The sequence below is a fragment of the Pistacia vera genome, unplaced genomic scaffold (assembly GCF_008641045.1).
Source record: "Pistacia vera cultivar Batoury unplaced genomic scaffold, PisVer_v2 Contig87, whole genome shotgun sequence".
Lineage (NCBI taxonomy): Eukaryota > Viridiplantae > Streptophyta > Magnoliopsida > Sapindales > Anacardiaceae > Pistacia > Pistacia vera.
The window spans coordinates 552876-621695 of NW_022196745.1; the positions used below are offsets into that span (position 1 = coordinate 552876).

General features: G+C 35.2%; 9 protein-coding genes across 13 annotated transcripts in view; 5 read left to right on the forward strand and 4 right to left on the reverse strand.

Annotated features, from left to right (window-relative positions):
- LOC116119032 (probable RNA-binding protein 23) overlaps positions 1-2816 on the reverse strand; it is a 7844-nt gene extending 5028 nt beyond the window's left edge. The window contains exons 1-2 of the mRNA XM_031404987.1: positions 2668-2816; positions 1675-2373 (exon numbers count right to left, since the gene is read on the reverse strand). Coding sequence (XP_031260847.1) covers positions 1675-2303 — 629 coding nt within the window. The 5' untranslated portion in view covers positions 2304-2373; positions 2668-2816. The remainder of the gene's footprint in view (positions 1-1674; positions 2374-2667) is intronic.
- A 1332-nt stretch (positions 2817-4148) lies between these two features.
- Positions 4149-9078, reverse strand: LOC116119056 (translation initiation factor IF3-1, mitochondrial). Of its 3 annotated transcripts, none has more exons than XM_031405014.1 (9): positions 8704-9078; positions 8243-8327; positions 7910-7977; positions 7178-7276; positions 6664-6720; positions 6188-6256; positions 5630-5704; positions 5025-5526; positions 4149-4949 (listed from the first exon to the last, which is right to left on the reverse strand). In XM_031405014.1, the coding sequence occupies exons 1-9, from the start codon at positions 8905-8907 to the stop codon at positions 4510-4512; spliced, it is 1599 nt and encodes a 532-aa protein (XP_031260874.1). In that variant the 5' UTR covers positions 8908-9078; the 3' UTR covers positions 4149-4509. The 3 variants fall into 3 exon arrangements, with proteins under 3 accessions (XP_031260874.1, XP_031260875.1, XP_031260873.1); XM_031405015.1 differs by having other exon boundaries at positions 4149-4855; positions 4931-5526; XM_031405013.1 differs by having other exon boundaries at positions 4149-5526.
- A 9194-nt stretch (positions 9079-18272) lies between these two features.
- Positions 18273-22368, forward strand: LOC116119039 (probable protein phosphatase 2C 60). Of its 2 annotated transcripts, none has more exons than XM_031404995.1 (5): positions 18273-18692; positions 19318-19738; positions 20005-20372; positions 20764-21000; positions 21769-22368. In XM_031404995.1, the coding sequence occupies exons 2-5, from the start codon at positions 19420-19422 to the stop codon at positions 22036-22038; spliced, it is 1194 nt and encodes a 397-aa protein (XP_031260855.1). In that variant the 5' UTR covers positions 18273-18692; positions 19318-19419; the 3' UTR covers positions 22039-22368. The 2 variants fall into 2 exon arrangements, with proteins under 2 accessions (XP_031260855.1, XP_031260856.1); XM_031404996.1 differs by having other exon boundaries at positions 19323-19738.
- A 5649-nt stretch (positions 22369-28017) lies between these two features.
- Positions 28018-32201, forward strand: LOC116119033 (nitrate regulatory gene2 protein-like). The gene is made up of 4 exons (XM_031404989.1): positions 28018-28981; positions 30020-30243; positions 30773-30993; positions 31086-32201. Exons 1-4 carry the CDS (start codon positions 28084-28086, stop codon positions 31945-31947), a joined length of 2205 nt encoding a protein of 734 aa, XP_031260849.1. The 5' UTR covers positions 28018-28083; the 3' UTR covers positions 31948-32201.
- Positions 32202-33451: 1250 nt separating this feature from the next.
- On the reverse strand, positions 33452-36451 carry LOC116119019 (protein CHAPERONE-LIKE PROTEIN OF POR1, chloroplastic-like). Its single transcript, XM_031404977.1, has 3 exons — positions 36047-36451; positions 34981-35341; positions 33452-33807 (listed from the first exon to the last, which is right to left on the reverse strand). Exons 1-3 carry the CDS (start codon positions 36383-36385, stop codon positions 33632-33634), a joined length of 876 nt encoding a protein of 291 aa, XP_031260837.1. The 5' UTR covers positions 36386-36451; the 3' UTR covers positions 33452-33631.
- Positions 36452-37292: 841 nt separating this feature from the next.
- On the forward strand, positions 37293-39129 carry LOC116119034 (nitrate regulatory gene2 protein-like). The gene is made up of 3 exons (XM_031404990.1): positions 37293-37379; positions 37955-38175; positions 38268-39129. The coding sequence occupies exons 1-3, from the start codon at positions 37293-37295 to the stop codon at positions 39127-39129; spliced, it is 1170 nt and encodes a 389-aa protein (XP_031260850.1).
- A 1504-nt stretch (positions 39130-40633) lies between these two features.
- LOC116119058 (protein CHAPERONE-LIKE PROTEIN OF POR1, chloroplastic-like) lies at positions 40634-43621 on the reverse strand. The gene is made up of 3 exons (XM_031405017.1): positions 43229-43621; positions 42163-42523; positions 40634-40989 (listed from the first exon to the last, which is right to left on the reverse strand). Exons 1-3 carry the CDS (start codon positions 43565-43567, stop codon positions 40814-40816), a joined length of 876 nt encoding a protein of 291 aa, XP_031260877.1. The 5' UTR covers positions 43568-43621; the 3' UTR covers positions 40634-40813.
- A 2828-nt stretch (positions 43622-46449) lies between these two features.
- Positions 46450-50258, forward strand: LOC116119044 (phytoene dehydrogenase-like). The gene is made up of 13 exons (XM_031405001.1): positions 46450-46760; positions 46861-46927; positions 47043-47149; positions 47373-47441; positions 47539-47593; positions 48166-48213; positions 48314-48471; positions 48562-48797; positions 49044-49134; positions 49348-49476; positions 49573-49726; positions 49823-49917; positions 49995-50258. The coding sequence occupies exons 1-13, from the start codon at positions 46563-46565 to the stop codon at positions 50178-50180; spliced, it is 1593 nt and encodes a 530-aa protein (XP_031260861.1). The 5' UTR covers positions 46450-46562; the 3' UTR covers positions 50181-50258.
- Positions 50259-52424: 2166 nt separating this feature from the next.
- On the forward strand, positions 52425-58561 carry LOC116119038 (V-type proton ATPase subunit B 1). 2 transcript variants are annotated; one of them, XM_031404993.1, is made up of 15 exons: positions 52425-52519; positions 53124-53188; positions 53443-53498; positions 53603-53701; positions 53954-54013; positions 54260-54371; positions 54514-54722; positions 55242-55370; positions 55512-55649; positions 55905-56055; positions 56158-56240; positions 57432-57479; positions 57593-57646; positions 57745-57828; positions 57923-58561. In XM_031404993.1, the coding sequence occupies exons 2-15, from the start codon at positions 53131-53133 to the stop codon at positions 58106-58108; spliced, it is 1467 nt and encodes a 488-aa protein (XP_031260853.1). In that variant the 5' UTR covers positions 52425-52519; positions 53124-53130; the 3' UTR covers positions 58109-58561. The 2 variants fall into 2 exon arrangements, with proteins under 2 accessions (XP_031260853.1, XP_031260854.1); XM_031404994.1 differs by having other exon boundaries at positions 52441-52516; positions 53122-53188.
- Positions 58562-68820: the final 10259 nt, after the last annotated feature.

Below are 68820 nucleotides of genomic sequence, written 5' to 3' on the forward strand. Positions count from 1 at the left end.
CAGGCATCAGAAGACGAAGTTCTCTAAAGCAAAGCCATCATACCCTCACCAGCATTTCTGCAACAGAATAAAATAATAAGCAAATGATTTCAAACGTGGAGGAGAACAAAAAATCGCTACAGGACATAACCACCCCAGTCAAAACCTCCACTGAAATCCTCAACTTGCAATGCAAGCCTTTAAAGTCTAGGAAGAAACATATAAAACCCATGACTTGAGTTCCTGTGCCTGGCCCAATTGCCAGAGGGACCATCTGAAGATTGCTCTAGCGAATCTGCGATTTCCCAGAATCTAATATTCAATAACCAGAATTTTTAAGATTGTTTAAATAGCACAAGTAACTGCATGAAACTTAGAACTATTTCTGAGAATGCTTATAGCAATATAAAACTCGTCAAGCAAGATTTGTACTTGGAGGAAAATTTGACGAGCAGAAAAGTTGGATTATCTTCATATTGAATGTTATGTCCTATAGAGCTGGGATAGAATCAAAGTCAAACCAAGGGAAAATAAGTTCTAGGCATTTTGGAATAAGCAATGGAATAACAAATCCCAACAACATTGCACCCATGCAAGGAAGATTAACAAGGTGAGCACTAATAATCAGCACTATAGCAGAAAAATAAGAAAAAATAACGAAAACACCATAAACTTCACTAATATATATACGTGTGTGTGCGTGTGTCAACCAACTTCCAAATACAACAATAAACTAAGGCAAAGCAACTAGTAAGCACTAATTTTGAACTGGGTAATGTATGTGAATGCCAGAGGTTGGGTGTGGAAAAGGCCCTTGGGTACAACCAAAAGTTCAACAATTCAAATTTCCTTCGAGCTATCTACTTGGGATATTATATCACACAACTCTCATAGCTACCAACCTTGTATACTCTAGAAGGACCCTCATTCTTTCACTCAGTGAACACATAGAAAAGATCAAGGGATTTCTTGGGTGAATATATGTATTATAGGAGCTAGCACATTGCAAAGGTGTCAAGATGATAGGACCACTACAAAAGAGTTCTAATACAGTTGTGTTAACACCCTAGAGAGCCATTCCCCAAAAAGACATGACCACCTCTCCTCAAAATACATAAAATGCTGTGCTTAGTTAAGCCCCGTTAAACTGTGCGGTACTATTTTTAATGGGGAAAAAAAACCCTCAAAACTTTGCATTAAGAAACTATTATAGTCACACAGTTTCTCGTTGAAAAGCCAAGTAACATAAATGATGTTTTGCCAAACCAAACACATAACACCTTTAATTAGCTACTTTAGATATTAGACTGAAAACATCCACAAACCATGTAATATAAAACGAAGTTTTGCCAAATCTAACACATAACACCTTTCCTACGCTGCTTTAAAGATTAGACTAAAAACATCTACACAACAAAATGATCAATCCATTTTTAAACAGAACAAACATATAACACACCAATTTCTCCAATAGAAGTCAAGTTAATTATCAGTTCTTTTATAACTACTCAGGTAGTAACATATGCTACTTCATGCAGCAAATGCAATCAATAATTTTCTTTTTGCAATCTAACATGAAATGTATTCATTATAAATAAGTTTGATGTAACATCAATCTGCAGACTCCATAACATAGAAAAGTATAATTCAATACATACATAACAAGACCAAATTAGACAGCAAAAATAATGATACCTGTTTTCTCTATCTCGATCCCTCAACTCCCTCTCCTTTTCTCTTTCCCTAAGCTCCTGCTCCCGAATCCTCTCTCTTTCATCCTGTTCACTTCGGTGCCGTTCTGGCCGACTCCCACTTCGACGTGACTGCTCTCTCTCCTTCTCCTTATCCCTTTCCCTCTCTCTTTCACCGTCACGTTCCCGCTCTCTTCTGTCTTTGTCATGATCACGTTCCCGCTCTCTTCTGTCTTTGTCATGATCACGTTCCCGATCCCTATCTCTTTCCTTATCCCTCCCATTCCTCTCTTCTCTATCCCTATCCTTATCTCTCTCTCTATCCTTATGTTCCCGGCTACTCTTGTGTCTATCACTCACTCCATCTCTAGACCTTGAGCGATTACGGGATGAGCCCCTTTCTTTCCTTCTATCACGATCACATATATCATCTCTAGATTTGAAGGCCTTCAAGCGACACGCATCATCATCATGATCTTCATCCTTCTCATCACTCCTATGCTTTGAACTCCTACTCCGTTCTCTCTCTTCAAACTTCCTAGCTCCACCACCACCATTTTCCTTTGCCTTCCCTTTCGAAGGCTCAGGATTCTCAACCGTTTTCTCCAAGTATTCGTACTCATCAAAATCCATTTTGCTCCTTTTTAACCAAACAACCCACCGAACACCTTGGCTGATAAACTACACCTACCACCGCAGAAACCTTAAAAAAAAATTAAAAAATAAATAAATTAACATTTCTCAAGCAAATATTAAAACAGCTCCTCTGTTTCCTAAAAATCAAACACATATAAAGAGCGAATTCCATTACTTCAACAAGTCTCTAGCCGCGTACATATAAAAATTAACTACTCACAGTGAAAGTGGACAAATTGTTAAGTTAAAACAAATGCATGTTCTGATTACAAATTTATAATATTCGATTCAAACAAAGAAATAAAAACAAGTAAAAACATCACCAGGCTTTGAGTTTCGTTTATAGTTTAATTACACTGACCTAGAGATTGTGATTGGCAGCAGAGAAGAAGAAGCTTAAAAACGAGTCAAAACGACGGAGAATATGAGCTCAAATGTGTTTAAAACGCGAGGATTTAGAGGAAGTCCGGGACTCCTCTCTCTCTCTCTCTCTCACTGGATCTTTCGCTAGGGTAGCAAGAGTGAAAAGACTTTCGGATTTGGAGCCCCGCGATTTTATAGCCGGGAGACACCGATGGGCTTGTTGGGTATGGGTTTGGAGCCCCGGGTTATTCAATGAAGCAAACGGCGCCGTTTAGTGAAGTTGAGTAACTAAACAGGTCCAGGGCATTTTAATATCAAGTTAGTTATGTATGAAATGATTTAATTGAATATGATTTGGAGTGGTTCTACATTTATAAAACCAGGTATACAAATTTCTTATATAAATTGAGGTGGCGTAACTCTTTTATCACCACAGTTTGTATACAAATTCATTTATTCGTTTTATATCACATTAGTTTATATAAAAAAAAAACTATATAAAAAAATTATATATTTAATATTATTCTATGATTTATATTTTATTATTTATATATAATATTTACGTGCCTTAAATAGTACTTCAAGATTTCCCTACTTAAAAGATGTTAATACTACATTAAATATGAAAATTTTGGGATACTAATATTAACTTCACTCTTGTATATTATTAAAAATATTTCACTTTCTTTCACATAAAATATATAGAATGTTAAAACTTACTTCTGTTTAATCTAGTAGAGTGTAAACCGTTTGTATAAAACTTAAAAATAGATCCGTGTAGCCCCAAGCAAACAATTTCTACTTAGATAGGGACTTGACAAACCCACTTAGCATAATGTTGTTCTAGCAAGTAGTGTTTTAAAGCCTGACCCGCCCACTTCAACCAGGACCCAAGGACCAATTTTACTATTCATTAAAAATCCTGGAAATTAGGATGACCATAGACAAACAATTAAAGGCTGAGATGTTGGAAGTTTTGAAGAGGAAGTGCTAGTTAGTGGAAGGTGGCAACAAAAATGATTTCCAGTTAATGAAACGATCAAAAATCGCAAAAATAAATTAACAGCAACAACAAATTGTTGACATCGATTAACGAGGCGAATGAGTGTAGAGTGAGATAGATTTTGACCAAGACGCTGAGGGAAAAGTTCTCGTGGTGATGGGATGTATCGTTGACGTCAAAGGCCCCTATTTGTCCTGGGTTGTTGATGCCAACGATGTAATTTACAGTGTTTTTGCAAGATTTTAAACCTGTAAAGACTTATAATAATTTTCAAAGGTGTTTTTATTGGATTTTAAATATTTTTACCTACGACTGATATCATCAGTTTGACCCATCGGTCAAACCAATTCAACCTATCAACCCAAGATTTGACCACTTTGCCAGGTTTCACACAGGCTGGGTTTTAAAACCTTGCTACCAAGTAAAAGGACTTCAACCATGAGACCATAGAATTAAGAAAAAAAAAAAAAGGATGTATTATTATTGACCTGTGATCTCCCATCTGAAAGAATAATCTTCTCTTCCCCAAAATTGTTCATAACATGATAGCATTATAAATATGCCACTACTCAGTCTTGAAAAGGAATAATTTACTGATAAGTGATACATTAAAAAAGTTTCCGCCGCCCTTTTAATCAAAGGCACTTTAAAAAACAATATATATGAGAGAAGATAATGATGGTTAACAAACCGATGATCCATGGATGATAGATGGAAATTGTTACCAAAAATGTCGCAACTCGCGGATATTAGAGGCCAGTATCATAGTCTTCTTGATTATCCAGATCACTGTAGTTTGTTCTGAATGTTCTGTGGAATGCTGCATTGATTCAACTTCTATCTACTGAATATTCCCCATTTCGCTTCCCCACCGTTACCCGTGCCTGGTCTTTGGCTACCATCTGGTTTTGAACCTGGAATGTTTTTATTTGCCCCAGGCCCTGCCGAGCCAGGATTTCCAGGAACATTGGCTTTTTGGTTGCTGAAAATTCCATAACTAGAAGATGGGTTACCAGGGATATTGGGACCAGAACCAGAAGGTTCTCGCTTGGGTATATTACTAGGAGGCCTTGTGTTCCTAAAAACAGAAGAATCAACCCCAACTTGCTTTCTCTCTCCTGAGGGCAAGACGTTCGTATCTAATGGTGGTTGCCTTCTTTGATTTGGAATCTGGGTTTCTGACCTGACAGAGTCTCTCACACCTGGGTTCGTATCTAATGGTGGTTGCCTTCTTTGATTTGGAAGCTGGGCTTCTGACCTGACAGAGTCTCTCATACCTGGGTTCGTATCTAATGGTGGTTGCCTTCTTTGATTTGGAAGCTGGGCTTCTGACCTGACAGAGTCTCTCATACCTGGGCGCCGATTATCCACTGGTCTAGTAGGTGGGAACTGATTCCTTGCTTCACTTCTATTGTACCTGTTGTCAGCTCCTAGAGAAGGCTCTGGTGAGGAAGATGAAGGTGTGTCTGCTCTTGCAAAACCATGCACTGGCTGGGAACGTGAAGATTTTGAAGAACTGAAATTTGCAGGTGTATGAACTGTTTCTGGCGCAGAATTCATTACTTTTTTCGTAAAATTCTGCATTACTGGTGGAGGGATTGACAGGTCAGCTTCATCCGTAAATGACTCATCTTCTAAGCCAATTCCTGCAGGACCTTCCTCACACAGTGCAGAGGTGGGAATATCACCTGAAGTAGTCTCTGCACCCTTAGAAACTACATCACTAGAATATCCAACAAACTTGGGTTTTTTAACGCCTTTCTTTGCCGGGCCAAATTTGACATGCCTGATTATAATATATGCCTGTTTTCTCTCCACATGCGGTCCACTTTCAATAATAGATACATCTTCAACCTGCAGATTGTTACTAATAAAGGTTGGAGCTAGGAAGTAGAAAAAATAAGCAGTAACTCAGGTGAAAAAGGACTACAAGAAAAATGAAAAAATACACCAGTACCAAAGGAAGCAGGCGAGATAAATATCCTCCCAAGTCCTCTCCTTCTTCTTTTTTATTCACAGGCACGGCCATACACTATTTAAAATAGAGAGAAGATAATTAATTCATCTCAGAACAGACGGTCAAATTTAATAGCTTGGCACGAGGACTTTGAAGCAGATACATGCAACGCATACATTTGGCAAAATAAGACAATTTCCATGCATGTACAAATTTGAGGACCTTTTGCATGCCATGTTTGCATACAAATATATAGCGTACAGCATTCAATATGAATGCATGTATCATATAGCACACTCAATATAAATGTATGAATCATATTGCCCACTCAATAAAAGACAAGTACACAAATCTAAAATATAGTTTTCATAATATGTCGAAAAAAAAGGGCAAATGCAAGGATCAGACAATTCAGCTCTTTTTTTCCTAATACCAGAAAAAATTTAGCAGAATAGGTTACCACCGAAATGGAAGACCTACAGCCACTGCATGCAATAACAGCAAAAATACATTCTAAAAAATTATTTATCTGAAAAATTACAGAAGAAGAGTAAGTACCTTCACCCTATAACCACTCTCCATCAATCTTTTGATTGTATCTGCCTTCATCTTCAAGTCCTTTTGCTCCTGAAGCAATAACAGAGGGTATGATGTAAACTTACAATCTCTATTCTACTTAACAAAACATTACAAGAATATGCACCATAGAAAAATAAAAGGACTGCGTTGATTTATGATGTGACATAAAGGGAAAGATCTCTTCACGGAATTCATTTAAAAAATTGTTCATATTTCTTCAATCAATTAAGTTTTTTCAGAAAAAGTGTTCTTCTTGTCCTTATCATTATTCAAGTCTTAACAAATTCCATCTGTACTATAGCATATTTTTGTAACTTTTACATGATTTATGATCAACAGTTAGTCTGTTATTCATACCTGCGAATTTTTTACTCCTTCAACATGATATTAGAATTATCTAAATGTATGGATTAAATTTAAAGAGAGAAGTAGAGACAAGAATTTAATTGACTTACAATTTTCCCAGCGAATTTAACCTCTTTGAAATTTCCTTTTCTCAAAGTCACATCAGACTGCATAAAAGAATAAGCTGCTTAAAACAGTCGCCGCTCAAGAGCACATCATAACAATTAATCTAAAAACAGTCCATGGCTGAAGAGCTGAGAATAAGTGAAATCATCATTTCAGATAGTGTGCATACAAATGATTCTATCCAAAAATACATGTTACAATGAGGTGGAACCAAGAACCAAAGATTTATTTATATACCCTTTAGAGCTCTGGAAAGCAGAAGCAATTAAAATCTAAAGATCAATGTCAAAGCCCAAGGCCCAACTTTCATTGAGAAGAAGCATTCAAATCACACTTAAAATCAAGTTAATCACCCATGCTAAGGAAACTCGCTAGAAGAAAGCTAAACAAAAACATGAAAAAGGAAAGGCAGGGGTGTTAAGAAAATCAATTATGATTATCATTGTTCTTGTTCAGAGAATTTGCACGGAATTCAAAGCAACCAAGCAAATTCCCTACCTTGGCTTTAGCACGTTCCTTTCCCTGTACTTCTTTTTTGTATTTCTCTCTGTGGAAGTCCATGATTTTACAGACAGGTGGATCGGCTTTTCTTTGAACCTGTAAATATAATGGAACCATTCTTTAGGCTACAAGGGAAACTATAAGAAAAAAAAGGTAAAGGTATCAGTAAAGTACATCAAATTCAAAGATTGAGCATATTAGACAATGTCATGAGAACTCATAACACAATTAAAAAAAAGTAACAGAAGCAAAAGCCTATTGTCGAAGAAGACTAAAAGTTCTGAGTTCTAATGACTAAGCATTCCCTTATAACTCTGGAAACATGCTTTATACACGAAATGAGAAAACAATACTAGGAACTAAAGAATATAGAGAAGGACAGTACTTTGCCACATCCATTCCACGTTCAAAAGCATGACATTAGTAACATATTAATAAGTTGACGACATCAAGATAGTCATGGAGTGGATAAAAGTGATAACATAAGTCATCTTAGCAAATGCATCATTAAATCCTTATAATAATCGGATCTTAGAATCGTGAGAATAATAACGGAGGATGGAGGCAGTCTTCATAAAATGCCACAATAAAATAGGAAGATTACTTGCTCCAAGCATGTAGAACTTCCACTAGCAGTATTCTCCTATAATATTCTTTCATAAACATGATGCATGAAAACCCACTAATAATAAATAAAAAATAAAAAACCATAACATTGAAAAACATTACCTCAACTAAATCAAGCTTGAGCCTCCAAGCACGATCAAGCGCTTCTTGCCTTGAGACAATTTTATGTCCTGCATACATACATAATTTAGATCACTTGTAATATATCCCACATGCAAAACAAAATGTGATGCAGCTTTTACAGCTAATGGTAATTTTATAGTACAAATGCTTTAGCTCACTGTTCCATTAAAACCCACCACTCAAAAATGAATAATACGAATCCTCAATCTCTTTCTGTCTCTTTCTATCTATTCATCCTAAATTAGCAATTTTATAACATGAACACCTACAACAAATTTATACTCCTTTTTATTGATTACAAAAAAAATATACCTTCCTCCAACACAAGCCGAACAAACTGAGCAGTAATTTGTTCATTTATGCGTGGCCCAGTCAGGTCCTTCTCTTCCTTCTTTGGCTGAGCAGGAAAATAAACAATAAACATTATGAAGAAACCTCAAGTTACTCCAAACACTATCACCCAAAGAACATACCCAAAACCTAAAACCTAAAACCTAATTATGCTCTAATCACTACTCATAAGCCAATAACAAACCACCCAACCAATAAATAAAACATACCACAATTTCAACAACATGAAAACAACAACAAATTTTGAAATCAATGACAAACCACTAGCCATACCCAATAACAGAAATTAAAAAAAAAAAAAAAAAATCATACAAAATAAACATTACCCAGATTGAAAGAACAAAAGAAAAATATAGCCAGAATATATTTTATGAACTGAATAATATAACAGACGATCCACAGAAAAAAATATATATATATACCTGAACTGGAGCAGCAAAAAACCTCACATTGTTGCAAAAATCAGTGTGTTTTTTAACAATTCCCCAAAAGGGATTCTCTACAGCACAAATTCTTGACTCTGTAACGGAGGAATTTAATTGGGGAACTTGAATGTAACGTCTCTTCAACTGATAAGTTATGAGTTTGAGATGTTTTGATTGGTTGATTCTACACCAAAAAGCCATCTTATTCAGCTGAATGAGTGACGAAATTGTATTCTTTTCAGAAAATTTGGGGATTTTATTTTGAAAGAGAAGAGTGAATTAAACCCTAACTGAACCTTCCTATCCTGGGATTTGGGAACCGGGGGGGTCAGTGTGACACTGAAGTTCACGGCGTCGTGAGCTCAGATGGAGACATGGTGTTTCGGCCGTTGGATCTGCGGTTTAGACGAACGGATATGATGGTAGAGATTCGAATGGGCCCTTAGTGGGCCGGATGAGGTAGGCCCAGCTCTTATCGATGGTTTCATGGTGAACATAAGCTTTGGAATCAAATACAAACGGCTATCTACGTGGGTTGGCCCATGGATAGGCCCAGGATGGTCACCGAAGGTGTGAAAAAGAATTTCCACAAGTAATTTCATGGAATAAATTAAGTCAAATTTATAAATAATAAAATATTATTGAAATTTCAATAAGCTCGAAAAATAGCATACGGGATAAGCTCAATGTAAAATAGTTCATTTTAAAAATTAAAAGCGTTTTCAGAATGTAATCTCTTCATTAATTTTAATTAATTGCCCTGAATTATTATTATAATACATAGACTTTGGAGGCATTATGGTGCCGTAAGTTACATGTGTAGGAGTCTAGGCTAAAGAAATTTGAACACATTATTTTAAGGGGTTTATTAATTAAATTTTAAATCTTAAGGTAGAAGTTAAACAACAAATGAGGCCCAGGAAGAGGCGCTGATGAGATTTATTATTAAATGAATGGGTGTCCATTGAATATGGCTAAGACTTTGGATGAGATTCACAATACTACTTCCCGATTAAAGGTTTGTCCAATTATCTAATAATTCAATTCAATTCAATTATAACTATAAATAAAAGAGTAAACGACTTTTTCCCACCCAAGGTTTTCCTTCATAACAATTTTCCACCCAAAAAGTTTCAAAATGTCACCTTCCCACCCAAAGTTTGTATTCGTTTACTATCCATAATACACTTTCTGATTTGGCGGGCAACGAAGAGAAAATTTGGTCCAAACTATTGGGGTTTTTTAAGAGGGGATGCCGATAAGTCCTTTGGTAGTGGTAGGTTAATTTTGGTGATCGAGATTGGTCGGAATCTGACTTAGGAGGGGCGGCTGCGTGTTACACAAATCGCTCGATTGTCGGTAATTAACAAGGTTGACGGGAGCGAGATTTAAGTGGTTTCGGTGAGTGACGATCAGGAAAGAGAATAGTGGTGACGTGGGGTCGCAAAGATGTCAGAATCAACCAACAATTGATCAGAATATAAACTTTAGGTGGGAAAGTCATTAAGGCAAACCTTGGGTGGGAAAAGTCGTTAACTCTTAAATATAATTATCAAAGCTTCAAAATCAGGGGGTCAACCTTGATGTAATGTTAACCTAATTAAACAAGACTCCAAATTATTAAAAGAGCTTGTTAAACCATGACCATCTCCTCCATCTATTCAATTCATTTCAAAACTATGACATGTTACATGCACATAAATCTTTATAAGAAAATGACTTTAGATTTTGCAGGAATCAACTATACCTAAATTGATAATGAATTAGCATACCCTTTTGGTTAATCCTCCCAAATTTGTTAATTTTTGTATTATATCAATGCTTTTTTTTAGTGAAATCAAACCTTAATTAAACCCTATATTGATTAACTATTTATTAATTAGCATACCCTTTTGGTTAATCCTTCTAAATTTAGTTGGTTTATATTATTATTATGTTAGCATATTCTCTAATGAAATTACAAATCTATGAGAATTAGGAGTGGTGATGTCAAATGGTTTTTTTTTTTTTTTTTTTTAATACTAGGGTGTGCGGGCCAGCTTATGTATGCCTCAACTAATCCACTAAGACTTGAAACTAGACGGGTAAGAGCTCCAGTGGTCACCTATTAGCAATCGAGGAGAGACTCGAACTATGACTCTTTAGTAATACATCCAAGAGTCCCTATCGAACTCATGACCTCTTTAGTAATACATCAAAGAGTCTCTATTGAACCACTCAACCACTAGGGATTGGTTATGTCAAATTGGTGGAACATCTCCCAAAATTGACATCTTTTAACTTTCAAACATTTTGTGGTCACTACAATTGAAAAAATAATAATTAAGTTAGATGATTATGTCAATTTATTTGTTGTCAATGTCAAAATTGGACCCAATTTCTAAGATTCATGGCATCCTATATGGTGAATCAAATATGAGATTCAATATGTCATCAAATATGTCAGGTTATTTGACTATTAATTCAGCTTCAAAAGTGGAGAGATGACTCTGGTTTCCACATGAAACTTGTTTTTTTACATTACATTATATATGAAGTAATTGTATATTGGCTAACCAATCTGTACATTCCAAATCTATGGTTTAGGTATAATGTGACAAAGAGAAGAGAAACCTACCTTATTGACTTAGTAATTCTTCGCCTATCAAATGGTTTTCATGTGAAAAATGTTCAAAACTTACCTTTCGTAGACGGTTTACATCAATTCCACAACTGACAAGTCAATATAATAATGAGAAGAAAATTCTACCCTATTCAATAATAACTTTTTGGTGTATTATTAAAAAAAATTGTGAGTTTGAGTTGTTGTTAATAAGGATAGTTAGTGAAGTTCTCTTCTGGCTAATAGTTTTAAGGTTTTAAAAGATTAGATAAGTTGCACGTAAATTGACTTAATAGGTTTTTGTCTAAGCTTATAAGCTCTAAAATTAAGTTGATATGTTTGTTTATAACTTTTTTGAGCTTAATTGACCTCCCCCCAAATTATTATTTTTTTTTTTATAAGCTAGTTTGACCAAGTATATTACCACATTATCTTTGTTTAATTTTAAAATTTCATAATATACATTTGTTTAATGTAGTACCCTTTTTAGTTATTTTATAATAAAATGTACTTATAAGCCACATTTTACCAAATACGTGAACTACTTATCAGTCACTTATAAGTACTTTAACCAAACACGTAATTGTTTAAAATTTCAAATGCTTATAAGTTAATTTTCATAAGCTCAGACAAATACCCCCTTAGACACTTCTAGTCATTAAAAAAAAAAAAAAACCAAATTTGAAAATAGTATCTCACAAGTCAATATAACAAAGAGGAAGAAAAATCTCACCTTATTAATTAAGAGAGATTCTTAGATGGATAAAAACATTAATAAATTACTCCGTTTAAAACAATTCAATGGTTTTCATTTGAAAATGGCTCAAAATTCGACTTTTATTAAAGTTTTACATTATTATTTTTTTGCTATATCAGCTAACTAATCTATACCTCCCAAGTCATTGTCCAATATGACATGACAAAGAGAAGCAAAACCTATTATATTGACTAGATAACGTTATGGAACAAATAAAGTAATTAGAAAAACGGCAAAAATTTAGGAAAATAACCCAAATCAAAGACACCCCAGATGAAAACTGAGAAATCCAATTTGTTAAAAGGTGTAGTTTTGAAAAAGGCATTTAGCATGCAAAGATCATCTCTCCCGGAAAGCTACTCTGAGGAAGGGCTTAACCAAACTGGTAAAACTTTATTCAATTCAACAAGTTAATAAAATAATATAGGCTGTGTTGTTTATTGTTTTTGTTTTAGTTAAATGGGGCCATTTCATTAATGTTTCAGAACCTAGACTAAGTACATTGTTCTCGTCTGAGACATGACTTTTTGTAGATTTGAGTTCAAGAACATTATCCCAATTGTCTATCTTTCTATCTCGATATCTCTCTGGTGGTTAAGATAAGGCAGCTTGAGTTTGACGAATTAACAGACATGATCCGTAGCTTTTCATTTAATTTTTTTTTTTTTTTTTCCATCATTTTTCAGCCTCCTTCCCTTCTTCAATCATGGAGTTCCCTGTGATCTACTCTTGGTTTTGAATTAGTCCTAATGTGATTTGTGACTCTTTACAGTTTACCCACCAAAGAGTCTAAGACTAAACATGTTTATTAATAATTCATGGGAAATTGGACAAGGGATCACGTGTAAATCTTGAGCAGACTAATCTATCATATATTTGCAAGACGGTCCCAAAGATTTTGATCATTGTACTATTTTTGTCTTGAGGAATTGATATAAGAAGTAGGACCCCAATGAAGCTGGTCAACAGTCCACTTTATTTCATTTTCTTCTGGTGTATATTGGACCTATTTTTTGCAGGCTATAACCCACCATTTCTAGAGTCTAAAGAAGACTGAAAACTCAACAAACAGTAAGATGTCTCCTTCTCCAAATTCACGTGGCTTCGAAGTTCAAAGAATGCCAATAATGTTATAATTAGTACGGCCAGCTTCATCTTCAACTTCAGCCCAGCCCCACCACTAGTGTGTCCTGTTTCTAGTTGCAGATGAATGCAGCCACAAGGCCCTGAAGCCCTTGTTAATTAGCTTTGAACGGATTGAGAAATGTATCCAATCAAGAGTTTGGAGTTGAGTTGGACACATTTAATTCTCATAACGTTAGGTGAAGGGACAAATCTCCTCTCCCCTTTATCCAAATCTATCAATATTTCCGTCTCATACCTATCACTTAACCATACATTCATTAGAGGGGTTTTTGGGTCAAGCGATAACTTAACAAACGTAAATTTTCTGATGAGTTTGAATGTAATCTTGTTGCTATGTATGTAGTTTCTTTCATGGATCTTTTCTTCCTTGGAAAGGGTGAAAATGAAACTAGAACATGATCCACAAATTCAGCTCTTGACAAGTTGGCTGGCAAGAACGAGGATAAAGCAAAAGAAAACGAAAGGACTGTGTGACATATCTGTTCTTTTCCAATAATTTCATCCTCAAAAGGGTAAAATCTGTAAGGTCACAGGCTATAATTTTTCACCAACTTACAGATTTTTAATCCTCTCTTTTGCCATTGTTACATCACCGTCTCTCTCTCTCTCTCTCTAGCCTGTCAAAATCCACAACATAAAATGTGATAAATAAGAAAATCACAGCTCAATTGCCTTAGCTAAAGGACATGACTGTTGAAGAAAGTGAATTTAAAGTGTCCCTACTCCCTACATTGGCAAGTATCCATCAAATATGCAATGAACGAGGTGCTTTAATCTTCACAAATGCAGCCATCATTCCTTTTCTTTCTTTTCAGACCTAAAAGACATTAATTATAAAGGCACATCAAGGCATCACACATGAAACAAAAAGAGTTTCTGTGTGCGCATCACCCAGATTGATTACTTCATTTTTTGTTTGTTGCAGCACAGTTCCATTCTAGGTTAGGTACTTAGGTTTCATTTGTTGACTGTTAACGGCATTGAATTATAAAAATTAGAGTTTGGGAAGGATGGCCAGACATAAACCATATTAATTTTTAGCTTTGGCCTAACTCCCATTACCAATTTAGATAATCTACTTTGCATTTGAAATCCACAAAAGATTCAAATTTGCTGCAACATTGCATATAATAGCAAAAATCATGCTTTTACAACATCATTATCCATATTTAGTCGTGTTATAAAGATTCAGCTCATAAATTATATTGTCTGTTTTGAATTCATTGTCTTTGCAGTTTTGTTTTTGAGTTTCAAGTAAAAACTTATAGGATAATTCAAAACACGTCTTGACAATTTAAGAGTTCACAAGATATATAAATGGTGCTTACCGTCTTCTGTAATCATATGGGATCTCACATGATCAATATATAAGTATACACATACATACGCAGCAACATTTAAACAGTAGAATTGCATACCGGATGTACCTGTTCATTAAGGAGAAAGAGAGGAACCTTTTTGATATGACCTGACGGTTCCACTATTGAACACCAAACATTGCACAGTTGGGTTGATCATGCCATCTCATCTTATCAAATTACCTAAAATTTGATGTAGGGGTGATAGTGCCATCAGCCAAATCCACAGAATTCTTCTCGTTCAAAAGGATTTGGCCACCTGTTTATCTTAATCTCCAATACAATTTTGTTATGTTTAGTTAACGATGATTAGATAATCTCTATTTTGCTTCAGTTTCTGTGTTCTTTTCAAATGGAAACGAGAGCTCAAATTCAAACTCATATCACAAAAAGTAATAAGTAAAACAGATATATCATGTTATTGAATTATTTNGCTGGCAAGAACGAGGATAAAGCAAAAGAAAACGAAAGGACTGTGTGACATATCTGTTCTTTTCCAATAATTTCATCCTCAAAAGGGTAAAATCTGTAAGGTCACAGGCTATAATTTTTCACCAACTTACAGATTTTTAATCCTCTCTTTTGCCATTGTTACATCACCGTCTCTCTCTCTCTCTCTCTAACCTGTCAAAATCCACAACATAAAATGTGATAAATACGAAAATCACAGCTCAATTGCCTTAGCTAAAGGACATAACTGTTGAAGGGAGTGAATTTACAGTGTCCCTACTCCCTACATTGGCAAGTATCCATCAAATATGCAATGAACGAGGTGCTTTAATCTTCACAAATGCAGCCATCATTCCTTTTCTTTCTTTTCAGACCTAAAAGACATTAATTATAAAGGCACATCAAGGCATCACACATGAAACAAAAAGAGTTTCTGTGTGCGCATCACCCAGATTGATTACTTCATTTTTTGTTTGTTGCAGCACAGTTCCATTCTAGGTTAGGTACTTAGGTTTCATTTGTTGACTGTTAACGGCATTGAATTATAAAAATTAGAGTTTGGGAAGGATGGCCAGACATAAACCATATTAATTTTTAGCTTTGGCCTAACTCCCATTACCAATTTAGATAATCTACTTTGCATTTGAAATCCACAAAAGATTCAAATTTGCTGCAACATTGCATATAATAGCAAAAATCATGCTTTTACAACATCATTATCCATATTTAGTCGTGTTATAAAGATTCAGCTCATAAATTATATTGTCTGTTTTGAATTCATTGTCTTTGCAGTTTTGTTTTTGAGTTTCAAGTAAAAACTTATAGGATAATTCAAAACACGTCTTGACAATTTAAGAGTTCACAAGATATATAAATGGTGCTTACCGTCTTCTGTAATCATATGGGATCTCACATGATCAATATATAAGTATACACATACATACGCAGCAACATTTAAACAGTAGAATTGCATACCGGATGTACCTGTTCATTAAGGAGAAAGAGAGGAACCTTTTTGATATGACCTGACGGTTCCACTATTGAACACCAAACATTGCACAGTTGGGTTGATCATGCCATCTCATCTTATCAAATTACCTAAAATTTAATGTAGGGGTGATAGTGCCATCAGCCAAATCCACAGAATTCTTCTCGTTCAAAAGGATTTGGCCACCTGTTTATCTTAATCTCCAATACAATTTTGTTATGTTTAGTTAACGATGATTAGATAATCTCTATTTTGCTTCAGTTTCTGTGTTCTTTTCAAATGGAAACGAGAGCTCAAATTCAAACTCATATCACAAAAAGTAATAAGTAAAACAGATATATCATGTTATTGAATTATTTGTATCTTTTATCAACATGCATATAAGAAAGTGTTGGTCTAACAGTCAAGTAGATTTGTTCTTTTTCTTGAATTTTTAGGTTCAAACCTTTAGTTGTTTAATTGACATTGGTGAAAAGTGTACGTAAATTTGCCCAGGACACTTAATTACTAAAAGAAAAAATTATTTTCCTAGGATTTGGTAATGTACCCTCTTATGCAATTGTTTTGAATATTATTCATAACAATGTTTGAACTTTGAATGACATAATTTTTTTAATTTAATTTTCCAAAAAATTAAAAAGTCCCTAAAACAAGAAAAATGATGGAAAGATTTTGGAACAAAAAACAACTTAGAGGTCATGAAAAGTCGGCGGTTGATAGATACGTCCAAACAAGTAAAAGCTCTTAATGAGCTGTTTCTCAGGCATTGATCTTTAGGCTTCAATTAAATTTTAAAATAATAATAATTTAGACACATTAATCCTGATTCCTGAGAAGTTTCCGAGCAGTTTCCTAAAAATCCACACAAATCCCCCCTGAATTCCTCTTTTGTTTGGTCAAATCTCTTCATTATTCCTCAATAATACCTCCAATAATAACATATAATATTCTTCTCAAACATTAACATATAGATTTTTAATCAATTTTAACTTAAATTAGCAAAGAAGTCCTTGAGTTCGAGTCATTTTAGGTCTAATCACTGGGATAATTTAACTAATCATTCACTTTAAGATCTCAAAAGATTAGTTGAGATACAGATGCATATTCCGATTTATCTAACCGTTAGGATAACTAGAGATAACACTAAAACTTAATTTAAAATTTTAGGTGGGGGTTTCTATGATATTAGTTAAAATTAGATTTTTTTTTTTAGTGGCAATGAATAGGGGAAGAGATTCAAATTGATGGACACAAATCTATAGTTCTTATTCAAATTCAAATAACTGTATTTTTAATTAGAAACTTGTAGCTATTGTAATGACATTTTATAACCGAGTTTCATTGTTTGAGAAGAGAAATTCAAGAATCATGGCTAGATGATTAAAGAGTTCCGAAAGCTTTTGAGTTTAAGTTTTTCCAGATATTAATAAAGATGTTTATTAAAGCTCTTATCCGACGGACAATTCTAGTGTCTTTAGAGAATTTATTGAGATACACACAAATAAGCTCGGACACTCACTTGGTGATTAAAAAAGAAAAATAAAGAATTGTGTGTTTTAACTATTAACATATCAAATTAAAATTTTAAGGGAGTGTTTTGTCTCAGATTATAAAAATTAGCTTATAAAGAACAAATGCTTATAAGCTAATTTTAGTTTATAAGTATTTAAAATTTTAAGTAATTATGTGTTTGGTTAAAGTACTTATAAATGATTGATAAATAGTTGACGTATTTGATAAAATGTGGCTTATAAGTACATTTTATTATAAAATGACTAAAAAGAGTACTACAATAAGGATTTTAAAATTAAACAATGATAATGTGATAATATACTTGGTCAAACTAGCTTATAAGTAGAGAAAAAAAAAAAGTATTTTCCCCCAATTTTTTTTTCTTATAAACTCAACTTATAAGTTTAAAAAAGTTATAAACAAATAACTCAATTTAATTTTAGAGCTTATAAGTTAGTTTGACCAATTTATAAGTTTAGATAAACACCCCCTAAATTAGTTTTTATATCACCTAAGATTTTAAGTTTAAGTTTTAGATATTATAATTAAAAAAAAAAAAATTGGAAAATCTATCTAAATTTGTTTGGAACGAATATATATGAGAATGAGAGTTGATTGAGTAATAAGTGTATAATTATTCATATTGGGTTGAGAAGGTTAGGTGTCAAGGACCTATTGGTCCACGTGTGGTCACATGAACCTTATTTCTGCAACACCCTCATTGTGTTACTGTTTCAGAATATCATTGTCCAAACTAACTCCATTTCATTGACTCTCTCTCTGTCTCTCTCTCTCTCCTCAATCTCTCTCCATTACACCATTAGACCATTGTAGTGTGGAGCCCAAAACGGGACCTTTGCTTTGCTGGCTTCAAGCTCTCTATTGTTGCCTCTTTATGGGTCTTGTCTGCTTACCCTCATATACATAGCAAGAGAGAGTATTTGTAACCTTTTCTTATTAGTTTCTGCCATTTTTATTCGCTTAGTTCTGTAACAATCTCGTCTTTATTATCTTCACTGGAAGAACCCACCAAAGAAATCACAACCCTCCTCGGTTTCTTTATCTTTAGTTGATTGATCCATAGATCTAATGCTTTGATGATTCCCAGATGAAGGTTTCCCTTTTTAGATCCTTCTCCGCTCATCAACTGTGATAAATTTGTCAAATTGTTTGGTAAGCTTTGATTTTTCTTGAAGAAAAATTTGAAATTTGTTAGTTCAATTAGTTGAATTAGTGATTAATGGGTTTATGTGGAACTTTTTTTTTTTTACTTGTTCAATGTGAAACAGTAGACATTCTGGATATTTAAATTGTTTGATATTCTGAGAGAAAAGTTGGGGCTTTGACCTTTTTATTTTTAAAGTTCTTCTTTTTGTTGTATCTGTTGATTTTTTTCAATTTTAGCGGTCGTGTTGTGGGCAGGGGTTGTTTCCATTTTGAGAAGAACTTTGATGGGTTCTGTTTTAAAGGCTCTGGTTTCCTCTGTTTTGTTGTAATTGAAAACTGCAAGCAAACTAAAAAGGCGGCTTCTTTACATTATATGTTTGATCCGGTAGTTTTCAGTTATTACCATTGTTACTTTGTGTATATTGTACTTGTTGATATCGTTGCTTTAGGATGTTCTTCTTGTATTCGATTCAAAATTGAAGAGTAAGAGTGTATTGATTCTGTGTTGAGAAGTAAAGGAAGGTACTATTAGTAGTTGGCTTATTTTAAATCACGGTTGTCTTGAAATTTTATTGTGCGTGTACAAGTACTAATTATGTGCTTTTGTTGTTGATGTTGTTGTGTTGAAAAGTAAAGGGCCATAAACTTTCACAACTGGGGTATTTGGGGCAGTATTGTTTTGAATGGTTATTAGATGAGGAGATTTCAGAGGATTGTCTGGATGAGATGAGGGATGTTAGAGGGGTTGATGAACTTTTTGAGGGCCTGTTTTCGGCCAAGGTCCGATCGATATGTTCACACGAATTCAGACTCTGTGGGTCGCCAAGATGGACTGTTGTGGTACAAAGATTCAGGACATCACATGAATGGTGAATTCTCAATGGCTGTGGTGCAGGCCAACAATTTACTTGAGGATCAAAGCCAGTTAGAGTCTGGCAGTTTGAGTTCTCATGAGTCTGGACCATATGGTACCTTTGTTGGTGTTTATGATGGGCATGGAGGGCCTGAGACATCACGCTATATCACGGATCACCTCTTTCAACATCTGAAGAGTAAGTGACTTCAACTTCTAATTTCTCTATCTTCGTTTCTAATTCTAAGTCTATGTTTGTCTCTTTTTGGCATATATGAGATGTGGGATTTCAATGCCTTTTTGGAACAAATTAATGAGTGATAGGATTGCAAACTTTATACAAACTTTGACCATTTCTTAATGTGACCATCTTTGTGGATAATTTATTCTTCATGTAGTGGTCTTTTGAATTGCCATTTGTTCCCAGTTTCTTATTTTTTCTAATGCCTCAATTGTTATGTTCAGGGTTTACATCAGAGCAGCAGTCAATGTCAGTGGATGTGATACGGAAGGCATATCAAGCAACAGAAGAAGGTTTTACGTCTGTTGTTTCTAGGCAGTGGCTTATGAAACCGCAAATAGCAGCAGTTGGATCATGCTGCCTGATTGGTGTTATCTGTAATGGAACTCTATATATCGCAAACGTTGGCGATTCACGTGCTGTTCTAGGGAGAGTTATGAAGGCAACAGGAGAGGTGCTGGCCATGCAACTCTCTGCAGAGCACAATGCATGTATAGAGTCCGTGAGACAGGAGTTGCAGTCTTTACACCCTGATGACAGGCAGATTGTAGTTTTGAAGCATAATGTATGGCGTGTAAAGGGCCTTATACAGGTAAGTTATTCACTGTTCAGAGAATGGACAAATGTGATAGTTCTTCATAGAACCTTGTGTAGCTAGAGTTTCTGTCATGACTTCTGAGTTCACATACTGTTGTGGTCTTGTAGAATTCATGATACTTGTGCATTACTGTCATTAAGCATTCAAAATTATTAAGTATAATGACACTAGATGGGAAACTTCCTTGTACTGGTTTATCTTTATTTCCAAGTTTTTTTCAACATAAATACTCCATAATTGGGTTTGTTAGGATTGATGGTCTAGGGACAGCTGATGCTTTATCTTTATTTTACAAGTTTCTGTACAGAATTCTCAGAGTAGTTTCTCATAATTGCTTCTTCACCTTTGAATATTTTTACTGATGGTCAGAATCTTGGCCTTTCAGGTTTCTAGATCTATTGGTGATGTATATTTGAAAAAGCCTGAGTTTAACAGAGAGCCTTTATATTCTAAGTTCCGCCTTCGTGAACCTATGAGAAGGCCGATATTGAGCGCAGAACCATCGATTTCAGTGCACCCGCTGCAGCCCCATGATCAGTTTGTGATATTTGCATCTGATGGGCTTTGGGAACACCTAACGAATCAGGAAGCAGTTGATATAGTTCAAAATCATCCACGCAATGTAAGTTGCTCATTTCTACCATAAATTATATAGTTGTTGACACTTTTCCTTTATAACTCAATGTTGGAGTTCAAATTGTTATGTGTTATTGGAAGAGAGTTTAGCTCAATGATGATAATCTTTTCATGATCATAAATTTTGGGCTGGGATATATTTTAAAAGTTTTTGGTCAGAAGATTTGATTATATGTACCCTTAATGCTAATTATTAAATCATGTTTGACATGTTTTGATCACCTCTGATGGGAGCCGGGAAACAATAAACAAAACAAAAGTATTTAGTTTGGGCCAATAATTTGGATAGCTTATATGGCAACTTGTTCTATTTAAGTTATATGAGCAACTTATTTTATTTTATTTTTCTAAGTTATATGAGGATCTTGTTTTATTTATCTGACTAAATATGTAAAGTCATCTATGGAACTGGATCCATTACAGGAACCACATGGCAAAAGTCAGTGAAATTGTCCAATGTACTACTTAAATTGAAAGGGGTCTGCAAAGCATTAACTGTGTAAAATAGCTCTAATATTGATGAAATTTTTTGTTAAGTGCTATATGTATGTATTGCTGTCCACTTGAGAGAAATCTTTTATTGTTTTCCTTGCTATCTTATTTTGGTGTATGGTTAGGGATAAATTCTTTCGAATGATCTACTGCATTATAGCAAATCCATATGGAAAATCAAAGTCATTTGAAAACTGGAAATAGAGAAAAAAAAAAAAAAAATGAGATGAAAATTCACTTGTATTTTCTAACCTTCATGCAGGGAAGTGCAAGGAGGTTGGTGAAAGTTGCTCTGCAAGAAGCAGCAAAGAAAAGAGAAATGAGGTATTCGGACCTTAAGAAGATTGATCGTGGCGTCCGCCGCCATTTCCACGACGACATCACTGTAATAGTTGTGTTTCTTGACTTGAATCACGTGAGTAGGGCTAGCTCCGTCAGGTCCCCAAATATATCAGTGAGAGGGAGTGGAATCAACCTACCCTCTAACACATTGGCTCCTTGCACGACACCAACTGAAGCTGGCGGTACCTGATGAATATGTATCTCATGTTTTCATATGTTGTATCATTCTCTTGTGTGAATACCAGGTAGCTTCCGGGAGATAATGAGGAGCAAGCCTTCAATTCTTTAATGTATACTGTAACTTTTACCTGAAGACTAATACTTGCATTTAGCTACTTTGCCAAATACTTTAAAGGAACTGGGAGAAGAGGAGTATAAATTGACAGTTATTATAGTTACTTCATTGGGACATTCTCTTCCATGTTTCACTGTTTTTTTCCCCTTCTGTTGGATCTTCCGCGATCGGTTGTAAAGTTTACTTAGCAAATTAAGTTTTTCTTCTTTTTTTCTTTTATGATAATGTTTTCTGTCAGAGTACCAAGGATAGTTCTAGCCGTGTAGCGGTTTTTGATAACTTTGTGCAGGCAGATTTTGTAGAGAATCTATAAGGGAAACTGTTTAATTCTTTGGAGGAACTAGTCAAAAAATTTTTGGCCGTGACGAATATTATCAGTTTTCTTCTGGAAAAGTCATGAACAGAAATCAAAAGGTGAACCCTTTACACTTTGACTAACTAATTATTTTGTTATCATCAGTTTGAATCTGCTTGGTATGTTGAATGCAATCGTTATTACTTTTCTCGGTTTCTTTGGTCTCCATTCATTGATTTCCTCATAAAGGTCACGCGCACGTGTTACTTTCTGGAAATTTTTCTTTTGAAGAGTTAAAGGTTGATGCATTTGCAGGAATCAAAATACTAAGAATCTGTCTTCGTTCGAATGAAGTTTTTTTAATGTCCACTTTTCTGACCCAAGTACAAATACAATAGAAGAATTTATCAAAGTTGACTAGTATTCCTTCAAGCCAATTAATCTAACCTGAAAAATCTCAAATGCCTGCGCAAGCGTATCATCAGGACCTTCTGTTCATGATTGATGCATATTCCTTGCTAGGATGAATATATGTAGGTTGTAATTGGTCAATCTTAAATTTTTTTTAATTGAGATGTTTGGGCCTATTTATATGTACCTCAATTAATCGTTGAGATCCATTGAACATTTTATACGTTTAAAGTATTAGATAAATTATAATGTTATTGTGATAAATAGTCTCAAGATTTAAACTTAAACCATGTAAGAAGGAAATAAACCTTATTGGCCGCATGACCAATGACTTTGAAGTTGTAGCAAAGAATTTTTCCTATCAAACTTATACCATATGACATGGTGCCCTTTCAAAGACTTTCGTGGATGATATTTTCAGTGAAACAGTAGTACAAATTCCAACACTGGAAAAGGCATGAAAGAAACTGTCATTCCAAATTCCATAATTTCATTCATTGGCGCAAGACCATTTAATAGACTGATAAAGAATATATGGTTTTAGAGCTCCATAGCAACCAGCAAGTCTATCAGTACTGACAACCGCTGCTAAGTACAACCAATTTGTTTCTTTATAGACCCAAATGGGTTTTCACTTCCTGTTTAAAAAGTTGGATGCTGCCAAAATCTGATGAGTAGTCATTCACATTTCTTAATACAAGATGACTTGTCAGTTGTCATCCATATATTATTATATCAATGAGGAGGTGAATTGTCTTGCCTTCCAAGTTTAAACGACATGTCTTACATGCCTTTATACAAGTATCATCTTGTCGTTTACTGTTTAAACACATGAAACGAGGAGGGCCTGTCCTCTAAATTCTGAAATGGTGAATGTTTTCAAAAATGCATATATATATATATATAAATATATATATAAAGCAATTGAAAATTTGAAAAGAGAAGAAGTGGGGATTTCCGAGGTGCCTTTTTTCTGTATGTTATCAGATTGTCAGAGCATATTCTCACTAACCCACAATAACCCTTCTTCTGTTTCATCTAATCTTAACCTTTACCAAATTAATGGTCATTTAATATTAATTAAGTACCACTAATTTAACCCTAGACAAATACAATGGCTCAATTTCCCATGCCATCCATAAAATAAGGCTCAGTAAATGAATAAATAAACCTAACTACAAAAACAAAACCACTTTTGTTAGGTTATGGACCTTCTTGAGAAACCCAAAATGCAAAATTTGGTTAGGGGAGTCTCAGTACTTTATTCCTCAATAGTGTTACAAAAAATTTGACACAAATCTTGACCCAGTATGGTTTAAAAAGAGAAGGAGATTGGGTTTCTTTTTTCCCAGAAATGGAAAGGGACTAAGGAGGAGTTGGTGGCAATAAATTATGCTCAAATGTAACTAAAGTGAATAGTAGTAGTAGTAGTAGTAGTAGTACTTGCTTTGACTAAAGGGAGCAGGTTATTAGTCAAATGATTTTTTTTTTTTTTATTGAGAAAGGTCTCGGATTAGTTTACACGTATCTCAATTAATTTTTTGAGATCTTAAAACTGTTTGTGGGATAAAAGTCTTAGTAATTACCCCTATTACTATATGAGGAGACTCGAACTTAGGAGATGTTTGTCTAAGCTTATAAGCTGGTCAAACTTGCTTATAAGCTCTAAAATTAAACTAACCTGTTTGTTTATAATTTTTTTGAGCTTATAAGCTAAAAAAAATAAGTTGGGGGAGGTACTTTTTTTTCTTTGGCTTATAAGCACTTTACTTATAAGCTAGTTTAACCAAGTATATTATCATATTATCCTTATTTAATTTTAAAATTCCATAGTATGTCATTGTTTAATGTAGTACCTTTTTTAGTAATTTTATAATAAAATGTACTTATAAGCCACATTTTATCAAACACGTCAATTACTTATCAGTCACTTATAAGTACTTTAACCAAACACGTAATTGCTTAAAATTTCAAATGCTTATAAGTTAATTTTAGCTTATAAGCAACAATTCCTTATAAGCTAATTTTCATAAACAAACACTCCCTTAGAAGTTTATGAAATCTCCTTTACTGTTTTACATCCAGCCATTCCGGCCATCCAGTAATGGTTAAAAGTATTTATTACATTACTGATAAGAACATGACCCAAACGGGTTTGTTAGGTTATTGCTCTAGCTGTACAGTTCACACTGTGAGGTTGTTTGGGTGCCTCTGTGTCTCTGAGCTGCCTTTAACTTTTGCATATTTGAGCTCTTTGATTATATTTCAAAGTATTTGCATAACAAGTTAATGCCCTCTAGTTCAGAACATAAAAAATATTCACATTACCTGTCATCTATGATTTATCCATTACGAAGATCATATATAACTGAGTTTTATCATAAAACTTTGTTGAAGAGTAGACATTGAGATAAAAGAGGTTTTTATCAATGAAAAAAAGAAGAAAATTAGGTTATACAAAAGAGTAAACCATATTTTCCCACCCAAGGTTTGGCGAATCTACATTCCCACCCTTGGTTTCATAAATTGCAGATTATCACTCTTAAATTAACAGATAGTTGTTTAATCTAACAGTTAAAAGGATAAGATGGTAATTTCAAAGATGAAATTTTCAAAATAACCCTTCGCTTCTCTAATTCACCCCACCGACGATCTGAGACCATTCTGGCACAATCGACCCCTCTTGACACTACCATTATAATCCCCTCAACCCCTACATCAAAACCCCTAACCTTCCCACCTGATTGAACCCCATAATCGTTGGTCGTCGCTTTTAGTGTCAATCGGAATTTCATCCAAATTCCAGCAAGTCCTAACACCGAAAACCACCCGCAAGACCACCAATAGCATCGTCGGCTTCCCCCCACCAAAACCCCCAACATTTCTGACTGCAATTGCCCACCATCGCCTCTCTCTTAGGTTTTTGCATTTTTTCATTCCTTTCCATCCAAGTTTTAACACCTCGCCTAAGTGCAATCGGGTGGAAAAGTTAGGGGTTTTGGTGAGGAGGATAAGGGGATGTTGATGGTGATGTCGGGGAGGTTCAATGGTGCCGAAATCAGGCTAGATTCTTGGCTTGGCCGGGATCATCTAGGGGTTATTTGAGAGAAATTTGAGATGTAGAGGTTTATTTGAGAAAAAAGTAACGATATTAATTTAAGAGTGAGAATCTACCATTTATGAAACTAGGGGTGGAAACTGAAGATCGAAGATTCGCCAAACCGTGGGTGGGAAAATGTCGTTTACTCTATACAAAAAGGAAAAAATTTGAGATTGATGTGCATGCAGGTTCATTATGTTGATGTGAGATGTGTTGTGACTAGAAGGACGTGTATACACATAGCTTTAAGTATAATCCAACAATGTGAAAATGTATATTGCAAATTTCAGACTCGTCATGTATGTTGATACATGTTGTGATTAGATAAAACACATCATGTATGTTATAATTAGATGGACATATATACATACTTGTGGTACATGTCGATGTATGTTGTGATAAGACACATGTGTATACAAACTCATCATGCATGTTAATGTATGACATGATATATACATACTAATTATACATGGCATGCATAATACTATGACGTATGGTATGCATAATACTATGACGTATGGTATGCATAATACTATGACGTATGTTGTGATTACAGCAGCCTCTATATACCTTTCTCATCAAGATTTCTTTTTCCATTAACAAAAAGTGGTTTTCATGACCATTCAAAACAGGACTGGTTTAATACAGTTCTCACATTTGAACGGGGTATGACATGGGTAATGCTTTGATACAAAGAAGTAATTTATCTCCTTTTATGGACCATTGGATTGCCATTCTTCAACTTTGGGAAAAACAATCAACGGTCCACAAGTAAGCATCACACACCATAGCAGAGATCCAAGTTTACCTTTTCTGTGGATTGTATAGTGTATACAGAAGGCAGAAAAATTGCTCAAAATGTTTGAAGATTCATTATTAATTTTCACAGCCAAGTAAATAATGAAAAGAAAAATAAACTTGCATTGAACATAAATTATGATGCATAGATATAAGGACTTCTTTATGACCTGCATTCAATTGTCAGGTACTTAATGAATCAAAATGGCCTCAGAATGGTTTATTAGTTGACCAAACAGAAACCATCTTTCCCATAGCAACAGAACCAGAAAATCCATGCAAAATCTAAAGTTTGCCCTTGCCAAAATGGCAAAATCCCTGTTCTTGATTCTGGGTTCTGATAGAATAATAGTCTTTAAGACATTTTCTGTAGTGAATTAAATCACATTTGTTTAACAAGCTTTATGCATGAGTCCTTATCACAACAAAAAAGACAAAGAAAGTTGAGACATTTTGTTAGCTGAAATCACAACTTAAGGAGCACAAATATAATCTTATTATTGCAAGTTCACAAGCTAAAGCTAAAAGAAAGGAGGCAAGATTTTGAGTTAAAGAATCAAGAAAACCACCAAAGACAAGACAAAGCAACCTCCCTCCCTCCCTCTCTCTCTTCTTCTTACTGGTCTGTGCAGTGGTCTGGTCACCATCATTTTATCAGTTATTTACTGTACAGTACGTTTGACTCCTCTTTTTGCTCACAACTCTGTCCATGTGTCTCTTCTCAACAAAAATCTCCATTTTCCACTTATTTTTGCACTTTATTTATTATTTATTTTTTGGTTTTGTATTCTATTATTTTAGCCATGGCTGTACGCCAACTCTGTAGAGGAACAAGTGACCAAACACACACACAAACAGGTGACACACTACATAGTTTCTTCTCTCTCTTTCTCGAGCCCCTACCTTCTTTATCACCTATAAGCTAATGGCCTTTCCCTGTGGCTTTACTCTGTTTTCTTTCTTTTCATCTTCTTCTAATTCTTTTTTCTCTCTCTCTGTGTGCCATTTTTTATTGTAACAAAAACTGTGTTGTTTTCGTGAAGAAAAAAGAGAAATGGTGGTTCTAAATGTGTTGAAGAGCCTCATTAGTAACAATAAATGTTGTTTCTTTACAAAAACATGAAATGGGTTGTTTCAAAACCTGTGAGAAAGCTTATATTTTGACTCCTCTTTAGTTCTGTAAACCCCTTTGTCAGATAACAAATTTGTCATTTTGATACAACCCCACTTTCTTTTTTTATCACAAAAGACTACATAGATTCCTCCAAAAAACCTCCTTTCTCACTTTACGCCATCCCAAGTCTCTCTAAAAGAATAGCCAGAGAGAAGAGAAAGCATGGGGTGTGTTGCCTCCAAACTTGAGGAAGAAGAAGTTGTTTCCATTTGTAGAGAAAGAAAACGCCAGCTAAAACTTGCAGTTGAGAGAAGATATGCATTAGCTGAAGCACATTCTAAGTATTCTGAATCATTATATGCAGTTTCAGCAGCCATTAAGCTCTTTGTTGCTAGACACTCTTCACCTTCTTCACCATTTCTCATTACTTTTCCTCCTACTTGTCCTTCACCACCACCACTACCCATTGACCAAAATGTGATAAACAACCCCATGTTTCTTCAGCAAACATCATCTGAGTCAACAAACCATGAAGCCGTTACTTGTGAGTCATGTGATTCCGACTCTTCAACAAGTTCTGAGTCTTGTGATGAAGAGACTAAAGAAGAAGAAGTGATGAGAGAAGACCAACAGCAGGCTTGTAAGTACTTTTACATGCAAATGCCACCAGCCATGCCATCACCACAGAGAGACTTTGGATGGGATTTCTTCAACCCTTTTGATGGTATGAGAGCAGAAGTCATTAGTGGTTACCGCATGATGTCTGATGAGGACGTGAAGGTTGTGAGAGAGAGGGAAGGAATACCTGAGCTAGAAGAAGAAGATGATAATAGAGAAGAAGAGGAAACAGTTATGAAAGCTGAAGAAAATAATGTTCGCAAGGAGGTTGAAGAGAGTGGAGTTGGTGCTCTGAAAGTGGTTGAAGGAGCTAATGTGAACAGCCAAGAAGAGCCAAAGGGGCTTACTGTTATTGATGGCCCAGAAAATGGAAGGGAATTGCTTGAGGCTTTGAAGGACATTGAAGACCATTTTCTGAGGGCATATGATTCTGGAAAGGCAGTATCCAAGATGCTGGAGGTTAATAGAGTTCACTGGCAATCTAATGTGGAGGAAATCAAGGGTGTGTGCAGAATTCTTTTCTTATGTTTTTTGTTTTAATACCTTTGTTTCCATGATTTCTGCCTTCTGTTGCTACACGTTTTTGAGGGTTTCTTTCGAAGAAATTTTTCTCCTTGCTTTCTTTCTGAGATAGTCTACAACCTAGCTTTGAAGATATAGCATGCAAGATGTGAAATTATTATTATTTGTTTTAATTTCTAAACATAAATCTTCGTTTTTTTTGCTTAATTATGCTTCATCTGTATTAGTTTTTAGTTTCAGTAGGAGCATTAGATTACATTTTTTTCATAGCTTGAAGAGAACATGTCCTTGAGGCTCCACTTTAAGGAACTTTTAATTATTCTTTAACCTTTTTTGACAAGATCTAATGTTATGGGGCTTATATGTGATATTTGTTTGTAAAAATATAAAACCTTCTACTAATAGCTTTTTGAATCTCTTTCTTCCTCTGCCTTGATGCTATTAGACAGACTAAGTTTCCAAAGATATCCCTGCTTTCTTAAGTAATCAAACTGCTAGCATGTGTGAATTTCCTCCATTGCCTTTGCTTATCGTCCTTCTGTTTTGAGGTTGCCCTTTACTTGTCCCACCACTGTGACTTGTTTTTTTACTCTAAATCTCTAATTTTTTTTTTTTTTTAATTTTCTTTTAAGGTCTTATGTCGTGGGCCTTATTGCAACTTCATGAAACTATGTGAATTATTCACATGCAAATGCCTTTAGCTGTATCAAGACTGTGCTACTTTTATCCTTATGGCTACTATATAATAAATCAAACCTCCAAATCATTTCTTTTCTCAGAAAGTTTCTTGTTATTTTAAATCTTAATTCTCTGCTTTTACTGAAGTGGGTCTAAGATTCAATTCCTCTGTAGATATGATTTTGGCGTGACACAGAATCTTTATTTTCTAACGTTCTATATCTCTTTATGCTTTGCTGCATTTGTTTTATATTTCTGCTCAGGTCCCTCCACTCTGAGTTACATTTTTGCGCAAATCAATGAGTTTTAATGGAAATGTGCCATATATGATTTGATGCAGAGAACTCAACGAAACTCATGCAAGCTATTACATGGAACCGTTCAACTTCATCAAAGCATTCGGCTTGTAAAAGCCTTGTAGCATCCAGTTCCAAAACCTCTGCCTCATGGACCGAGTTTAAGAATGTTCTCTTTGATGAATATGGTGGGATGGATTCTGGAAGCCATTCATCAACCTTAGAAAGGCTTTATGCCTGGGAGAAGAAGCTCTTTGAGCAAGTTAAGGTAAATTAATATTGCTGAAACTCTAAAACTCTTGTGATGTTTTACCGTCAGCAAATTCAACTATAAGCTAAGCATGAGATTATGTTCATTTGCGCCTGTGGATTTTGGTGCTTTTTTCTTCTCATAGATTTCACTTCTTTTTCTAATTGGATTCTGAAATCAACAAGCTTTTTGTCTTGCTTCTGATAGCTTCTTGTTTGCTACTGATCTTATCAAAATGGTAAACGGCAAATGAGATTATTGAGATAGCAAACTAGGGACTTCTGGTGGATTAATTGGATTAACTTTATAACCGTAGAATTAAAGAAGGAATAATGTTTACACTTTTATAATCCTTTAACATTTTTTAAGCTCTTAAAACAGGTAATGTTCCCAAAATATGTCTCAAGTAGATTTATGTGACTGATAATCTTAGTTTTCACAACAAACTTTGTAGTCTGAAATAGATGTATGAAAGGAATTTAAAAAGTGCAGAAGGCATCTGTCTAATAATACCATTTTGGTAAATTAACGTACTATTTTGCTTTAGGCTGGGGATGACACACGGAAACTATACGAGAGAAAATGTTCACGGCTGAGAAACCAGGATGTCAATGGAGATGAACTTACTATGGACAAAACTAGAGCGGCTGTGAAAGATTTATATGCACAGATCTTAGTTGCAATTAGAAGTGCTGAGACTATCTCAAAGAGAATTCAGAAACTAACCGATGAGGAGCTGCTGCCTCAAATCGTGGAACTGTTGAAAGGGTAAGTGATTTAATCTCCAAATACCAAGTACGATAGCATTTTGAATACATTCTTTGTTTCCCTGTGTATTTACCCTCTATTTTCCTGCACAGCCTGACACAAAACTGGAAAATTATGTTGGAATCCCATGAAACCCAGAAGAAGATTCTTGTTGAAGTAAAATCTTTTGCCAGCTGCACATATGGAAAATTCTGCAATGACTCTCATCGACTTGCTACGCTTCAGCTTGAGGCAGAGCTTCTACATTGGCGTTCATGCTTTACAGAATACATTACAGCTCAGAAAGCATATGTAGAAGCTCTCCACAATTGGTTAACCAAATTCCTTGCTCCTGAAGTTGAATTCTGTTCTAGGAGCAGGGGCAGGAACTCGTCAACCCCATATCGAGCTAATGGCCCCCCCTTGCTTTTGATTTTCCATGATTGGTTAGCTTCCATGGAGAAACTACCATATAAGCCAGTAGCCTTTGCATTGAAAAGCTTCTCTAAAGATGTTAGGGCCTTGTGGTCTCAGCAAGGGGAAGAACAGGCTCAAAAGAGAAAAGTTGATGGTCTAGCAAAAGAACTCGATAAAAAAACACTGGCATTTCAGAAGGCAGAAACCAGGTTCGTAGAAACGAAGCACACAGACATGAAGTCAGAGGCTGAAGTAGACCATCAGAATGAGTACTTGGTAGAGAAGAAGGAACAGTTGGACATATTTAGGAGAAAAATGGAGGTTGAGAAGGAAAAACACCACAACTGCATGCAAGAAACACAAAGTGTTACATTGAACGGATTACAGACTGGGTTTTCTTCAGTTTTCGAGTCCTTAACAGAATTCTCAAAGGCTTCTCTAAAGATGTATAACGATCTCGTGACTTGCAGTGAGAATGCTTCAAGAGTTGAGGACCCATCATACATAGAGTGCTCAAAGGCTGAGCAGATAACACAAGATAACACAGCTGGTCACTGAGGATTGAGGGGTTCACCGGGTATATGTATATTGTTATCACGTCGAAGCAACTCGCTGAGACAAGTTTATTTATTTTTACAGTAGGATTTCTTTAGCGTTGCTGATTGTTTGTTCTAATGGTTGCCCAAATTTTGTTTTAGGATTTGTATATTTCCAGTTTCTTCAAATCTTTCTTGGCATGGTGCCAAGAAGTGTGAAGGAATTCTGATGGGTAAACCCTCTGTAAGTAGTAGTTAAAAACATTGGTGGATGAATAGGGGATATTTTTATTTGTGATTTGATTAGACCCTTTGGTCCATGAATGCCTGATGGTGCAGTATCTTTTCATAAGTGGCTATTGGCTAAAGCATGAAAGCAGTTATCTTCACGCTTGAAAGTAGTTTTTCTTCAGAAAAGCAAAACGATTCTGACTAGCTCTTAGGCTGTAAAGCATAACCATTGTCAGGGGCATCATCATTTTCTCTGCAACACGGCAAAATTAGTGGCAGCAGACGGGGTCTCTTTCTGTTTATCAAAGCTTTGTATAAAGTGATATTTCCTCTTTACCAATAGATAGCCGCTTTTAAGTGCCAATAAAATGTCTAGATTTAGCCATATAAATAGGGATTAGAGAGAAAAGGAATGTTAATATACCAATCATACAGTACAATGGTTCAAATGTCCATATTTTGAGGACTCGGTGGAAGTGTACATACAAATACAATATAACCACGACGGCATGACCATATGCCATGAGAACATTATGATTATGTGCTTCTCCCACTTAAGACATCCTCATAATTCAATAATATTTAATGTACTGTTCAATTACGATGTATCATTGACATGCATACATCCATTCAACTTAAGACATTCTCATAATTCAACTAATGAGCTCTGTTTTAAAATTTGTACCGCACCGACCGAGTCCCAGTCATTCTCATAATTTAATCAATAAGCTCTGTTTTAAAACCCAAATCGAACCGATCGGTCGAACTGGGACCAAGTAAACTCTTCGGATCAGTCGGTTGGAGCAATGCTAATGATTCGTGAGGTTTCTATTTATACCACCCTTTAGGTCAAGTCTCAAGATAAAAAAAAATTGAAATGCAAAATGCCCATCCTACATAAGACGCTCTCGCATTTTTAGTTAAGGAGAGTCTCACTCAAAATATAAAAGGATGACGGATAAGAATAAGTACTATGCATCATTCTATTGGGAATGGGGGATCAAGAAATTTCAAGGAAGATCTTGTTCCTGATTCTGATTCACATGAAAATGTCCTTAGATTACTGTCCAGAACATATTTGGTGCTTGAGTTGGATTTAGTCAACCATTTTAAGAGCAGAGATGACTTATTATTTATCATTTGGTGCACAAATACATATTGTGAAAAAGACCTGCAACAAATAAAGTTCTTTTTACAGCATAATAGCCTGTGAGTCGAAGTTTTCTACCTCACAAATGAAATTGTAAAAGATGGAATGCATCCTAAGAACATGAAAGGATGTTTGCGAACATTGTAATTCTCAAGTAGGTTTTAAAAATTAAAATAGCTTAGGCTTCACTACATTCTATTTCAAGTTTTGTACAATATGCAATGATACACATCCTAAAAAATGCTGGCGGTATGATCATGCAAATGAATAATTACAGGTTTTACAATTCATGCTACAATTAGTTAATTACAATCTCCTCTTAGCACTACCTTAAGTACAGGGAGACCAAAAATTGAGAGAAAAGTACAAATTCACTAACTACAGTAGCAGGGGAATGTATGCCGAGAAATGGGACAATGTCTACCTGCAACCAGTTCTCAACTGCTGAGCCCACCACTGCACCAGCAACAAGCCCTCCTATGGTTATTACAGTGGCCTTCCCTGCAAAGATAACGGGAAATTGGTCTTAATACTTGTGGAAGAAATGAACTAAATTTCATTAACCTACGTAATCAAAAGTAAAATTAGTGTTATTAAAACTTTGCTGACATGCTTTATTTTTAAAAGCCATAAAAGGAATAAGAGGAATTCTATGAATTTTTTTCTCTCTTATCCTTGCAAAGTCAAGAGTTACCTTGCTAGGTGTTGCTAACTACTATATGCACATATAGTTACAGGACCACAGCTGTTTTTTTTAACATCAACAACAATCTTGGCAACAAGTCATATTCATTTCTATCACATATAGGTGCTATTTCCATATGAACCATTTCAGTTGCTTCTCCCTTTCCTAGGTAAGTAGACAACGAAAAAAAATTCGAGCTCAAAAAGAGATGAGATCCAGATCTCTGTCAGTAGCTTTAAGATTATATGTTCTACTACGAGCGCTAGAAACCACTCTTCATTCATGAGGCATAAGAAAATTTGATTTTACAGTCAATATATGTGAATAATATAATAAGAATTACGAAGCATAGAACACAGCCATAGCTGAAAGTTAATGTCACCTGTATTGAAAAAACTTCAGGTTCCACCTCCCAATAGGGTATTTGTATAACATATTGTGGCATACAACATGCTTCAAAATTAATTGATACACTCTTAGTCAACATAAGATGAGACCAGATGCATTAAAATGCTGTATTCTATAGAGATAACCATGTTTCCCCTTACCCTCATTCTTAACTGTTCTGAACTCAAGATGTAGAAACAAGCTAAGCAATTGCAAGACTTCTGTAGCTGACATAATCATGTTGAGTAATAATGTACGATGCATATGAGGAGTATTACATATTTAGAGAATGCAAGGAATCTCACTCTTTCTGAAAACATATTGTTTTTTGATCACATATTTGGACCTAATCCTAACCCTACACCACATAACCCCACTCTTTACTACCTAAGGAAAATTCCAGATTGACAAATAACCAACCTAACTAAAAGCAATACCTCCCAAACTTAAAGAACCAGGTATACTACAAATATGTAAAGGACACAGTGCCTCCTTTACAGATTGCTAGCAGCAGAGGAAAATGCTCAAACTTCTTCAAGATACACTCTGTCAAGAAATAATGAACACATATAGAGATATCTCAAACAAAGTAAACTCATTACCTAACTTAACATTCTTCTTTGTCATGAAATACAATGAAGCCCCGAAGCTACTTGCCAAGATCAGCCCAGGAATATCAGCCCCAGCATAGGGTGCAGCAGAGAATGTAGAAGCTCCGTTAACATAAGTTAACACCATCAAAGCTCCATATACTCCTGCTTGAATGCCCAAATCTTTAGTTGCTGGTGTTTCTACCGAAACAGATGACTTCTTCAAAGTAGTCTGCAACCACGGAGGCATTGATCCTGTCCCAGAAGCGTTCACAGGGTTAACATCAGCATACCGTATGCTACTATCCACAACTTTTCCTGCCCGGCGCTGAGTCAAGCTCCTCATAAGCAACATGTCATACGCAGCCTCAGCCTAAAAATTCAATCGTCATACAAATGAAAAATAACAATTACCAGCAATGTTATTAGGCTAAAGTTAGTTGTTGCATAATAAATGCTTATTATAAAATTAACAGAAAACTTAAATTCAACGTGGTCCTATGCAATGATGTCAACCATCCAATGAACTTCACTAAGAAATCATCTAAATTAGAGACTAAAAAACATATAAATTAGAGACTAACTTGAAGCGATTAATCACATCAAATACCTAAAACTGATCATAATGCAACTCTTTCAATATCAAATTATTGACAACTCTATTTGAAAACCACAAACTATAAACGGCTCAACCATTGAACTTTCAACAAGATTTGAATAATGACAAGTTAATGACACATCAAATACAAAAATCAACAAGACAAGTGCACAGCCAAAAAGTTTCAAACCTGCGTATCATCAATAAAAAATAACTCACTAGTTCAACGAGCTTAAATCTCAAACTTTTAAAGGTTAAGCTCTTAATACATGCCAAAGGTTGCACATTGGAAATAAACTTAAAAAAACACGGCTTTCATTAATTCAAGAAAACCAAACTTCAAGAGAGGCTTAGGCAAAAAAATAAACAAATAAAATCAAAACTTGCATATCTGAACTTACATAATTTACAAAGCCCATTTCCAAAACAAAAATCCACTAAATTCACGAACTATCAAAGGGGGTATCAGTAATTAAGTACCTGTGCAATCGCCTCCTGGTCATCTTTACAGTTAGCAACAATCGAGTTTTTGGCGCGAAGTATGTCATCAAACGATGCCGTTTCCGACACTCCAAGCAGCTTAAGTGCGTTTTCCACCGACATCTCAAACGGAGCCGAGTCGTCGGCTCGGGAGCCGGCTCTGGCAACTCCGGCCGACGCGCGCAGGGACAAAATGTTTACGCCTCGGAAAAGGTCAATTGTTTTGGCGGGTTTTAACGAAGAGAGATGGGTGGGGCTGAGGAGGTGAACCGGGGACGGTCGAGGGAAGGGTGAACCGGCGGAGAGGCGGTTGGGCCGGACGGAGAGAGTGGCAGCCATGAGATTTTTGTAGAAATGAATGAATATGAGGCTGTGTTGAGAGCCGTTTGTGTGTTGAAGAATGAGTGAAGAGTAAGCAGCGGTTAAAATCTTGTATGTTTAGGTGGTCATGTGGGGTTGGTGTGCCCTCCTTGTGGACCGTTTGATCATTTGATTTGATTTAATCACGATTTTTATTTTTGTTTGCCTTTTTTTCGCTTGGAGGTTTCTATTTATACCACCCTTAGGTCAAGTCTCAAGATAAAAAAAAATTGAAATGCAAAATGCCCATCCTACATAAGACGCTCTCGCATTTTTAGTTAAGGAGAGTCTCACTCAAAATATAAAAGGATGACGGATAAGAATAAGTACTATGACATTCATTGGGAATGGGGGATCAAGAATTCAAGGAAGATCTTGTTCCTGATTCTGATTCACATAAAATGTCCTTAGATTACTGTCCAGACATATTTGGTGCTTGAGGTGGATTTAGTCAACCATTTTAAGAGCAGAGATGACTTATTATTTATCATTTGGTGCACAAATACATATTGTGAAAAGACTGCAACAAATAAAGTTCTTTTTAACAGCATAATAGCCTGTGAGTCGAAGTTTTCTACCTCACAAATGAATTGTAAAAGATGGAAATGCACCTAAGAACATGAAAGGATGTTTGCGAACATTGTAATTCCAAGTAGGTTTTAAAAATTAAAATAGCTTAGGCTTCATACATTCTATTTCAAGTTTTGTACAATATGCAATGATACACATCCTAAAAAATGCTGGCGGTATGATCATGCAAATGAAAATTACAGGTTTTACAATTCATGCTACAATTAGTTATACAATCTCCTCTTAGCACTAATCAAGTACAGGGAGACCAAAATTGAGAGAAAAGTACGAATTCACTAACTACAGTAGCAGGGGAATGTATGCCGAGAAAGGGACAATGTCTACCTGCAACCAGTTCTCAACTGCTGAGCCACCACATGCACCAGCAACAAGCCCTCCTATGGTTATTACAGTGGCCTTCCTGCAAAGATAACGGGAAATTGGTCTTAATACTGTGGAAGAAATGAACTAAATTTCATTAACCTACGTAATCAAAAGTAAAATTAGTGTTATTAAAACTTTGCTGACATGCTTTATTTTAAAAGCCATAAAAGGAATAAGAGGAATATGAATTTTTTCTCTCTTTCCTTGGAAAGTCAAGAGTTACCTTGCTAGGTGTTGCTAACTACTATATGCACATATAGTTACAGGACCACAGCTGTTTTTTTAACATCAACAACAATCTTTGGCTGAGATAGCAAACTAGGGACTTCTGGTGGATTAATTGGATTAACTTTATAACCGTAGAATTAAAGAAGGAATAATGTTTACACTTTTATAATCCTTTAACATTTTTTAAGCTCTTAAAACAGGTAATGTTCCCAAAATATGTCTCAAGTAGATTTATGTGACTGATAATCTTAGTTTTCACAACAAACTTTGTAGTCTGAAATAAATGTATGAAAGGAATTTAAAAAATGCAGAAGGCATCTTTCTAATAATACCATTTTGGTAAATTAACGTACTATTTTGCTTTAGGCTGGGGATGACACACGGAAACTATACGAGAGAAAATGTTCACGGCTGAGAAACCAGGATGTCAATGGAGAAGAACTTACTATGGACAAAACTAGAGCGGCTGTGAAAGATTTATATGCACGGATCTTAGTTGCAATTAGAAGTGCTGAGACTATCTCAAAGAGAATTCAGAAACTAAGCGATGAGGAGCTGCTGCCTCAAATCGTGGAACTGTTGAAAGGGTAAGTGATTTAATCTCCAAATACCAAGTACGATAGCATTTTTAATACATTCTTTGTTTCCCTGTGTATTTACCCTCTATTTTCCTGCACAGCCTGACACAAAACTGGAAAATTATGTTGGAATCCCATGAAACCCAGAAGAAGATTCTTGTTGAAGTAAAATCTTTTGCCAGCTGCACATATGGAAAATTCTGCAATGACTCTCATCGACTTGCTACGCTTCAGCTTGAGGCAGAGCTTCTACATTGGCGTTCATGCTTTACAGAATACGTTACAGCTCAGAAAGCATATGTAGAAGCTCTCCACAATTGGTTAACCAAATTCCTTGCTCCTGAAGTTGAATTCTGTTCTAGGAGCAGGAGCAGGAACTCGTCAACCCCATATCGAGCTAATGGCCCCCCCTTGCTTTTGATTTTCCATGATTGGTTAGCTTCCATGGAGAAACTACCATATAAGCCAGTAGCCTTTGCATTGAAAAGCTTCTCTAAAGATGTTAGGGCCTTGTGGTCTCAGCAAGGGGAAGAACAGGCTCAAAAGAGAAAAGTTGATGGTCTAGCAAAAGAACTCGATAAAAAAACACTGGCATTTCAGAAGGCAGAAACCAGGTTCGTAGAAACGAAGCACACAGACATGAAGTCAGAGGCTGAAGTAGACCATCAGAATGAGTACTTGGTAGAGAAGAAGGAACAGTTGGACATATTTAGGAGAAAAATGGAGGTTGAGAAGGAAAAACACCACAACTGCATGCAAGAAACACAAAGTGTTACATTGAACGGATTACAGACTGGGTTTTCTTCAGTTTTCGAGTCCTTAACAGAATTCTCAAAGGCTTCTCTAAAGATGTATAACGATCTCGTGACTTGCAGTGAGAATGCTTCAAGAGTTGAGGACCCATCATACATAGAGTGCTCAAAGGCTGAGCAGATAACACAAGATAACACAGCTGGTCACTGAGGATTGAGGGGTTCACCGGGTATATGTATATTGTTATCACGTCGAAGCAACTCGCTGAGACAAGTTTATTTATTTTTACAGTAGGATTTCTTTAGCGTTGCTGATTGTTTGTTCTAATGGTTGCCCAAATTTTGTTTTAGGATTTGTATATTTCCAGTTTCTTCAAATCTTTCTTGGCATGGTGCCAAGAAGTGTGAAGGAATTCTGATGGGTAAACCCTCTGTAAGTAGTAGTTAAAAACATTGGTGGATGAATAGGGGATATTTTTATTTGTGATTTGATTAGACCCTTTGGTCCATGAATGCCTGATGGTGCAGTATCTTTTCATAAGTGGCTATTGGCTAAAGCATGAAAGCAGTTATCTTCACGCTTGAAAGTAGTTTTTCTTCAGAAAAGCAAAACGATTCTGACTAGCTCTTAGGCTGTAAAGCATAACCATTGTCAGGGGCATCATCATTTTCTCTGCAACACGGCAAAATTAGTGGCAGCAGACGGGGTCTCTTTCTGTTTATCAAAGCTTTGTATAAAGTGATATTTCCTCTTTACCAATAGATAGCCGCTTTTAAGTGCCAATAAAATGTCTAGATTTAGCCATATAAATAGGGATTAGAGAGAAAAGGAATGTTAATATACCAATCATACAGTACAATGGTTCAAATGTCCATATTTTGAGGACTCGGTGGAAGTGTACATACAAATACAATATAACCACGACGGCATGACCATATGCCATGAGAACATTATGATTATGTGCTTCTCCCACTTAAGACATCCTCATAATTCAATAATATTTAATGTACTGTTCAATTACGATGTATCATTGACATGCATACATCCATTCAACTTAAGACATTCTCATAATTCAACTAATGAGCTCTGTTTTAAAATTTGTACCGCACCGACCGAGTCCCAGTCATTCTCATAATTTAATCAATAAGCTCTGTTTTAAAACCCAAATCGAACCGATCGGTCGAACTGGGACCAAGTAAACTCTTCGGATCAGTCGGTTGGAGCAATGCTAATGATTCGTGAGGTTTCTATTTATACCACCCTTTAGGTCAAGTCTCAAGATAAAAAAAAATTGAAATGCAAAATGCCCATCCTACATAAGACGCTCTCGCATTTTTAGTTAAGGAGAGTCTCACTCAAAATATAAAAGGATGACGGATAAGAATAAGTACTATGCATCATTCTATTGGGAATGGGGGATCAAGAAATTTCAAGGAAGATCTTGTTCCTGATTCTGATTCACATGAAAATGTCCTTAGATTACTGTCCAGAACATATTTGGTGCTTGAGTTGGATTTAGTCAACCATTTTAAGAGCAGAGATGACTTATTATTTATCATTTGGTGCACAAATACATATTGTGAAAAAGACCTGCAACAAATAAAGTTCTTTTTACAGCATAATAGCCTGTGAGTCGAAGTTTTCTACCTCACAAATGAAATTGTAAAAGATGGAATGCATCCTAAGAACATGAAAGGATGTTTGCGAACATTGTAATTCTCAAGTAGGTTTTAAAAATTAAAATAGCTTAGGCTTCACTACATTCTATTTCAAGTTTTGTACAATATGCAATGATACACATCCTAAAAAATGCTGGCGGTATGATCATGCAAATGAATAATTACAGGTTTTACAATTCATGCTACAATTAGTTAATTACAATCTCCTCTTAGCACTACCTTAAGTACAGGGAGACCAAAAATTGAGAGAAAAGTACAAATTCACTAACTACAGTAGCAGGGGAATGTATGCCGAGAAATGGGACAATGTCTACCTGCAACCAGTTCTCAACTGCTGAGCCCACCACTGCACCAGCAACAAGCCCTCCTATGGTTATTACAGTGGCCTTCCCTGCAAAGATAACGGGAAATTGGTCTTAATACTTGTGGAAGAAATGAACTAAATTTCATTAACCTACGTAATCAAAAGTAAAATTAGTGTTATTAAAACTTTGCTGACATGCTTTATTTTTAAAAGCCATAAAAGGAATAAGAGGAATTCTATGAATTTTTTTCTCTCTTATCCTTGCAAAGTCAAGAGTTACCTTGCTAGGTGTTGCTAACTACTATATGCACATATAGTTACAGGACCACAGCTGTTTTTTTTAACATCAACAACAATCTTGGCAACAAGTCATATTCATTTCTATCACATATAGGTGCTATTTCCATATGAACCATTTCAGTTGCTTCTCCCTTTCCTAGGTAAGTAGACAACGAAAAAAAATTCGAGCTCAAAAAGAGATGAGATCCAGATCTCTGTCAGTAGCTTTAAGATTATATGTTCTACTACGAGCGCTAGAAACCACTCTTCATTCATGAGGCATAAGAAAATTTGATTTTACAGTCAATATATGTGAATAATATAATAAGAATTACGAAGCATAGAACACAGCCATAGCTGAAAGTTAATGTCACCTGTATTGAAAAAACTTCAGGTTCCACCTCCCAATAGGGTATTTGTATAACATATTGTGGCATACAACATGCTTCAAAATTAATTGATACACTCTTAGTCAACATAAGATGAGACCAGATGCATTAAAATGCTGTATTCTATAGAGATAACCATGTTTCCCCTTACCCTCATTCTTAACTGTTCTGAACTCAAGATGTAGAAACAAGCTAAGCAATTGCAAGACTTCTGTAGCTGACATAATCATGTTGAGTAATAATGTACGATGCATATGAGGAGTATTACATATTTAGAGAATGCAAGGAATCTCACTCTTTCTGAAAACATATTGTTTTTTGATCACATATTTGGACCTAATCCTAACCCTACACCACATAACCCCACTCTTTACTACCTAAGGAAAATTCCAGATTGACAAATAACCAACCTAACTAAAAGCAATACCTCCCAAACTTAAAGAACCAGGTATACTACAAATATGTAAAGGACACAGTGCCTCCTTTACAGATTGCTAGCAGCAGAGGAAAATGCTCAAACTTCTTCAAGATACACTCTGTCAAGAAATAATGAACACATATAGAGATATCTCAAACAAAGTAAACTCATTACCTAACTTAACATTCTTCTTTGTCATGAAATACAATGAAGCCCCGAAGCTACTTGCCAAGATCAGCCCAGGAATATCAGCCCCAGCATAGGGTGCAGCAGAGAATGTAGAAGCTCCGTTAACATAAGTTAACACCATCAAAGCTCCATATACTCCTGCTTGAATGCCCAAATCTTTAGTTGCTGGTGTTTCTACCGAAACAGATGACTTCTTCAAAGTAGTCTGCAACCACGGAGGCATTGATCCTGTCCCAGAAGCGTTCACAGGGTTAACATCAGCATACCGTATGCTACTATCCACAACTTTTCCTGCCCGGCGCTGAGTCAAGCTCCTCATAAGCAACATGTCATACGCAGCCTCAGCCTAAAAATTCAATCGTCATACAAATGAAAAATAACAATTACCAGCAATGTTATTAGGCTAAAGTTAGTTGTTGCATAATAAATGCTTATTATAAAATTAACAGAAAACTTAAATTCAACGTGGTCCTATGCAATGATGTCAACCATCCAATGAACTTCACTAAGAAATCATCTAAATTAGAGACTAAAAAACATATAAATTAGAGACTAACTTGAAGCGATTAATCACATCAAATACCTAAAACTGATCATAATGCAACTCTTTCAATATCAAATTATTGACAACTCTATTTGAAAACCACAAACTATAAACGGCTCAACCATTGAACTTTCAACAAGATTTGAATAATGACAAGTTAATGACACATCAAATACAAAAATCAACAAGACAAGTGCACAGCCAAAAAGTTTCAAACCTGCGTATCATCAATAAAAAATAACTCACTAGTTCAACGAGCTTAAATCTCAAACTTTTAAAGGTTAAGCTCTTAATACATGCCAAAGGTTGCACATTGGAAATAAACTTAAAAAAACACGGCTTTCATTAATTCAAGAAAACCAAACTTCAAGAGAGGCTTAGGCAAAAAAATAAACAAATAAAATCAAAACTTGCATATCTGAACTTACATAATTTACAAAGCCCATTTCCAAAACAAAAATCCACTAAATTCACGAACTATCAAAGGGGGTATCAGTAATTAAGTACCTGTGCAATCGCCTCCTGGTCATCTTTACAGTTAGCAACAATCGAGTTTTTGGCGCGAAGTATGTCATCAAACGATGCCGTTTCCGACACTCCAAGCAGCTTAAGTGCGTTTTCCACCGACATCTCAAACGGAGCCGAGTCGTCGGCTCGGGAGCCGGCTCTGGCAACTCCGGCCGACGCGCGCAGGGACAAAATGTTTACGCCTCGGAAAAGGTCAATTGTTTTGGCGGGTTTTAACGAAGAGAGATGGGTGGGGCTGAGGAGGTGAACCGGGGACGGTCGAGGGAAGGGTGAACCGGCGGAGAGGCGGTTGGGCCGGACGGAGAGAGTGGCAGCCATGAGATTTTTGTAGAAATGAATGAATATGAGGCTGTGTTGAGAGCCGTTTGTGTGTTGAAGAATGAGTGAAGAGTAAGCAGCGGTTAAAATCTTATATGTTTAGGTGGTCATGTGGGGTTGGTGTGCCCTCCTTGTGGACCGTTTGATCATTTGATTTGATTTAATCACGATTTTTATTTTTGTTTGCCTTTTTTTATTAAATATTTTGTGTTTCTTGGGGGTTATATTATGTCTAATAAAATAATATTATAAATATGAGGGGGTTATATTATGTCTAATAAAATAATATTATAAATATGAGATAAACTAAGGTTTTGATATAATAACAAAAATACCCTATGTAAATTGTTAATAAACATTAGAACATATACTGAATTGAGTTAATAAATATTTACCAAATTAATCTCATGGGATTGACTTAATGGTCAAGAATGTTTACTCTCTTTATTGATTTCTTGGGTTCGAACCACTTTAGGGTCACCTACCACATTTAAGGTTTACTTTAGAACATTAAGTTTGTAGGGTGTTTAATGGATCTCAGAGATTAATTGAGGTGCACATAAACAAGCTTCGACATCTTGGTTATCAAAAAATATAATATATATATTTACCAAATTACCCTCTTATCATTTGTTTTTTACGGCTAAAATTTAACACGAGAATTTTTGTTATTTTATAAACCTTTAACTGCCTTTTTGTTATGTAATCAAGCCTTAGAGGGATTATTGTTATTAACTCTATAAATATATTAATTTCAAAATTAGTTGATTATTGTGAGATTATATGACAGGAAAATAAATAAATAAATTGATTAATATGTGGCGTGTGTTTGATTACATGAGTAAATGAATTAAATAATATGTTTGTACTGTACGAATATATCGAATTATGTATTATATTTGTACAACACAAATAATACGCTTGTACGACTTATGACTTTTTTGAATTAAAAACTGTTTTTTTCAATAATTTTATATGATACGGTGAACAAACAACATCCCCTTTCAAAGAAAACTATTAAAAATCAATCATATATGATAATTTATTAGAAAAGAATTAAAATATAATATGATTTATTTTATAGGTAAATAAAATAACGTGTATTATTCAACAACCAGTCCATTTGTATGCAAGAAAGCAATAGTTGAAAGCTTACAAAACTTTATTTTGACATTATATTTCTTGTCTTAGATCACCAATTTTGTAATTTTCCAAAATCTCCATAATCATATATGCTTCAATTATTGATCATGAATTACAAATTCCCTAAGTTACTACTTCCTAGATGTGTATCATAATGGCGATGTGTCTTTGTTTATCCAATTCTTGTGTCACTCTCATTTGCCACATTGGTGCGGCAACTAGTTAATCATGTAATGTATTAGGGTTCTAGCGAAATTGTGATATATATAGGGGGTTTGTCGAGCTTATGAAAATTAGTTTATAAGCATTTGAAATTTTAAGCAATTACATGTTTGATTAAAGTGTTTATAAGTGACTGATAAGTAGTTGACATGTTTGGTAAAATGTAGCTCATAAGTACATTTTATTATAAAATGACTAAAAAGGGTATTACATTAAACAATGATATACTATGGAATTTTAAAATTAAATAAGGATAATATGGTAATATACTTGGTCAAACTAGCTTATAAGCCAAAAAAAAAAAAAAGTACCTCTCCCCAAACTTTTTTTTTTTTTTGGCTTATAAGCTCAACTTATAAGCTCAAAAAAGTTATAAACAAACAGGTCAGTTTAATTTTAAAGTTTATAAGCTAGTTTGACCAGCTTATAAGCTTAAACAAACACCCCTTTACAAGGTCTTAAAACCCGACCTGGCCTGACTGATTCAATCGAGAGTCAGGGCCTTCATGGGTCGGGTTATCAATGTTGACTATTCATGGCAAACCCTAGAGAGGAGAACGTCGATAGGCAAGCAATTGGTGGATGGAATGTTGGGGGTTTTCAAGAAGAAGGGCCGGTGAGTCAAAAGGTAGCGACGAAGGTGATTTTCAGTGTGTGAAACGATTGAAAATTGCGAAAATCGCACAGCGACAACAACCTGTTGTTGCCAATGATTGACAAGACGAACGGGGGTGGGGTGAGATGAGTTTTGGTTAGGAGGTTGAGGGGGGAGTTTTCATGGTGATGGGGTGTTTGTAGATGCCAAAAACATGCCTTATTTGGCTTGGGTTGTGGAAGCTGGCTGTGTAATTTGGGGTGTTTTTGGAAGATTTCAATTTGTAGCATTTGTTAAGGGTGTTTTTTATTGGATTTCAAACCTTTGAACATGCTAACATTATCGGTTTGATTGGCAGGTCAAACTGGTTCAACCGGTTAACTTGGGACCCAACCACTATATCGGGTTTCACCTCGGATTCTTGGAAAAATAGTCACAGTTAACAAATTTTGAGGGTGATATTTGGATTTTTAAGTGAGTTATATAGTATCAGAAATAATTAGGCATATTTCTAAAGCCCCCGAATTTTTTCTAATAGTTTAAAAACCTTGGAGTTTCAGATATTGCACTGAACCCCTACTGTTTGTCTAATGTTAAGAGTAAGCTAGATAACGCTTGATATGATATCTGAATGCACTTGACCACATCTTAAACGGGTTAAAAGATGAAATATTTTCAACAACAAATGAAAAGATAAAACATTTTCAATAACAAATGAAAGGGTATTCTCGTCAATTAAATCAATATTTGGGTATAAAAAAATTAGCTGTGAATGGCTACAAAAAAATCCATGTTAAACTAGTGGAACTGTAGTGGTTCATATAGAGCTTGATTTTTGGCGGCAAGTCTTATGGCAGAGAACGTTATACGTGTTTTCAATGTCAACTTCTGCATGATATGATATTTTGGGCCAAAAAAGGCTTTAAAAAATCAAAATTTGAGATTATATTTGTGGCCAAGGAAGAAAAAGAAGAGCTAAAAGTATATGGTTGGCTAGCTAGTCGAAGATGAGAAGTCACTGGAAGTAGTTAAAACATGTTGGCTTCCTGGAGAGCAACTCCCACACTTTGCTTATCAAACAAATATGGAAGTGGGTTCTGTTGCAAAGCAACTACTCTTCAAACCCAAGGAAATGGGGATCAAAACGGTGGCAGAAGTTTTAGAAAGAAGAAGATAGTCATTGTTGGCTCTGGTTGGGCTGGCCTTGGTGCCGCTCACCATCTCTGCAAACAGGTCTCTTTGTGTTGTTTATTGGTGAACTGTGTTTTGTACGTGGATCTTGAGGTTAAAGTTTTGATTTGTGAAATCCGTACTGGTGGGATTTTGTTTTCAGGGTTTTGATGTCACTGTGCTTGATGATGGAAATGGTTTCGGCAGTCCAGATGATGTCTGTATGCAGGGTAACCAAGATGTTTTTATATCTCATTTCCATTTTATCTTACCATTTACATGTTGTATTTTTTGTTATTGTAATGATTTTATGGACCTAATGTCTAATTTTGACTTTATCTCTAGGTTTTTGGTATCCCTACCAGAATATATTTAGCCTTGTTGATGAGCTCGGTATCAAGCCGTTCACGAACTGGATGAAATCTGCACAATATTCAGAGGAGGGGTTGGAGGTAATTAACAGTAGATGCCATGTCAAGACTGAAAGAAATAAAATTTGTAGTTTGATTTACCTGATGAATTTTTTTTAACTAATCACTCAAAAACATTATTTAAGGAACAAAATTGAGTGTGGGTTGTGTTCTTTGCTCCATGAGCCAATTTTGTAGGCTGATAGTATTTAGTGTTAATTTTAATGTCTATGAATTGTCTTAACAGGCTTTGGATCATTTGCAGGTTGAATTTCCAATATTCCAAGATCTTCCTCAGTTGCCTACTCCATTAGGAACCTTGTATCATGCTCAAGTATGATTTACATTACATGGCTAACTAAATAGGGTACTGGAAAGAAGTCTAGTTTTTCTTGCTTTGCTTAAACTGAACTTTATCACGCTATGTGCAGTTTACTCGACTACCCTTGGTGGATAGATTAACTCTACTCCCTCTAATGGCTGCAAGTATGCTTCTTCCCTGTTGAAATGTAGATTTGAAATTTAGGTAGTCACCAATTTACTAAGAGTAGAGTTTGGGGCAAACAAAGTTAATCCCTCTCGAATGTCACCTCAATTGGCTCCTCTGCTTCTTGCATATTATCGTATACCTATGTAAATGATACAATGTGTGTCTAAAATCTTCTCAAAATGAAGTGATATTAAGGGAGGCTTTAGTGAAATCTCAATTATCCCATGACTTTATTTCTGTATCTTAAATATGTCAGTGTTATCATTTATCTTAAGATAGGAGTCCTTACATGCCATCAGTAAATGAGCTTTTATTAACACTAATTTCTTTTTTAAGGCTAAATTTCATAATTTTCTTTTTCTTTTTCAGTAAATCTGCCTTAATTTTACATGATATCTTCCTGACCAACTAGTATTTGACATCCTATGACTAATTCAATTCAGCAATTGTTTGCTGAGTTCGAATCAGTTGTTTCCAATCTTGTATTCAATTTTAAAAAGTCTCCATTACTTTCTTCTGATTTGTCATTTGTTCTCTCACATGAATTGATCTGCACCTCTGCCTGCAGTAATCGACTTCGACAACACTGATACAGCATGGAGAAAATATGATTCAAGTAAGGACCATAATCAGTACTGTCAAATTCCAGAATGGCGTAATTTATTGTAATCAGAGATGAATTGCTGAAGTGTCTTATTTGGAGGTTTAACTTGTAGTTACTGCAAGGGAGCTTTTCAAACAGTTCGGATGCTCAGAAAGGCTTTATCAGAATGTTATTGGTCCATTGCTTCAAGTGGGGCTGTTCGCTCCAGCAGAGCAATGTAGTGCTGCTGCAACTTTAGGAATTCTATACTACATCATCCTTGCCCACCAGGTTTGATTGACTGATTTTTCACATCCTTGCCAGTTTGCCACTAGAATTTCTTTTATGTTGATTGTGGGTTCATTTTGTGAATGGAAATAGAAAAATTTTGATTTAGTATGGTGTCGAGGGACACTTAAAGAGAAGATTTTTGAACCATGGGTGGACTCCATGAAGACTAGAGGTTGTGAATTTGATGGTAGAATAGTGACAGACCTCTCACTTAATGAAGAAACAGGTTGTATCTCACAAGTAGTTTGCGGCAAGAAGAAATACAATGCTGATGCAGTTATCTTGGCTGTTGGGATCTCTACCCTTCAAGAACTTGTCAAGAATAGGTATGCCGTCTCACATTTACATTGCACTAAATTATCTTTCCTTGCAAACCTGATGTTGATTTGAAATTGGTTCTTCCGTTGAATATGTATTGGTGAACAATGTTTAAGCCAATAATAAAATAAAGTAGCGGTGGACAATGTTACAACAGAACTGAGTTTTGCAGAATGACTTTTCAGTTTTTAATCTATCGTAATACTTTACCCTGCTCATTCTATCCTGTTTTGACTCGCAGTTGTTCTATGTAGTGCAGCATTGTGTACTAGGGAAGAGTTTCTTAAGGTCTTGAACCTGGCTGGCATTGATGTACTCAGTATTAAGCTTTGGCTTGACAAGAAGGTCTGAGAAAAAATACAAAAGCTTGCCTTGATTTTCTTAACTCTGCCTGTACTATTATGCTATACTCTGATTTTTAATTTTTTTTTCCCTATTTATTGTGATCAATTTGTCCACTCAGAATGAAACTGTAAAAAGATTAACCACCCCCCCAACTTTTATTATCGTAGTCCGTGTGATTGAGCTGACTGTGTTATGTCATTTATAAACTTCCAGGTTATCATTCCAAATGCAAGCAATGCTTGCTCCGGATTCGGTGAATCATTTGCGTGGACCTTCTTTGACTTGAACCAAATCCACGACGAGCACAAAGATGGTCCAGTAACCGTCTTACAAGCCGATTTTGTGAGTAATACTTCCTTCCGTCTTCTTTCATCAATTGAAAGAAGCATATATGCCATTTACTCTTCATATGTGAGGTCTAAAAATATGCATTTACAGTATCATGCTAATGAGTTACTACCCCTGGAAGATGAGGATGTACTTGCAAAAGTTATGCCCTATCTCTCAAAGTGCATCAAGGACGTCGACACTGCTACCGTTACAAACAAGGAAATCAGACGATCTCCGAAATCCTTGACTCATTTCTTTCCAGGTAGTCTTCTTATAGTTTTAATGTGGTTGCCTTGGGCAGTTTTGCTCCGTGATCATATAAATTCATCTTCATTTCCTTTGTGGTTCCTTCTAAAAGGTTCATACAAGTACATGATGCGCGGCGCTACATCTTTCCCCAACTTGTTCATGGCTGGCGATTGGATTACAACACGACATGGTTCATGGTCACAGGTTAATTAACTTGAACTGTTTGCTCATATCAGATGATTAGAATTTCATTGAAATGAAGTTCATTTTCTTCTCAACAGGAGAAATCTTATGTCACGGGACTTGAAGCTACCAACCGGGTGGTCGACTATCTTGAAGATGGAAGCTTTGCTAGAATTATACCGGTGGAGGAAGATGAACCTCACATTGAAGCACTTCGCAGCCTCAACAGAAGAATTAAGGAGATTAGCTCCCAGCTTCCATTGTGTAGTTATTTCCTCCAATGAACTGATATTTACATTATCTACAGCAATATGAATATGACATTCTACTATCCTTAAAAGAGCTATTTTATATTTTATATCGAAGCCATGTTATTTATCATTTAAACGTCATTATTAATAAAAATCATTTAAAGAATACTCCATAAGTACAAGGTAATAGAGATTCCAACTCTGCAAAGTGGGTAAGATTGAGGTAGGGATCACAGTGATGAACTGTAATTGAATTGAAGAAATTAGATGAAGTGCTTGTTATGATTATGTTGTCAATCACTAGTCTTAAACCATTTTAAAATCTCATTTTCGAGGGGACTATTGACACGTGTTCGCGCAAAACTGTGTTTTTTAGAATATGTGAAATATATTCTAGACATTCTGATAGATACAGGTGCAACCAAATGTGTTGCAAGGACACAATGTTTTCCAAAGGAGCTTTAGAAATCATTATAAAAACCAATCCTAAACATGATTGCAGACGAAGGGCAAAATATGATCATAAATGTGGTTGAAATACGTAATTATACTATTAAATGAGAAGAAGTTCATTCTAAGGGAACGTCCTAATAGTGAATTACTTATAGGTTGACTTAATAGTTTTCTTTGAGGGTAAGCAGAAATTAGACCATTTACTCAAGATAATGATTACATTATTTTTGAAGGACATAAAATCTCTATTTAAACTAAACTTCAAGTTTCTAAAGTAAGGTACAGTTTTAAACCGGTGAAACTAATGCAAGAGTAGACCATATTTTATTCCAAGTGTCTGGAAAAGAAGCTACAAGTTAATATGTTAAATATTTTGTCTTATAATATCATTAATGTATGTTATTATGACAACTCTATTAAATTAAAAGGATATATGAAAATTAAAACACTATAGATTGTAAAATAAACCTTCCAAATAAAATTTAAAGAAAGATTATCCAAGCCAAATCTTTAAAATAAAAAACTAAAAAAAAATCACTATTTTTAATTATACGATAATATTTAGGGTGGGAATGTGGGATTTTTAATTAAAAGATAATATTCTAGCCTAGAGGTGGAACAAATGGGCCGGGTTAGGCGTGTCAACCCTAACCCGGCCCACATTAAAGAGGGTTCAACCTAGACCCCCTATAAGGGCGGCCGGCTTGAACCCAACCCGCATGCAACCCTGGAGCGGGTCGGGTTGTTATATGGCAACCCATTTTTTTTTTAAAAAAGAACCCGCCAACTCGCTGGGTTGAAATTTCAACCCGACGGGTTGGCTGTTGCCTTTAATGTTTTTGTACATTTTTATCTTGTTTTATCGTCATTCTCATAATTTTTTTTTTATAATGTGCCATGTTATCAGGCTTAATGAGACACAGCCTCTTAAATTAATGACATTTTGACACGTAACCAACATGATAACAGGTAACATAAAAAATTCATGCCTCACGGTTAAAAAGTGTTTTAAATCTTTATCTTCTGAAATTTTTTAAATAAATAAACTACCATAAAAGGAAAAAAGTAATTATTGTTATTAAATGAATAAAGCAAATGAAATTAATTATCACATATAATAACTAAATGACAATTAAAACTAAATATATATAATTATGGGGTGGAAATAAATGGTTGTCATTAAAATTTATTACAGCATCTGCATCTATGAAAAAGATTTTTGTAGATAATTCAGGGAAATTCTTTGATTGATAAAAAAATTAGATTGGGTTCGATTTATGATTTAAAAATAAATTTCAAAAGCTAAAATATTTTTCAATTTTTTAGTTTGATTACAATATTTTTGGTATTTGAAAGCGTGGTTGATATTATATTTACAAAATTTTTTTACATTAAAAAATTATAGTAAACTTTAAATACAGTTTTTAATATTAAAAGATAAAAATGTATAAAAAAAGAGGGGGGGGCCGGGCTCAGCCCGCAGCCTAACCCGAAGGGCCGGGCTGGGCCAACCGACCCTAACAAGTGGCGGGCCTAATCTGGTCCGTTTTATTGGCAGACCGGGTTAGGCCCGACCCACCAAAACCCCTAACCCGGTGAGCCGGGCGGGTTACTTTTCCAATGTGGCCCATTTACATGTATAATTCCCACGTGTCCTCCTATGTACTGCCAATCACAAGAACTGTCACACTAGACTCTCTCTCTACACCCCCTTCAATGTCTCATTTCACTGGAACGAATGAAAACACGCCACGGCATCATTTACTCTCATACCGGACATTTATGCCCCTGAATTATTACCATTATGACAATTTTACAACTTGGAAAGAATAGATTACAGATCCCAGCTTTAAATTTTTATAATTCCTTCTCTAAACTCGTCAGTCATCTCTCTCTCCCTCAAGAGATTACACAAAAAGGTACGCTCTTTTGGATCCATTCCTCAAAATCTTATTTAGTTTGATTGATTTTGTGTTTAATTTCATATCATTTGATTTAACTAATCACCAACTGTTGTTGAATCTATGCGTAAGTTCGTTATATCCTTCAACTGATCGACTCTTAGTTTATTCTTAATTCTGTTTATTTTTTTGTTTCTGTTTTCTTAATTTTGAGTTTTTGAGTTCGAGCGGTGTTTGGTTGCTGAGAAACCGCTGGAGAATGGAAAAAGAATTGGAAGTTTAATTTTAGGATTGTTTTTAATGAATTATCGTCAGTGTTTGTAGTTTATTTTAGCTGAGACAATTATAATAAGATTCAATCGAAATGTTTTCTCAGTTATCTCGGAGAGGATTTTTTTTTGCTTTTTGAGTTTGAATCCTCTGATTAGAGCCATGTTTGGGTTAATTCTGTAGTTTTATTAAGTTAAGCCGTTTAATGAAGCAATGGTTGGAATCTGTAAGCTGCTAAATGAATCTTTTGGCCTAAATTGTATTTATGTTTTAATTGTAAATGCTGCATGTTTTGTTAGCGGTTATGATGATTTTGTTGGTTTTTTTTTTTTTTTTTTTAATTCTTTGACAGCTTGGAAATGGGATTGGAAAAAGACAGTAATGATATGGAGGAGGGAACGCTAGAGATTGGCATGGGTATGTTGTAAAGTGTATTTACTGATTATTTCTTATGTTTAATGTTATTTTGTGAATGCTACGGTAGATTTTGGTTTTGGATTATCTATGAATGCATATTATAATCAATATGGGGACTTTGCAATGTATTAATGATGATTTTTTCCATGTGTAAATGGAAAGAGTCTTAAATTTCTGAGAACTTGTGTTAGTGAAAGTGGTATTCTGTTAAGGGTTTATATGCGTGCATACTTATGCTTTTTGTCTCATTGCAGAGTATAGAACAGTCTCTGGAGTTGCTGGACCTCTGGTTATCCTTGATAAAGTCAAGGTAGATTATTTGTTTTCTTCCACCACATCATTGGGTGTTATTTGTTTGCTATCCTACTCCTGATTCCTACTCTTCAATAATCATGCTACTGTTGAATTTGTTAGGGACCCAAATATCAAGAGATTGTTAATATTCGGTTAGGTGATGGAACAATGCGACGAGGTCAAGTCCTAGAAGTTGATGGAGAGAAAGCTGTAGTTCAGGTGATTGCAGTCTCATATTCTCCAACTTTTGTTTGTAATGCAAGGAATCTGTTATGCTTATGTGTGTTTCCAAAAATTGTTTGAATTTACAAATTTTGATGCTGGTTATTTTTTTATTTTGTTTCTAAGGAGATTTTTGTAATTTTTATTTGACGATTGTCTACTTGTTAACATGTAACCATTGTTAAAGCACGGTATACAGTGGGTTTCATTTACAAGCTATTTAATTCTTTTTGTTTGTTTTCTGGCTAGGTTTTCGAAGGAACATCTGGAATTGACAATAAATTTACAACTGTGCAGTTTACTGGGGAGGTGTGAACTTTTCTCCTTATTTTCCCCCTTTACCATTAAAACATGGAATAGAAATTGCCTGTGGCATACCAAACACATAGATTGTAGTGAAATAAGTCAAGATAATGATTGTGTTGGATTATGAAACGCATCTCAGATTTCCCCTAGCAACCTTTTGATTCCTTGGCCATGCAGAGCTTTTCCTCAGAGCATCAATGTTATTTTCTAATTGCCTTTCCTCCTGTCTTCCCTGGCTATGTTTTGCAGGTTCTGAAAACTCCTGTCTCATTAGATATGCTTGGCCGCATTTTTAATGGTTCTGGGAAACCTATTGATAATGGTCCTCCTATTCTGCCTGAGGCTTACTTGGATATTTCAGGTGAGTTAAGAATGGGTTTGTTGTGCATTTTAGCTTAAATAGAATGTGGAAGAAAATTTTATGTAGCTAAATTTTTTTTAAAGAATATATGCTACTTTGAAACATACATTTTTGATCTTTTGTTTGCTTTCTCTCTCCTCAGGGAGCTCCATCAATCCCAGTGAGAGAACCTATCCTGAAGAGATGATACAGACAGGGATTTCAACTATTGATGTCATGAACTCCATAGCTAGAGGACAAAAGATACCTCTCTTTTCTGCTGCTGGTCTTCCTCATAATGAAATTGCTGCTCAGATTTGTCGTCAGGCTGGTTTGGTAAAGCGATTGGAGAAGTCTGCAAATCTTCTTGAGGTATGGATGTCACATTAATTATTTATTGGTTCATAACATACTGCAATTACTAGTCTTGTGCAAGTTTTGGTAATGTTCCACAATTTGGGAGCCTTCTTACACCACATAATTTTGTGGGTGAAGCCCAAGAATTAGTATAGTTGGTGTCTACCTCATTACGTTGCAATGCTTTTAGTTAGTGTGCTAATAATCTATTACGCTGTAGTAATTTGTTTCCCCAGGAATGTTATTGTAATAACATTTTTTACAATCTGAACAATAACATGTCACAGTGGGGAAGTGGTAGTAGTTTAACTCCAGTCTAAATCTCACTTTTAGAGAATTGACTATGTAATAGTTGAAAGTGTTCTATCTTGTTATTATTTAGTCTGCATGTGCTTAGTTTGGCTGTGATAGTATGAGTTGTGCACTGGCCATTGTGAATACTGTCTTTGCCCTGTGATTCTCCTTATTGACGTATAGTTTTTGTTTCTTTCAAATAAGTTCTATCTCAGTTCAATAAATTTTGTGGATTTTCAGGATGGAGAAGAGGACAATTTTGCAATTGTTTTTGCAGCTATGGGTGTGAATATGGAAACTGCACAGTTTTTCAAACGTGATTTTGAGGAAAATGGATCAATGGAGAGAGTGACCCTTTTTCTTAATCTGGTACATATTAATTTATTCATAAATGTTTTGTGGTATATTTGTTCCCAACAATTGATTTTTCATTTTGCTGTGAAAGTTTATTATCCTTTTCCTTGTTTGAGAGTTTGTTGGACCTAAATTCGTTTTCATCTTTTTGTACAGGCAAATGACCCCACAATTGAGCGTATTATCACTCCTCGTATTGCTCTTACTACAGCAGAATATTTGGCATATGAATGTGGGAAGCATGTTCTCGTCATACTGACAGACATGAGTTCTTATGCTGATGCTCTTCGTGAGGTAAAAAGAGCATCTATCTCTCTGCTTTACACCTTCTAGGATATACATCAAATGCAATTAATGGATTTTTTAGATAATACCCTTGACTTCAAGCAACTCTGAATGTCTATGCTTGTTCCAGAGATATGCATAACTGTGTAGGCCTATCCAAGAACTTATTAGAAAGTTGAAAGTTTGTTGCCATATTCATGATCATTTTAATCTAGCCCTTTTTTGGGCAATTTTTGCTATACAAACTACTGATTGTTGGTGCAGGTGTCTGCTGCCCGAGAAGAAGTACCTGGAAGAAGAGGGTATCCTGGGTATATGTATACTGATTTGGCCACAATATATGAGCGTGCTGGACGAATTGAAGGCAGAAAGGGTTCCATCACCCAGATCCCAATTTTAACTATGCCAAATGATGGTAATGCTTCTTCAAACCTTATTGGCTGGCTTGCATACATGATTATATTCCTTCTTTTGTAGTAAGCAGTCTTGAATCATTATTTCTTTTTTATATGGCCAGATATTACACATCCCACCCCAGATCTTACGGGATATATCACGGAAGGGCAGATATACATTGACAGGCAGCTCCAGAATAGACAGGTGAAGTTATAGAACTTGTTTTATAAAGGGCATAAATAGAGTACTCGATATGATGAAGGGGAATGTTTCTTTGAAATAGAATTGGGTCTTAAGTGGCTAGGGGTGTAAACGAGCCGAGTCGAGCTGAGTATCACCCTAAACGAGCTTGGCTTGATTAAGCATTAGACGAGTTTGAGCTGAGTCAGGAAAATTCGACTCGTGACTTGATTCGTTTATAATCGAGCTGGCTCGTGACTCGACTCGAAAAGCTCGATTAACGCGAGCTCGATTATGGCTCGATTATTGCTCGTTTGACCCTTTTTATATAACCGCAGATCTTGTTTTACACAAATTAGATCAATTTTTTGGTGAATTTGCATCCAAATCAACATAAATCACATCGAAATACATCAACAAATTACACAACATAAACAGTGATTAGTAATGTGAAAATAGGGTTTATGATTTTGGGGAAATCGTTTATGCGATTTGGGTTAATTGGGGTTAAGGGTTAATTTGCGATTTTTTAAACCTTTTGCATGTCAAGTTACAAGACAGGCCTAAAACTTGTATTTTTCGCAGAAAAACCCTAGACGAGCCACTATTGACTCGCGAGCTGAGCCGGGGTAGACTCTAACTTGGATCGGTACCTAATTCAAGTCTTACTCAAGCCGGCTCGGCTCGATTAAACTCAAGCCAAGTTCGAGTATTTAACCAGTGGAGCTGAGCCAACTTGCGAGCGGCTCGGCTCGGCTGACATCCTTAGTCTTAACTGATTCTTGGTAACTTCAGGGTCCTTGGGCAACATTTGCCTACTTTGGATTTTCCATATTTTTCTAGCATATGCCTACTTGTAGTTTGCCATATTTTTGTATGTATGTCCAACTTTTGGCATGGTATAAATTGTAACTCACAAAATCGAGGTCGACTGAATGTACTGTGACACTAGAAGCAACTTTAGTTGTCTCTATTTCTTCGATGCTTATTTAAATGTCCGAGGCTATTTGGGTTTGAGTATATCTCAGTGGAGGCATAAATGTCTTAGTTTCTTATTTGCTTGACATGGAATTGCAATGTGGGTTTTGAAGCATTAAGAAACCTGGTGTTACTCCTTATAAATAACTACCTTTAGATCTACGTTTTAATTGATTTACTGGGTTGATGGAACAAGTAATTTTGAAACTAATTTGTCTCTCCGTTTGAAATTGACAGATATATCCTCCAATCAATGTCCTTCCATCCCTGTCTCGTTTGATGAAGGTAAGGATTACTTTTTTAAATTCCCAATCTGCTGAGAATGGTGCCATCTGATCGGTCAAGACAAGCATGTTTATGGAGGCATGTCCTTAATTATTTGATTTTTATTGTGGCAGAGTGCCATTGGTGAAGGAATGACTCGGAGGGACCATTCTGATGTGTCTAACCAGGTATGATTGAATAATTCGAGTGGCATGAATTCAGTTTACTGTTTTATCTGAAGCCTTTTTAACCTTGTTATCATTTGCTCGACTCTTTTAACCTGCAGCTGTATGCAAATTATGCCATTGGGAAGGATGTTCAGGCAATGAAAGCTGTGGTTGGAGAAGAAGCACTTTCTTCCGAGGATCTGGTCTCTGTTCTTCCCACTTTTCTACATATTCTCTACGCACTTCAATAAGTAATGTCTTTTCATGAAACTAACAAGATTTCTGTTCCTTGTGCAGCTATACTTGGAGTTCTTGGATAAATTTGAGAGGAAGTTTGTGGCGCAAGGAGCTTACGATACCAGGAACATTTTCCAATCTCTTGATTTGGCATGGACACTTCTTCGCATCTTCCCTCGTGAGCTTCTCCACCGTATACCAGCCAAGACCCTTGATGCATTCTACAGCCGCGATGCTAATAATTGATGAAGAAAACAGTACAACTGCACTTTTCTGCTTCATGCGTTTTGTCAACAGTTTGTTCAATCCACCTGCTTTTCCATCTTAGATCGCTTCTTTCCCCTTCGAGCACAAATAATAAAAGGTTGTATTTCAGCTTAGGCCCCCAGCAAAAGCTCATTCGGCTATTAAAAGAAGCCAAATATTCTTTCAGCGAGTTCAGCTTAGATCTTGTAATTCCTGTATCTTCTATTTATTAGTGGTTTACAGAGTCATGGTTCGGATATGACTTCCCAAATTGAATCCAGGGATTGGAAGAATTAGCAAGCGCATGTTTTATCGTCATATTTTTGTAATTTTCATTTTTGGATTTTCATTTATCGTCTTCCCGAAAATACAGTTTGCGGTTTTCAAACTGTGTTTGGCTTGTTTAAATCCTTTTGTATCTATATGTTCAATAAATTATCTCAAACTTTTCAACACAGATTCTAATGTTACTAGTGTGCCGTTAGAACTTATACTATTATGAAGGCGTTTGGATCATATAATGTTTTATTATAGGGGGATATCATATTAACGGAATAAAAAATTACCTTGAAGATTATTAGGAATATTTAAAAAATGTGTTTAATTGGTTCAAATAAATTGGTAAATAATATGTTTGGTTGGGAGGATAAATTGGTGAGTATGTTATATTACTAAATTGTCATTCTTTTTAAATATTAATAAAATAGCATTTATTATTATTATTTTTTGAATGGTTTTTTTTAACTCCTTACTCTTCAGATTTAGCAAAAACACCATAGCAGCCAAAAATCGTTTTAAACTTAACAAAAACATCCCTACCCACCCCAAGCTATTGTCAACANATTTAAGAGGATCAGATTCTCTCTAAATCTAAATTTATTTATCTACGTATAATATTATTCATAATTAATAAAAAAATTAACGCTCCGATTGGTTCACATTTTTACGTTTTTGAGAAAAGTTTTTTAAAAAAAGTTAAAAAAAGTGTTGAATTTGACGGGTATTACGATGTAGGATTTACAAATTAATAAAATACCCCCTATGTTTGTTTTTTTATAAAACACCCCTATAATAAAACATTAAAAGTTAACAAAAATACCCTCAATCCACCCATCAAATTCAGACATTAGGCCACCACCGCCGGAGAGTGGTTGGAGTCTCCGTATCAGTGCATGACCGGCTGGATCTTGCCGGTCGTGCGCCGATATGACCTTTTCCTGCCAGATCCACGGTGGATCTGGGCAGCAAAGGCCAGATCTATGGCTAGATCTGGCTGTAGATCTTTGTCAACGATGGCCAAAGATACGGCCGTCGTTGATGGTCAACAACGACCATATGTTGGCCATCGTTGACGACTGGTTACGGCCAAAGATCTGGCCGGAAAATGCTAGATCGACGCACTACCGGCAAGATCCAGCCGGTAGTGTGCCATCGTACCAGATTCCGGCCAACTTTTGGCAGTGGTGGCCAGAATCTGGTATAATGTGGGTTTAGGGGTGTTTTTGCAATTTCAAAAAAAATATTTAGGGGTATTTAATTAAATTAAAAAATTTAGGGGGTTTAAAAAAAGTTGAATAATATTGGATAATATTGTGAGTTTTGGGGCATTTTACTGTTTAACTTTATTGGGAATACTAAATGTAGTATTCCCAAACTTGAGCCAAACGAAGCCATAGTTTTCCCAAAAGTTTTCCTAAAAATGTTAACTTTATTTCAACTATTTTCAAAATAGTTTTCTAAATTATTCAATTTCTTTAATCCCCCAAAATTGGTTAATTTAACTAAACAAACCCCAAAAAAAAAATTTAAAAATTGACAAAAACACCCCAGTAACCCAAATTTACCAGATTCCGGTCACCACTCCTAGAAGCTGGCCAGAATCTGGTGTAATGGCTCATTACTGGCTGAATCTAGCCGGTAGTGCGCCGATCTAGACTTTTCCAACCAGATCCACGTTGGATTTGGCCGAAAAGGCCAGAGAAATGCAGCCAGATCTGGCCGTCAATGGCCAAATCTAGCCTTTTTTGGCCATATCCATGATGGATCTAGTCGAAAAAGGCCATATTGACGCATGACCGGCAAGATCAAGCCGGTCATACGCCGATAAGGCAACTCCGGCCACCCTCCGGCAATGGTGGCCGACTGTCCGTATTTATAAGTGGATTGGGGGTGTTTTTGTTAACTTTGAATATTTTATTATAGGGGTGTTCAGTAAATAAATAAACATAGGGTATTTATGATAATTTTCAAAATTCTACATCATAATACCCACCCAATTTAACTTTTTTCAAAAGATTATTCTAAAAACTACCCAATAATGAACCAAACGGAGCCTAAATAAAAACAAATCTCAAATAATTTAGGGCTGCAAACGAATCGAACAGTTCACGAACAACTCAATGTTTGTTCGATAACTGTTCGATATTATTCACGAACAGTTCGATATTCGTTCGATCGAGTTCAAATAGGTTTTGTTCGTTCGATTATGTTCGCGAACATTACACGCTCGACTGATCCATCCGTTTACGAACAATTTGTTCGATTGTTCGTTTGTTTATGTTCGAAAAACATGGTATGCATTATTATAATTTATATATTTTTTTTCATTTTTATATTCTGTTTGGTTTAGTTTGGATGAATTTTTTTTAATGGTAATCAATAATAAAATATTATGATACTTTTGTTTTTCTTACATATATATAATATGTTTGGATTTTTTTTTTTTTTTTCCAAATGTCATCAATAATTAAATATATAAGTATATAACATTTTAATTAAAAAGTAATAAATTATTATGATACATAGCATGACAAATTTAATAACATAATAGATTGTATAACCAAGTAATATATAATATAACAAATCCAATAACATAATAGCTTCGTATTTTTCCAAATGTAATCAATAATTAAATATTATAAGATAGCATTTCAATTAATAAATAATAAATATAGTATGATAAATTAATAAACATAACATATTGTATAATCAAGTGATGTATAGCATAACAAATTTAATAATATAATAGCTTAGTTAAATATAATATGGTAAATTGATGAACATAACATACTGTATAATTAAGTGATATATAGCATGACAAATTTAATAATGTAATAGCTTAATTAAATATAATATGACAAATTTATGAACATAACATATTGTATAATCAAGTGATGTATAGCATAACAGATTTAATAGCATAATAGCTTAATTAAACCTAAATTAATCATACATTTATATTGATCATATATTACAATAAACTCTCATACCACTATGAATTTATAGGTGTTGATACAAAATATATATGTAGACAGTAATGATAATATATATATATATCCTATAATTTTGATAATTTAATACATATTTAACCTATGATTAATATATGTATGATAATAATTTTGTATATACACAATTACACATTATATATAATAAATTAATCACACATATGTATTGATCATATATTATAATAGACCATCGTTTCACTATAAATTTATAGGTGTTAATACAAAATATATACGTAAACATTTACAATATTTATGATAATTTATGTAATGATAATAAATATATGATAACCTATAATTTTGGTAATTTCATAACATATTAAATATATTTAATTTATGATTAATATATGTATGATAATAATTTTGTACATACACAATTACACATTATATATATATATATATTGATAACCTATAATTTTGATAATTTCATAACATATTAAACATATTTAATTTATGATTAATATATGTATGATAATAATTTTGTACATACACAATTACACATTATATATATATATATATAAACCCAATTTCACGTTTTCCCTTACCAGGCCCAGCCCAAATTTTAAAACAAAAATCCAAAGCCCAAATGATAATAAATATATTTTTTATTTGAATAGGTATTTACGAGTTAGTCGAACGAGTTAGTCAAATGAACACGAACTGACCTTTTGTTAATCGAACGAACACGAACAGTCATCCTGTGTTCGTTCGAGTTCGAACCCAAAATCAAACAATCGAACATGCTTATTGAACGGGGCTGTTCATTCTTGTTCGGTTTGATTGCAGGTCTAATCTCAATCATATATTTTTAGCAATGTACATGTATTATAAGATTTGTAAAAGTTTTTGAACTCAATCACATGTATATTAATATTTTCACATGTCATATTGATTTTGTAAAATTTTATAGAACTAGCACTAGAAAACGTCTTAATTGGATTTTCTCAAGTTAACATTGACTCAATCGAGTGATTTTTCTAAATGAGAATTTTTTTAAAAATAATGAAATTAGAATTAGATTTATTATTTAAATGACCAAAAAATGCAGGGTTATATGAAAAGAACTTGTTGTGCGGGAATCTCGAAGTTGTCAACTCGCGCCACGTGTCCTTTAACCAAGCTAAATCGAAGCAATTAGAATCATCTCACGTGTCACTCCCGTGGAAAGTGACTTAACCAATGAGCTCATCAGTTTAAGATATGATTATTCTGGCCTAATCATTACCTATGTATAATGATTATTTTGGTTTAAATATAGGTAAAAGGCTGACTTAGATCCAAATTAGAAGGGATTATGCATAAAAATCGCCCCATAATTGTTAACTCCTAGCCACTGTCAAACAAGAATGCAGAAAGGAAGCTAATTCCATTTCAAAAGAGTCATCTCACTGTGCACATGCATGCAAGTTGAATGCTACTTTTAAGTTAAACACTGCCTACAAGTAAAACGTTGACAACAAGCTAAACTTCCATGACAAGTTTACTACTATTACAACCTATATAAGCTATAATCTTTTGCCCCAAACGAGGGGCTCTCTCTCTCTTTTCCATTCATGTTAACCCTCATGGACAAAGAGATATTCTTTCTTCTACACACATATCTCATAGAGAAACGAGAGCAACTCTTTGTAATCCGTAATCAAAGGAAAAAACACCCAAAGCAATAACATAACAATGGATGTAGGCTTAGTTTTAACCTATTGAACCACTTTAAAAATCCTTATTTGTTTCTTCTTACTTTAGACCTGTTCATATCCCATTGTTGGTGGAACGCAACCACGCACCCATCCGGCTCAATCCCAACAAGGTCTATCGAGTCTCGCTGGTTGTTGCAAATTTCGTAACAACATAACTAAAATTTGAAACCCTATGCCTTTGAATCCAAAAAAGTCAGTTTCCCTATTTTGCCTCTCATAAAAAAGGGCAAAATTTCTCATTTTTGCAACTTTCCTTGCAACAAAATATTGAAGCCACCATGGTTCTCGACAAAATTGGCCACTAAAATTCAACAAGTCAGCAACAAAAGATTGTATACTCGAGTTCATTTGCATGAAATCAAGATGGGAAAGAAGCTTAGTTTTGTTTTGAAATGAAAAGTTAAAAGTTTCGTTATGTTTTGGCTTAGGGTTTATGATTTTGTTAAGTTTATGTGTGTGTGTGTGTTTTTTTTATTTTTATTTTTTTATGTTAGAATGACATATATGAAGTGTTTGTATGATTACTTGTATAAAACTATGCTTTTGGTGTTAAAAATTATAATATGTCCCCCAAAACCCGAAATTCTTGCAAACAAACCCAAACACCTTCTTCTTCTTCCTCTTGCCATTAACGCATCCCTCCCCTAGTTGTTGTTTCTTCTAAGCTTCATCTACATCTTCTTCTTCCTCTGCATCTTCTTCTTCCCGCCATTAACATTTTTTTCTTCCTCTGTCATTAACATCTTCTCTGCCACAGATCCGCCTCCTCCTCCTCTTGACATTTCGTCTATGTATGTGTATTGATGTGTTGTTTTGACAAATATGCATATGTGTAGCAAGTGCACTAGTCGCAAAAAGTAATAGAATGAGGAGTAGAGTATCATTCCCACGAGGATTGCGTGTCAAGTACTAATTTTCCTAATTTGTATCAAGTTGGAGCAAACAAAAAATGGTTGGATTTGCAGGAGACAATTAACTTGAAATTAAAACAAAACTCACAACGTAATTTAAAATCTAAATAATGAAAGCAATATCAATTCAAGAAAAATATCAATTAAGACAAAGCGGTTAGGGTTTTGACTTCACTAGGATTTTATGAATTAATCTACGATTTCTGTTACTTCTACACTCACATGCAAGGATTATAAATCAGACACCCTAAATTGTAAAACATACCTTCTCAGGCTATGTTTTCCTACTTATCCCTATTAAGCTTCCGCACCCAACAAAATGAAAGTTAATAGTTCCAAGTCTGTTAAGCTAAATGGAATCCTAAATTGATTTCATGGATTCTCAAACCTATCTCTAACGTTCAATCAATCAATGACATTTACCCTAAAAGGCTAATACATGATTCACTTCTCAGTCTTATCATGCTCAACAAGTAATTTTAATAAGAACAAGAGTAAATACACAATCCATGCAATAGAATGTAAAAGCAACATCAATTTATTGATTAGACATTAAAATCCCAATCACATCAAAAGCCTAACCCAAAAGTGAGTTAGTTCACACTAAAATCAAATCAAATCAAAATAAAAACTGTAAACACCGAGTCCAACATGATGGAATAACGAAAAGAGAACAAAATCTTCCCAATTTGATGAATCCAACGACTTTCAACCTCCAATCTTCTTTTTTCCTTCCCAAAAGTGTCGAACCCCCTACAAAAATAACTAAGTCTCACTTATATAGTCGATCCCAAAACCTAAGACTCATCCCATACAATTAAAACGCACAGTTTTAATAAACTAAAAATTGCAGACTTCGTCGCGGCAAAGAATATACTTCGCCGTGACATCGAGTTGGATTTTAATTCACTATCTGACCCGAGAGTTTCTCGCCGTGGCAAACTTTTTTGAACTATTCTGAATTTACGAAATTGTCCTCCGCTTGCTTCTTTGCTTGAATTTCAATCTTTGTGATCTCCAATAGGAACAAGCTTCATAGTGCTTCGAATCCATATCAGAACCTTCCTGAATCCTGAAATTTGCTTGATTCTGGGTCCAAAAACTCAATTTCGCTCAGTTTTGCTCTAACTGCACGTTTTTGGCCTGAAACGTAAAATACATGAAATTAAGTAGCAATTCAGGCTCAAACTTAAGAAGAAGTATCCAAAATCCAGCCAAAAAGCATAAATAAAATAGTATAATCCTAGGATTATCATGTATCTCCTCTTTCCATTTTGTATTTCGATTTATAAAGATTTAATGATGGATTGGGTTTGGGTTATGATTTTGATTTAGTTGTTTAGGTTGTTGGGTTGTGTTTGATGTAATGCAAGTTGAAAGGAGTAAAATTCGTTGAATATTTTCTTGCATTATGGGTTGTTGGGGTGGTAGCACTAATTGTAGGTGGAGATGACTGAAAATGTGTTCTAGATCTGATGGATTGCTTAAGCAATCTGGTGTATCGCTTAAACGATCTGGTATGTCTGGTTTAATGCAACAGATCGCAGATCGCTTAAGCAATCAAGTATATGGCAGAAGCTTAAGCGATCCAATAAGCGATATACCAGATCGCTTAAGCGATACACTATATCGCTTAAGCGACTCTGCAGATGCTTTTTAAAATTTGTCAACCATTAATATATCAGTTAATAATTTTTGTTTTCTTGCATTATAGGTGCTTGGCTATTATTAGACATGGGATACGTTGTTTTGGGTGTTGAATATTTTGGTGAGTGGGTGGAGGAAGAAAGTTGTTAGAAGTGGATTGGGAAGTGCAAACAAGTTGAAGCAATTGCTGTGAGTACAGAAGTTAGTTTTGATGAGTTGATTGATGAAATCATTAGAAGAGGTGGGTTGAGTTGCTCATATAGTGATATAGTTGTGAAGTATGTTTTAAGCAGAGTTCCTGCAAATTTTAAGATACCCCATGTTGTATTAATGTCTGATGAAAATGTGAAGTTATATATGCTTAATGTGGAGATTTTAACGATTTCGGTTATGGATAAAGCTTTGGAAGTTGGTTCAAGAGTAAGCGGTGATTTGGGTGGGTTGGAAGACACTGTAGAAGAGGTTGATCATGTAAAGCAGAATGAAAATGTGGACGAGGAAGACCTCGTACATGTTCCCGCAAATGTAGAGATTCCTATAAATACAGATTATGCAGAAGGTTTAGTTTGTGTGGAAGAGAACACTATGGTCATTTATGCAGGTTCAAAGGCGACAATTGCGGGTACTGGTGAATCACTTCATATTTTTACTGATGGATCGGACTTACGCGTAGGGTATTTATTTGACAACAAAGAGGAAGTGGTGAGGAAGCTAAAACTTGTTGTTGTGAGAGGTAATTTTGAGTTTATCACCAAAAAGTCTAATTCATCGGTAGTGATGGTTGCATTTCGTGATTGAAAGTGCAAGTGGCAGGTTTATTGTAGAAGGTTGGTGGAGTCCGAAATTATTTTTGTTAGCACATATATTCGTGAACACACATGTGGGTTGGGACATATTTCAGGCGAGCATCGACAAGCCTCCACTGATGTTATTGGACAATTTGTTAAAAGTCAGTTTGTTGAAGGGAAAAGTCCATCTCCTAAGGACATTTAGAGACTTGTGTGCACAGAGTTGGGATGCAATGTTAGTTAGTGCAAATGCTAGAAAGGGAGACAACATGTACTAGATTTTGTGAGGGGCACGCCAGAACATTGGTACACAGTATTAGAAGCATACCGTTATATGCTTGAGTTAACAAACAAAGGTAGCAAAACAACTTTGAATTTGGACAAGAATATGAGGTTTAAATATTTTTTTGTTGCTTACAGTGCTGTTATAAGGGGTTTTGTAAACATGAGAAAGGTGTTGGTTGTTGATGGTTGTTTTTTGACTTGAAAGTATGAAGGTATGTTGTTGGTGGCCACTGCATAGGACTGCAAGAATCACACATATCTTGTTGCATGGTGTGTGGTTGACTTTGAGAATGACAAGTCGTGGACTTAGTTTTTTCAGCAATTACTTACGATAGTGTCTGATAGTGATGAGTTGTGCATAATATCCAATAGGCACAACTCTATAAAGAAGGGGATTGCCATTATTTACCCTCAAGCACGTCACAGATTTTGTATGAGGCACCTTGGCAAGAACATAAAACAAAAGTTTAAGTGTGTTGGCCTCCTTCAGACATACTACATGGCAATAAAAGCTTATCGAATTGATGAGTTTGAGGAGCACTTCCAGCAAATCCGAATCAAGGATGATAGAATTACTAAGTATCTTGAGCATGATGTTGGTTTCGAGCAATGGAGTGGAGCTTACTTTCCTGGAAGAAGGTTCGATGTCATGACCACGAACATAGCTAAGTCCATAAATTCGAAGTTGTTAATAGAAAGAGAGTTTCCAATTGTTTCCCTTTTTTATGCAATCTAGAGGACTTTGCGATAGTGGTTCCATGAGCGTTGTATGGAGTCAGATAATTTTACCACAACCTTTGTTTTGTCAGTTGAAAAATTATTGCGAGAATGTATGGAATTGTCAAATGCACTGTTTACCTATCCTCTCAATGCTCAAGAGTTCATCATGCGCGGCTATGGTCCGGATGCCCTAGTTAACCTTCATAGTAAAACTTGCAGCTGTAAAATGCTTGACATTCAATGTTTACCTTGTCCTCATGCACTAGTAGCACTGAAACACCAACGCAAGTTGGATTTTGGTTCAAGAATTTACACGGAACTTTGCTCCCCTCTCTATATGGAAAACCACTACATGTTGGCTTATTTAGAAACGATATATCCAATTCCTCCAAAAGAGGAGTGGGTGGTGTCGCTAGAGTTGCTTGACATTATCATTCATCCGTTATTCGAGAAGACAGAAAAGGGGAGAAAAAGAGTTAAGCGTATTCAATTAGCTTGTGAGGTTCCTCGGAGGATGAATAAGTACTCAATTTGCAAGCAACCTTGCCATAAGAAAAGCAATTGCCAGAATCGATCACATGCAGATCAAGAAAATTAGGTTCGAATCGATCAGAAGCAAGCAAGCAAGCAACCTGCCGTTAGATGTGCAAATAACAGCAGATCGTTTAAGTGATCTGTTGTCACTTAACCGATCTTCTATCGCTTAAGTAATTTGCTGTTATCTGCACATTTGAACAAAAGATTGCTTAAGTGACAGAAGATCGCTTAAGCAATTTGCTGCTCAGATTAGATCTGGTGAACAACATATCGCTTAAGTGACACCAAATCACTTAAGCAATCTAATGAACTTATTATGTTTCTCTTGGTTGTATGTCATTCTTTTGTGGTGCATTAAACTGTTTTATGTGCTTGTAATTCCAGCTATGCCATCTAGAAGAAGGATGAAATCGATAGAGTTGCCAAGGCTAACTGTTAAAGGCTTATTAGTGAATCGAGAAAGTTGGCAAGGCCAACCGTTGAATACTTCTTGTTTTCAATTTTTTATGTTGACAATTGGATATGAACAACGACTCCTACCATCACAATAAATTTTTCAACACAACAGCTATATCCTGTAAATGTGTGATGATATTACATTTGTGTTTTGAGAAGCTTGAATAAATCATCCTTTATATCATATTAAATAAAATTAATTATTTTTCACTTTCATCCATTTTAAAAAGGGTTTAAGTAAAATTTCTTATATTACCTCTGTAAGGCATTGACTGCTGCCCAAAAAAGTAAGACAGGCAAAATAAATATTATCAAAATAATTGTTGTGTCAAATAAATCAATTTACTGAATTAGTCACGAGTGAGCTGTAAAAGGTAGCACCAAGCCTAA

What these genes read in the sequence shown, in the direction of transcription:
- LOC116119058 (XM_031405017.1), bottom strand. Translation starts at nt 43,567, where the DNA reads ATGGCTGCCACTCTCTCCGTCCGGCCCAACCGCCTCTCCGCCGGTTCA. An exon ending in ACCAGGAGGCGATTGCACAG is followed by an intron (nt 42,524 to 43,228) that starts GTACTTAATTAC and finishes TTGAATTTTTAG; the next exon opens with GCTGAGGCTGCGTATGACAT. An exon ending in AAAGAAGAATGTTAAGTTAG is followed by an intron (nt 40,990 to 42,162) that starts GTAATGAGTTTA and finishes TTATCTTTGCAG; the next exon opens with GGAAGGCCACTGTAATAACC.
- LOC116119056 (XM_031405013.1), bottom strand. Translation starts at nt 8,907, where the DNA reads ATGGCTTTTTGGTGTAGAATCAACCAATCAAAACATCTCAAACTCATA. An exon ending in TCGGCTTGTGTTGGAGGAAG is followed by an intron (nt 7,978 to 8,242) that starts GTATATTTTTTT and finishes GTATGTATGCAG; the next exon opens with GACATAAAATTGTCTCAAGG. An exon ending in TATCTCGCCTGCTTCCTTTG is followed by an intron (nt 5,527 to 5,629) that starts GTACTGGTGTAT and finishes AACAATCTGCAG; the next exon opens with GTTGAAGATGTATCTATTAT.
- LOC116119033 (XM_031404989.1), top strand. Translation starts at nt 28,084, where the DNA reads ATGGGGTGTGTTGCCTCCAAACTTGAGGAAGAAGAAGTTGTTTCCATT. An exon ending in TAATGTGGAGGAAATCAAGG is followed by an intron (nt 28,982 to 30,019) that starts GTGTGTGCAGAA and finishes GATTTGATGCAG; the next exon opens with AGAACTCAACGAAACTCATG. An exon ending in ATCGTGGAACTGTTGAAAGG is followed by an intron (nt 30,994 to 31,085) that starts GTAAGTGATTTA and finishes TTTCCTGCACAG; the next exon opens with CCTGACACAAAACTGGAAAA.
- LOC116119019 (XM_031404977.1), bottom strand. Translation starts at nt 36,385, where the DNA reads ATGGCTGCCACTCTCTCCGTCCGGCCCAACCGCCTCTCCGCCGGTTCA. An exon ending in ACCAGGAGGCGATTGCACAG is followed by an intron (nt 35,342 to 36,046) that starts GTACTTAATTAC and finishes TTGAATTTTTAG; the next exon opens with GCTGAGGCTGCGTATGACAT. An exon ending in AAAGAAGAATGTTAAGTTAG is followed by an intron (nt 33,808 to 34,980) that starts GTAATGAGTTTA and finishes TTATCTTTGCAG; the next exon opens with GGAAGGCCACTGTAATAACC.
- LOC116119039 (XM_031404995.1), top strand. Translation starts at nt 19,420, where the DNA reads ATGTTAGAGGGGTTGATGAACTTTTTGAGGGCCTGTTTTCGGCCAAGG. An exon ending in CCTCTTTCAACATCTGAAGA is followed by an intron (nt 19,739 to 20,004) that starts GTAAGTGACTTC and finishes TGTTATGTTCAG; the next exon opens with GGTTTACATCAGAGCAGCAG. An exon ending in TTCAAAATCATCCACGCAAT is followed by an intron (nt 21,001 to 21,768) that starts GTAAGTTGCTCA and finishes ACCTTCATGCAG; the next exon opens with GGAAGTGCAAGGAGGTTGGT.
- LOC116119044 (XM_031405001.1), top strand. Translation starts at nt 46,563, where the DNA reads ATGTTGGCTTCCTGGAGAGCAACTCCCACACTTTGCTTATCAAACAAA. An exon ending in CTCACCATCTCTGCAAACAG is followed by an intron (nt 46,761 to 46,860) that starts GTCTCTTTGTGT and finishes TTTTGTTTTCAG; the next exon opens with GGTTTTGATGTCACTGTGCT. An exon ending in ACTCCCTCTAATGGCTGCAA is followed by an intron (nt 47,594 to 48,165) that starts GTATGCTTCTTC and finishes CTCTGCCTGCAG; the next exon opens with TAATCGACTTCGACAACACT.
- LOC116119034 (XM_031404990.1), top strand. Translation starts at nt 37,293, where the DNA reads ATGTATGCCGAGAAAGGGACAATGTCTACCTGCAACCAGTTCTCAACT. An exon ending in CAGCAACAAGCCCTCCTATG is followed by an intron (nt 37,380 to 37,954) that starts GTTATTACAGTG and finishes ATTTTGCTTTAG; the next exon opens with GCTGGGGATGACACACGGAA. An exon ending in ATCGTGGAACTGTTGAAAGG is followed by an intron (nt 38,176 to 38,267) that starts GTAAGTGATTTA and finishes TTTCCTGCACAG; the next exon opens with CCTGACACAAAACTGGAAAA.
- LOC116119038 (XM_031404993.1), top strand. Translation starts at nt 53,131, where the DNA reads ATGGGATTGGAAAAAGACAGTAATGATATGGAGGAGGGAACGCTAGAG. An exon ending in AACGCTAGAGATTGGCATGG is followed by an intron (nt 53,189 to 53,442) that starts GTATGTTGTAAA and finishes GTCTCATTGCAG; the next exon opens with AGTATAGAACAGTCTCTGGA. An exon ending in TTTAACTATGCCAAATGATG is followed by an intron (nt 56,056 to 56,157) that starts GTAATGCTTCTT and finishes TTATATGGCCAG; the next exon opens with ATATTACACATCCCACCCCA.